Source organism: Coptis chinensis, chromosome 9, assembly GCF_015680905.1.
Source record: "Coptis chinensis isolate HL-2020 chromosome 9, ASM1568090v1, whole genome shotgun sequence".
Taxonomy (NCBI): domain Eukaryota; kingdom Viridiplantae; phylum Streptophyta; class Magnoliopsida; order Ranunculales; family Ranunculaceae; genus Coptis; species Coptis chinensis.
In genome coordinates this window covers 37,248,205-37,320,293 of record NC_141464.1, presented here as the reverse complement: position 1 = coordinate 37,320,293, position 72,089 = coordinate 37,248,205, and the positions used below count along the sequence as shown (strand labels likewise).

At 36.3% G+C, this 72,089-nt stretch overlaps 1 protein-coding gene and 3 long non-coding RNA genes across 4 annotated transcripts; 2 read left to right on the top strand and 2 right to left on the bottom strand.

Annotated features, from left to right (window-relative positions):
- The first annotated feature begins 19,188 nt into the window (after nt 1-19,188).
- Nucleotides 19,189-19,731, top strand: LOC147475841 (uncharacterized). The gene is made up of 2 exons (XR_015209512.1): nt 19,189-19,306; nt 19,427-19,731. It is a non-coding gene; the product is annotated as an uncharacterized LOC147475841 (long non-coding RNA).
- Nucleotides 19,732-24,888: 5,157 nt separating this feature from the next.
- LOC147475840 (uncharacterized) lies at nt 24,889-34,416 on the bottom strand. The gene is made up of 3 exons (XR_015209582.1): nt 34,336-34,416; nt 26,958-27,027; nt 24,889-26,082 (listed from the first exon to the last, which is right to left on the bottom strand). It is a non-coding gene; the product is annotated as an uncharacterized LOC147475840 (long non-coding RNA).
- A 7,160-nt stretch (nt 34,417-41,576) lies between these two features.
- Nucleotides 41,577-44,222, bottom strand: LOC147475839 (polyphenol oxidase, chloroplastic-like). Its single transcript, XM_086582343.1, has 2 exons — nt 42,916-44,222; nt 41,577-42,424 (listed from the first exon to the last, which is right to left on the bottom strand). The coding sequence occupies exons 1-2, from the start codon at nt 44,125-44,127 to the stop codon at nt 41,873-41,875; spliced, it is 1,764 nt and encodes a 587-aa protein (XP_086438469.1). The 5' UTR covers nt 44,128-44,222; the 3' UTR covers nt 41,577-41,872.
- LOC147475838 (uncharacterized) lies at nt 44,032-45,445 on the top strand. Its single transcript, XR_015207583.1, has 2 exons — nt 44,032-44,172; nt 45,063-45,445. It is a non-coding gene; the product is annotated as an uncharacterized LOC147475838 (long non-coding RNA).
- Nucleotides 45,446-72,089: the final 26,644 nt, after the last annotated feature.

Genomic DNA, 72,089 nt, shown 5'->3' with positions numbered 1-72,089 from the left:
CGCTTTAGATGACCTGCAAGGTGGTACTTAGTGTAGGAAACTTATTCCAAAAAATATACTTATTGTTAAGTAAACAAGAAAATCAAATTGATATAACAAATATATCATGAACAAACCTTTTAGTTCAACTAATAAACTTAATTTACCAATGATGAAATCCGAGCCTAGTGAAGATTCACTATGTCCTTAAGACATATTTTCCCCCTCACGGTGCTTGAAGGTTGATGAGAAACTGTCTCCCAAGATGGAATGGATTTCCTTTTATAGAAAGCTAGCACTTCAATTCTATAGAATCAGCGAACACAACATAGTATTTGACTAATAACAGAGGGAGAAGAGAAAGATCAGAACTCTGTGTGATCTGGTATGTCTTTCTCTCCAAATTCATCCACTATTTATAAGTGAGTGGTGCCTCTTCGAAACAACACAGTGACTCTTGGGAAAAAGTAAGCAACTCTTTGAAAAGTCACATGTTTCGAAAAGACACCATTTCGGCATAAAGCACTGTTTCCAACCAGTGCCTATTTTGAAAGGTCACACCTTTTCGACATGATGCACTATTTCGAACCAGTGCATATTTCGAAAGGTCACACCTTTTCAGCATAATGCACTGTTTCAAACCAGTGCGTCCTTTCGAAAAGGTTTTTATCACTTTACATATTGTTTCAAGAGAAACCCATTTAATCTCAATATGGGATAACTTGGGAGACAATTACTCATTCATATCTCAATGGATTTATGCAAATCCATTTTTCTAACAATTCCCCACATGAATGAAAATTTGGCTTCTTCTATCATAAATATCAGATTTCTGTTCTTTTACAAATAAAAAGATACCGCATCAGGTCAAGTAGCATGGGAGGCCTTAAACTTGATTTAGTGAAAGATGATCGGATTTAATTGGATGATCAGTAAACTTCAATTAATGTCCTTGAACTGTCAACCGTTTGTATAAACCTAGACAATCATCTTTACACAGTACCTTCTCGAATACTGTTGGTTCTCACATTTGTGTTCATTTTGGCCTTGAATACTTCTTGGTTTCAAATAGTACTTTTGAGACATTTTCCTTTAAAATTCTCATAGAATTGGCCCCACTTTGCACTAACATAGGTGATTTCTATAAAGAGTATCCTGCAATACTCCACTTAGATAGCATAACTTTCCAAGATATAGTAAATCATTAAAAGCTTGACTTATCTTGGTTCTCACGGAAGATATGCACTGTCTTATATAGGAATGGGTTAGAGTATAATATTACTCTCCAATGCTAACTAAGTCACAGACATAATTCAGTTGGCCCATTGAGCCTAGATCTTGGGATCTCCAGTCAACTAGGTTGGTTTTTCCATTATGAGGACTCTTGGTTAATTATCTCAAAGGATTTAAGCCCATTCCCCTTGATAATCTTTCCACTTGCTCTCTTGTTAAACCTTTTGTAAGCGGATCCGCAATGTTATCTTTTGACCTTACATAGTCGATTGAGATAACTCCATTTGAGAGAAATTGTCTAACGGTGTTATGTCTATGATGTATGTGTCGAGACTTCCCGTTATACATGCTACTCTGTGCTCTACTAATAACATATTGGCTGTCACAGTGTATACACACTTGTTGCAACAGGTTTAACCCAGTTTGAAATATCCTCTAAGAAATTTCGAAGCCACTCTGCTTCTTTTCTAGCCTTGTCCAATGCTATGAATTCTGTTTCCATAGTGGACCTCGCTATGCACGTTTGTTTTGAGGATTTCCTTGAAATTTATGCATCTCTCATAGAGTAAAACACCACATTTGATGTCTGTTGAGTAATGCTTCAACAAATTTCCAATTTTGAATTGATTAATTCAAAGAGATACATAATCCCCCACATTTTCCAATTTCTCATAACAAAGTCAATAAATTGGAAAACCATTTAGATATATGTTTTTCAAGTGAGGCGTCTTCTTAAAGAATGTCACATATCATTCATATCGTGTCGAAAACACTTCTAAGACCTCAATTTTGCTTACAAGTATGCTTACAAAATAATATCTTAAGCAATCTTCTTTATTGGCACTCTTTGGCGCAATAGTAAAACACATATATCTTACAAATAATAAAATACTTTTAGAACCCTTTTAGCACCCGCCATTCCTAACATCTGGAATGAAGCAAGGATTCTTAGAATCTTGGATCATAATCCCCCCCAAGTGTGACATTACCACCACCTTGTTTGCTTTCAAGAAGTCCATTCCAAGAATGACTTGAAAATGGTCTAAGCGAGCTACCATCAGGTCCACCTTTCCTCGCCAGTTGTTCATCTTAATGTCAACTTCCAAAGCGAGTCCTTTCACCGGTTCGGCTTCTTCGTTCAAGCCTCTCATAGAGCTTTTACATTCTACGAGTTTCAATCCAATAACCTCGGATACATACTCAGAGATTAACGTATGAGTTGAACCAGTATCCACCATTGCTAGTAGACACCCGTAGTTGTTGAGTTCCACCTCTACGAACATAAGGTCGTCATTAGGGACCAAAATATTCATATCATTCAACGAACTAGTAGGTCTAGCAAATGAAATAGGAACAGCATGAATAGGAGAACCTGGTGGTGTTGTCATTTCTATTCTGAAATAGAAACACACCTTGTTATTCTTTAAAACATAAACAAATTCTGGAATAAAAAATTCACTCACAAAATAATATGTGAACTTGCCACTGTTTGAGAAAGTATAGGCGTCGAAAGTACCTTTTTCGTAAGAGACAAAACCAAATTACCGTTCTCAATATGCAAAAGTTACTAAACATAAGACTTCTAGGAACAGGACAAACCCTTTGAATATTGGTTCGTACCTTTAGAAACTATTTGGTTTGAAAGTTAAGAGAAAATAATTCTCTAATAGGTACAAAACCTTTTAGTATTTGAAATCGTCAATTTAGCATATGCACTTCGTACTTTCTAACTTTTGGTTATGATGCATGTCATTAATTGAGTAAGTCTAGCGGTTAGGACATTAGACTCTCTGAATTTGTACCATGAACCATCTTATTCACTACAGTTGCCCCGTAAAAGTTTAAACATTTTATTGCCAACAGGTGTGGTACCACCTCCAAGTGTTGTGGCTTTTCACTTTAATTGTACTTAATTGTACTTGCCAACAGGTGTGGTCCCATGGTCTAGTGGTTATGACATTAGCCTCTAAATCTAGTAACCCGAGTTCATGTCTCTTTTTACCAATAAACCCGCTTCACACATTTATGTCTAAACTTCCATTGTATTGACCAAACTGATACCAGAGAAGTGGCATCAAGCACCAACTTATCTTGCACTCACAAAGTTTGATATGATGACATCATCATTCCAGAGAAGTTAATATTTGAACAAGGTCCCAATTTAATAAAACCATACCTGATTTTTGGGACCAATACCTTTCCGTGTGTTACTTAATCATGCGTCAAATCCAGTATCTACGGTGAGAGAATATTCTGCCGCCATAACAATCTTTTTACTACCTCTTATCAACCTGACATGAACAAAATCCGCTTTAGAGTTGTTAGTGCATTCAAAGTTAACAATAAGTATAGCCTAAATTAATTCAACCAAATTAATTCAAGGCAATAAAAAAGAAATCTGTCTTAAGTTTGTAGGAAACTTATTCCAAAAATATACTTATTGTTAAGTAAACAAGAAAATCAAATTGATATAACAAATTAAATATATCATGAACAAACCTTTTAGTTCAACTAATGAACTTAATTTACCAATGATTAAATCCAAGCCTAGTGAAAATTCATTATGTCCTTAAGACAGATTTTCCCCCACATGGTGCTTGAAGGTTGATGGGAAACTGTCTCCCAAGATAGAACGGATTTTCTTCTATAGAAAGCTATCACTTCAATTCTATAGAATCAGCGAACACAACATAGTATTTAACTAAGAACAGGGGGAGAAGAGAAAGATCAGAACTCTGTGTGATCTAATCTGTCTTTCTCTCCAAATTCATCCACTATTTATAGGTGAGCGGTGCCTCTTCGAAACAACACAGTGACTCTTGGGAAAAAGTAAGCAACTCTTTGAAAAGTCACATGTTTCGAAAAGACACATCATTTCGACATAAAACACTGTTTCGAACTAGTGCCTATTTCGAAAGGTCACACCTTTTCGGCATGATGCACTGTTTCGAACCAGTGCACATTTTGAAAGGTCACACCTTTTCGGCATAATGCACTGTTTCGAACCAGTACATCCTTTCAAAAAGGTTTTTCTCACTTTACATATTGTTCAAGAGAAACCCATTTTATCTCAATATGGGATAACTTGGGAGACAAATTGATTATTCATATCTCAATAGATTTGTGCAAATCCATTTTTCTAACACTTAAGAGGTACTCTGTGTTGATTTTGGTATGTATGTCACTGATATGTGATAAGTGCTCAAAAAGTGTTATTTAACCCTCGATTATGCCTCTATCTTAGTGGACTAATAGTGTTTGTAAGTTATGTTTTATGATTCTATAGGTCAAAGAGAGAGTTTTGTGAAATATTAGAGAAAAAGGGGTAAAACGGAGCAATTCGGAGCATTAAGGATCACATGGGAAGCCCGTGGACAATCATGGAGAAGGCCAAGGAATTGGAGCTATTAAATATGCGGCTTAGACCTATTTTAAAGCCTATTTGGAAGCCCAAGGACAAAGGATTCGTTGCTTGGACCAAAGCCCGCAAAAGAGGATAGAAGGATAGAGCAGAAGAGACAAAATCGGCTAACGCATCTGGGACGCATGGATCGAGCGTCCAGACGCATTGCTTGCGTCTAAGATGCATGAATAGTGTGTCCAGACGCATGGATCGACACTGTAGCCAATTTCTTCTCAGTTTTGGAGACGAAGTTGGACTCTGAAAGAAGTCTATTTGTATTAGGAAACAAATGACGGTTTGGAATGCTTCTAGAGCTCATTGTAACCTCTATAAATAGAGGACCTAAGTGCCTCATGTAATTGGCCAATTCACTTATATTCTTGTCTCCAAAACTTGAGGCAGAGAGAGATTAATAATAAAAGATCGGTTTTAACTAGCTGAGTCTTAATAAATTAGTCTTTCTAGTCTTATGTTCTTCGACTCTTCTTCTTCTCGTTCTTCGTGTTCTTTCTTCTTTATGGAAGGCTAATCTTCTCCTTCAAGGGGAGGAGATGAAGCCAGTGCTTAAGGATTAATGATTCTTCTGGTTCATGGGGTTCTTCAATCAGGTTAGTTCTTTATGTTTTTAGTTATTAGTTCCATTGCCCACACTAGGGGATGGAAGTATAGAATAGGGTTTATGTTTTGCAATATTAATATCATGCTAGTGTTCTTTACTTTTCTTCTAGGAGTATAGTTCTTTAGAGTTAGGGAAGTATTATTTGTGTTGCCTCAGGGAGTGGCTGCCTAGAGGAAGTATTCTTTGTGTTTGCCTTAAATGGTGATTCATTGAATGACCGCCCTATTAGGAAGTACTCCTTGATGTTGCTCTCGGTAATACATTGAATGGCTACCCGAGCTTACATAAAAGGAAAGAAGATATTAATAGCATAAACATAGGAACAACCTTAAGTAGAGTTAATTGTTAACAATGTTTCATCCAAGAAGGCATCGGCACTCGCTCGATTGCTTAATTATAATCTACTTGTAAGAACAACCATGAAGTAGAAGGTCATAGATTAAAAGTATTGGTGGATTATAATCTCTTGAATTCCCTCTCTTATAAATTCTCAATAGTTTAGTTAATTTAGTTTAGTTTAGCATTAGAATCTAAAATCTCTACAATCATAGTTTTTAATCCTTTAAACCCCCTTTCCAGTCTTGTCCTTCACATAACATACACTTAAAAGTGGAACGATACCCTACTCATCCTTTACTTATTGAGGGATAATTAGGTTTTGATATGCTTCTGTTTTGTTCAACGATCATACACCATCTACATACACAAAAAGAGGCAAGGTCAATATGGTCGCTCTCTTTTTATGGTAGTCTCGGTTTATTGCCAATTAAACCAAATTACTTCGACATTTGTGTTGAAAGCGCTGCCAGTAGCTTAGTGGTTATTCCTTAAACTACAATCTAATGGAGTTAGGAAATTGTCAGTTCTTCATAGTATGGTATGTATCAATAAATTGTAATCTAGATAGGGTAAGAGATGACTTGTAAACCCAATCTCGAATGAAATCGAAAGTTGCCAATATGTTTAGGCCAGTGGCCAATTGGTCCGCCTTGACTCTCAGTTGTTACTTCAGTTCGCCATGGTTAGGCATGCAATTGAAAAGGTTGCAGGTTGATCCATAGCCTGATAAATCCGCAATCTTTAAATTTTAACGGTGTTAACGACGTGAGGCAATGGACGTAGCTGAAGCCTCTTGTCAGAATTTGAGCTGCAATTTTGAGCGGCAATTTTGGTTATCAATCCTCGAAAAGATCATTAGTAAAAAGGTTATATAGCACATTAACTTAGTAGTACTGGTTCAATATGAATTGAATGAATCAAGGAAGTCTATAGAAATTATTAGAAGTTTTCGAACATATGCAGCAAGTACGTTGGTAACGTATATGCACTTGTGAGTCGCATGTAAGCGGAAACCAAAAATTAAATATACAGAGAGAGTCTGAGACTTGATGGCAAAGTATAGTTTCAATCAAGCTTAAGTATGTGAGAGATCACAAATATAATATTGTAACGGCTAATGTTTATGCTAAATGGATTCATCATTGGTACTAGCTCTCAAGTCATTGAGTGGCAAAAAAAAATAAGAGTATGTATGTGCACATGCTCATATACAACCTAGATTCTTTGATACTCAGAAATGTTAAGTAAGAGAAAACCTAAAATAAAAGGTTTTTCTACCCTTCCCTGGTGCCTTAATATGTATAGCCTCTCAATCTTGAAATCCCAAATAAGTTTGGTTTTAGACTATAACAATATCCATGTACAACACGAAGAGTCTAGGACGTCCAGGATTCAGCATCTCCTTGATTAGGCTAGGTCGCTCAAAATCTTAGGACTCCTGAACATGTAAATTTGTGGGTGGAACAGCGTTCCAAGAACTAACTAATCAGTGTCTCGATAAGTGCTCAAAATAATTTGTTAAGTGAATTTTATCTTGTTTGATGAGTGTCAAGACAAGTATTGTAGTAATCTCAATTTCAGTTGTGAAACTTCCACATCATTCTGAAGTCTACTATTAGTTCGACGAAATATTTTCAGTTGCGAGACATATTTTTCTAGCTATTTTATGATAAGCGTGATTACCATATATGTTGTTGTTATATTCTAGAGTCATAGCACCTCTAACAAAAAGAAAGTATAAGAGAAAGTGGTAAAGAAGTGAGACAGGGAATCAATTTTCTTATCTGATTTAGCAAGCAGTACATAGTTATAGTTGTTAACTTCATTGAGTAGTCTATCCATGACTTTTCACCAACACTTCATGGGCTTGGAAATGAAAGTTTGTGTGGAGAATGAATCTCGAAGTAAATTGAATTTCCAAGAAATTTGATCCACAAACGGCGCCAATGTAAAGGCTCTAATTGGGTGAATCTTACATGTGTAAGAATTTTGGGGAGAATGATATTGTGACTGAGTTCGAAGGATCGAACTGCCTACATATCCAGTTCTCTGATGAACTGGAATCAAGTCGAACGTTATTCATTGTTTGGATTCTATGATCGAATGATCGATGGCAAACAGAGAAGATGGAGAGTGGAGAAGCATAGAATTCTCCTCCCCTTGTTTTGGTCACCTTCTTGTGCTTTATAGCTTTCTTTAGTACTCCATTAATATCAATTGAATGAGATCCACTTTTGGTGCTCCATTCATTGATGATATTTAGTGCTCATGTGTAACCGAAGGTGACTTGTCTCTTGGGTTGCCTGGTTAACCATGAACTGAGTGTAACGTAGCGATCTTATCAGCTATGGCTCTGGTTGCTCGTTCTAGCATGTTGGAGATGGTGACTCTAGTTCGTTTAGTACGAGCTAATTGTCTTTGGTGATGGACACATGTCTGATATTCATTGGACATGAATATTATTAGGTACTCACAGTCTTCTTGATATTTACACTAGATAAATCCTTGTTTTCTTTTTCTGCTTCTAACATAAGTTTCCATACTTTGCACTTTTAAGCTTTGGACTCATTTTTATTTGATTTTAGGGAGTTCTAACTTTGATTTTTTTTTTTCTTTTGAATTTTGGGAAACATAATTCTATTTTTCTTTTCTTTTTCATTTTCGTTCTGAAGCAAGTAACTGATTTTGATTTTAGACAAGGCTTTCTCTTTATTTTTCCACATTTCATCATATTTCTCATACTTATCATTTAGGTGGGTTTATTTTATTTGGGGTTAATAGATAGGTAAGGAATTTTTGGTGAAAGTGAAAGGTTTGATGAAAGGTTCAGTGGGGCGACTAGCGGTAAAATTTGTAATAGGTATAAATTTTTTGCTATGTCGATCCAAAGAAGGCTTAAATTCTCGCCTAGGATTCGGATAGTGATCAAGTAAGTAAACGCGTGCTTTTCTCTATTCGGAAAAACTACCCCTCTATGTCATTACTCATAATTCACACATATTGAGGGTTTTTTTTTTGTAAGATTCTCACAGGATTGGTAATTTAAGTAAACTAACCGTGGGTTCCATAAACTTACTACTATGTACAGTCGATACTCAGTGCATGAATGCTCATGAAAATGTATAAAAACTATTGTGTACGTTTAACATAAATTTCTAAGAACAATTTCTCATCCTAGTGCTAAGGTGACACTTCTAGACAATTTTCGTCACAGAAAAAGAAACAAGACTTTGTTACTAAATAAGTTGAAAAGACAAGAAAATAAAACTATAAACAACCTAAATATGCTAAATTTTTGCGAAAGGTTCTAACCAACCCCAAACGGAAGGATTCTTTGTCTTCAAAGTGTCAAGAGATAAAGAAAGAAAATACCTGAGAAGCTTGAGTAAAAATTCAGCTAACACTGCAACAAAAAGTGAGTCGAGTGCAATATACAACATGCCAAAAGAAAGTTGAAAATATCACATCAATCAAAGAAAACAAACAAATATATACAATCAAATAGCACACAATAGGAAAGAGATATATAGCACACCAAATGAGACATGTGCTTTTGTCTGAACACTCTTTTGTGGTATGTATGTGAAAAGTTAATTTTTTCAAGGTGGGTCTTTTAATGTCTAATTCCCTAGACAAAGATCGAGGTTGTGTAATGAGGGAGAACATATGGAAGAAGGCTTCACAAGGTAGTTAGACCAACACCTATATTCTGAATTAATGGCGCAAACCTCAATAGTGGAAGTTGTTTAGAGCTTACAGAGTAGCTCGCGCAATTGTATTATTTGAGCAAAATAAGTTCATTTTTCTTTGCTTTTGTGAGTTTTTGATTTGTTTTATTTTTAATGGGTTTTATGATTTTTTTTTTAATGATAAGGTAAAAATACAAGTAATACACACAGTTATAAACATATAGAATTTCTCAAATTAATACGTAACACGTACAATTTATGAGAATTTATTAAACAAACCACACTTAAAATACAAGAAAAACAACAAAAGTTATATGGATCTAGATATTTGTTATAACTACATGCCACATCAAGATGACAATGATAAAAAGTGTCAACCAGAATACCATAATTGCATCGTCAATGTCCTGCTTATACAACTTCTCTAGTTGATCCATGAAATTGAAGTAAGATGAGAATATGAGATTAGGAGGGGAGAAGATGAGGTGAGGGAATGGGGAAATGAAGATCACAAATTTATAGGGGGAGAAGAATGTCGTTGGGATATGGCCATCGAACCTGTCCGTTGGATAGAGTCGTTGGAGCAGTCTGTTGGACTCGACCATTATCAGACCGTTTGCAATTTACCGTTAACAGATTAACATTAGTTGACGACCGTTATCAGACGTCCATTAGCTGACGGACGTTGGTCATAATTTATTTTTATTATTTATTTATTTTTTTTACAAGAGAATATTAACGTGTTACCATCACTATTACATCTATTGAACTCTTTTTCAATTGAGATGATCCTAGAAAACTTTCGCGTCGACTAATCGAGAACCCAATCCAACCAGACTGTGGCTTCACCATTATGTTTTGGGGGATTTACTACTCAGGACAATACCGTCTTAGACCTTGCGAGGAGCGCTATGGACTAAGCTACCCTTATTACATATGTCCTATAGCCTCAAACTACCCCATAGAAGAATAAAAATTGCGTACTGCAAGGGGTTGGTCTGGGTGGAATCCATTGCCTGTGTCCCTAGTAGATAACATATGATGGCCTACATGAAATCTTTTTGTGCACAGCAATAACGCAAAGGTGAATTGTAAAAGACACGAGTATATACAGGTTGCAGTCTTTTAGAGTTAGACCCTCAAGACTATTCCCATCCCGTGGGACAAACGTCATGGCGGTAAAGTTGATCCCGCTCCACTGGTGTGAGGTAAGTGTACACCTTGTACTGGCAAACATCTCTTAGCGGTTGAAGACCGGGGCAAGTAGGCATTTGACAATGCATACACCACCCCATCCTTCGAGCATGATGTTGACGAGCAAAAGAACGACTATTATCTATCCGTGATGGGTGAAACTTACACCAAATGAAGAGCTGAATGTCGGAAGCAAGAGAATAGAAAATGGTAGAGAAGGAAGGAAGGGAAAGTTTGGGTACCCATCGTACACCAAAAAGAACGTTTGCTCTATTATCAGAAGTCATTTATACTCATTTCTGAAATAAAGTTGTCGTGGACTACGGTTCTGGCGCTTGCAACCATTAACTCCAAGATAATATTAAGAGAAGAAAAGAAAGGAGGGCCCGGATACCAAAATGGTGCACTCCCTTTATATAATAATGGAATGGAGTACACCGAAAGAAAAATATGAGTCGTTTAAAGTCAGATCTCAAGACTTAATTAAATCGTGTGGGGCCTTCAATTAACAACTTATCATAAATCAACAACCGAAAAAGTTGTGGATCTGTCCAACTAACACGTTGTTCACCCCCAAACAGATTTAGACACCAAGATTCGTTATCCCAAGGTTTAGTATGTCGAGAACCTAAACGAGCGTGCACTTTGGTTTTTCTCAAATGGAACGGTATTCGAGTAGATGACAATGAGGAAAACAATGCTTATAAAGCATACTTAGGATGTAGATGTTTCAGCAGGAATGAGAAAATGGGTTTAGCACTAAACTCTTTGAATGAATGGGGCGCTACTGTTTCGTATTTGAAAAAGAAATGCTCCCATGGTTCGTTCATGGGTATGACATTCTCGCCAGAAGGATTTAAAAACTCGTGAAAAATGTGAGAGGCAAGAAAGTCGAGTGCAAACTCAAGGTTCTGTTGAAAGGGTGGAGAATGGGAAATCGTGGTGATAGAAGGTGGTTGGATTTCTACTGGTGGTAACTCATCATAGGCTCTCAAGAATTCGAAGTAGTCGTCATCCAGCTTGTCTGGACTTACATGATAATCGTTATCTACAAAAGTATGTGCATCCTTAAGGAAATCTTCAATATCCTTGGTAGTGAAGTTGGTAAAGAAATTGTGATATTTGTCATCCTCTGTAAGAAGAATGGGTACCAATGTTAAAGTTAAGACATCAACTGAATTGGTGATCATGTTGATCTCACCATCCATAGTTTGTGGCATTAGTTTGAAAACATTCATTTTCACAGTGAGATTTCCAAATGACATGATCATGGAACCATCACGACAGATGATGAGGATGTTTGCAGTTGCAAGAAATGGATGCTCTAAGATGATAGGAATGGAGTCATATGCAATGTACGTGTCCATAATGACAAAATCAACGGGATAGTAAAATTCCTAGACTTGGACAAGGACATTTTCAATAATGCCTTTGGGATGTTTGATAGAGCGATCAGCTAACTGCAAGGTCATAGTTGTAGGCTTTAGCTCATGAAGACCTAATTGTTTGAACAGATAGTAGGGGAGTAAATTAACACTTGCTCCTAGGTCTAAAAGTGCAGTAGTTGTGTACTTGTCTCCCAAAGTGCAAAGAACGGTGGGTCATCCTGGGTCCTTGTACTTATTGTACCATTGAACTCCATCATGGAAGGGAATTGTTCGGTGATGAATGCTTGTTGAGGAACCTATGTTCGTCTTTTGGTAGTGCATATATCCTTAAGAAACTTACCATGTCTGGGCAATTGTTTGAAAGCATTAAGAAACGGAAGGTTTATCATCAAATTTTTGAATGTTTCTCAAATTTTGTCAAAATTTTCATCAGGTTTGTTATTTGCCAAATGTGCTGGAAATGGGGCCCTTGGTCTGTATTTTGCAATTGGATCGACCTACTTTTTGGTCTATTTCTTGGAATGGGACTTAGAAAGGTTTGTCTCTTTGGGTATTGGCTCCTCGACACATGCAGGTATAGTTACTTTGGCTGCGATCGGTGGGTGGTTATCTGGCATACGGATTTGGTTGTCGATAGTGTTGCCAGATCGAAGAGTAGCGATGGCATTCACCTCACCCTGGGTTGGATTACTTGTACCTGGTGCATCGCTGATTTCAAATGCAGTGTTTGCGGGCTTGGGGTTTGAAACTGCTTGTTCCAGAAAACACGCCTTTTTTATTCTTATCATGAGCTAAAAGTTGAAGAGATTATAGGATAGACGTTAGGATTTGAGATTGTTGGTTCATGTAAGCCTGGAAAGTCTCATTTTTCATATCAGTATAAAATTGCACAGGTGGAGCAACAGGAACTAGGTCACGGTTATTGTTCCTGGGCTGAGGATGATATCCGTAACTTTGATTCACGGGAACAAGGCTGTGGTTGTTTTGGTAGGTAAGATTTGAATTGCTCGGAACCTGATTTTGACCTTGTTGGTATTGCAGATTATTCCCTTGATGGTATGGAATATAGTTGGTGGATGGTCGAACAGGCGGATTGGTGTCACCTGGAGGAGCTATCTGCTGTGGATTTGGTCGCCAAGCGAGATTCAGATCTTGTCTCCATGGTGCATTAGGGATGTTGAATGCACAAGCTTCTTCAGATGTTTGGGCAGTGGAGTCATATAGCAAGCAAGGGAGGATGATATCCGTAACTTTGATTCACGGGAACAAGGCTGTGGTTGTTTTGGTAGGTAAGATTTGAATTGCTCGGAACTTGATTTTGACCTTGTTGGTATTGCAGATTATTCCCTTGATGGTATGGAATATAGTTGGTGGATGTTGAATTGGTCTCACCTGGAGGAGCTATCTGCTGTGGATTTGGTCGCCAAGCGAGATTCAGATCTTGTCTCCATGGTGCATTAGGGATGTTGAATGCACAAGCTTCTTCAGATGTTTGGGCAGTGGAGTCATATAGCAAGCAAGGGACAATATGCATCAGGATGGTCAGGACTTAGGCAAAGAAAACATGGGGTAGTGTTAACGTTCATGACCTATTTTGGTTTTTGATCGTTCACTTGAACTGTGATAGCATCTACCTTCTTGGTTAAGGACTCAATCAGAGTTTTTAAATCTGGATCAGGTTTGACCTTAATCGTAGATGTAACTTTAGAAGTAGTATCTTGAGATGATTGAAGTATCAGTGTTACCCCAGTGGGTACCTCTCGAAGCATGTTTTTCAAGAAAATTGTATGCCTCAGTAGCCCCTTTGTCTATGAAACAACCGTCGTTCATAATATCAAGCGTTTCTTTTTGATGATCGGAAAGACCATTAAAGAATGAATGGAAGAGGACAACGGTGTCAAGTTGATGATGGGGACATTCCAAAAGAAGATCAGTAAAGCGACTCCATGCTTCGGTAAATGATTTATGAGGATGTTGACGAAAGAATTGGATTTTTTGAAGCATTTTAGTAGTTTTCTTCTGAGTGTAGAATTTGACCATGAAAGATTGCATAAGTTTGTTCCATGTTCAATGGATTGTGGTAGTTGACCTGCTAACCAAACTGAAGCTTTATCAGCTAAGGTGAAAGGAAACAACCTTAGTAAGACTTGTTCGTTGGAGATGGATGGATGTTGGAAAGTGGTGGCAACTGCTGAATCCTACGAAAGTAATTGTACGGTTTCTCATGGTCTAAACCATGATAAACAGGTAACAATCTGAATACGTTGGGCGGGATTCGAAAATCATCCACAATCTCTTCAAGTTTGATGCAGGAAGAAGGTCCTTCCTGTAAAGTAGTATAGAAGTCCGGAAGTGGCTTCTCAGCTGGTGGAGGTTCTTCTGCCATAACGAATTGAGTTAATGGCAACAAAGGATTGTGATGATTACTATTAATAGATGAAGAACTTTGTTGAGCTGAGAACGTATGCAAATGTTTATCGTATTTTCGCCTACGATAAGTATATTCAAATTTTTTATTATTACCAAACATTAATCTCATGCAAGTATAAAATTAAATCTGAGGCACAAAAAGAACTTATTTTTACATGAATTTTATCATTTAAATTACGTAATTATTAGAAGTGAACAACGTAGTATGTTGCTGCTAATATAGCAGTAAAGCGAGGAATACGTGTGCATAAACCAACAGCCAGGTCACATGAGAGATATGAGGAAGGTTTTCCGTGCAAGCACGTTCCTCAATTAGAGAACCTCAATCTTTCAAGTTTCCTAGACACCGTTGGAATATGATTATGATTATGATATTTTTTTTAGGATAAAGGCACAAAATATTTATAATAATAATAATAATAATAATAATAATAATAATAATAATAATCATCATCATTTTTATTTTTTTTATATTTTATATTTTATATTTTTTTTATTATTTATTTTTTATTGTTTTTAATTTTTATTTATTTTTATTGTTTTTTTGTTTAAGTTATTTACGAATTATGCAGAATATGTCAATTTTTGTTTTATTTTTTTTATTTTTTTATTTTTTTTTAAGTTATTAATTTTGCATACAAAATCTAAGCATGGGATATAAACATCTTACTACACGTGTAAGGCATTACATACTGAATAATATATTATACTAATGGTATATATATATCCTAAACATGCAACCTGTTCCACTCATACGTAGCTATATATGTTAGCAGGCGGAGATATTCTACGTAGACGTATATATATACTAATAGGCAAAGACATATTACATACGTAAAAGCTAAACATGTAACGTAGTATATACAAAAAAATATACTTCTCTAAACGACACGTGTTTTGCATAATAATTTTATTTCGTCAAAACTCAGGGAGATTGCGAATGTCATATAGAGAGCAGCTTCACCCCGAACGGTTTAGAAACAACTTACCCAACTCAGATTTTAACCCTTGTTGAAATGTTATCTTTTTTCATGACAAAATAAAATTATTGAACAAAATAGCACACTCATATATAGCTAGATGCTAAACATGCAACAACGTCCACTGATATATATATATAAACATGCAAACAATAATATACAACATGGTAATATACAGAGACGGGAGTGTTAGGAGGTGAAACCTGGAAATGCCTTTGCTACGCTTATAAATAGCGTCTCCAACAGCCTTGAAGCACGTTCCTATGCTATTGGAACACGATACGAGTAATGTTCTAGGTCCGAGAACTGAATTGTAAAGTCCTAAAAGAACCGCAACTTGTTCAGAATTTCTTTGAGCGCGGGCGCGCTATGAAATAGGCCATATGAGGCGTGGGTCACGATTATTTTTTTCCAGGTAGACTTTTTACTGTACTTGATCACTAGGTGCACTTTAGATAGGGCAATTTAGAGCGCGTGCACGCTTTCAACTATTTACAGTGAGCTAGAATTTTTCTAGTGATTTTCCAATGATTCAAGTAGTTGGCTGTTCAACTCGTATGGAGCCTACAAGTAAGAAAAAAAAAACGACACTACACCATAACAACCATTTTCTAACGGGCCTTAATTTAGGTTAGTAACGGTTATATCGATCTGTTACACACAATATGACAGATATATTCGTTAGTAATGGAAGCAATCATTAGAAAATATCAATAATAATATTTTTAATATTTTTTAGTAGCTTGGTCACGGTTATTCTAACGTTTACATCTGTGAGATAAATACGAAAAAATAAAATAAATTAACAAAAAAGAAAAAATAATAAAAAGAAAAAGAAAAAGAAAGAATGACAAATAAATGAAGCGGGCAACATTGGCTTAAGCTCAAGTTCTATTTTCATTCTCTCTCTCTTTGTAAAACCCTAACTAGTTGAATCAATGAATTTTCGTCTCTCCTCGCAAACCCTTTCAATTCCCTCTCTCTATCTAAATGAATTCAGAGTTAAATCTAACCCTTTCAATTCCAACTCTCCATCTAATCGGTTGGAGGAAGACAAACATCTCGGTATGCTCACTTACTCTAAAAACCCTAACTTGATTGAAGGAGAAAGACGACAAATCAGTAGCAGACAAACCGGGTCAACGAGAGCTTGAAGGAGGAAAACGATAATTAATTGCTTTTCTTTTTGGGTTTTTAATTTGGGGATTAGTGTATCTGACCCCTTGCTAAAAGGAGGTATCTTTGGAATTTGAGGTACATACGTTATCTGTCATTTTTCTTTTGTTGCAACAACTCTGGAATAATTAAACCAAGACTTGAAGAAGAACTGAAGAACAATATGTATGTATATTGAAAATAAAATGATGTGTTTGTGTTGAAGGGTGGGTTTTTTCATGTTGTGACATGATAGGGGTCTCAAAACACGACTAAAAAGTGTCTGAATTACTTAACTTTTATACAAGCTAAGGTTTTATTTTGATGTAGTAGTGTGAAGAATAGGTGTGAAATTATGTGAAGTTTCCTGGAATATTGTGAACGTAATTGTTTGTCAGTAATTTTTTGTTTGGGTGTTAAACCTGGTTACTCAACTAGTATTCTATATTAAACCAATGAGCTTTGTGTCAACCTAGTGGATGAATTATATATATGAGGAAGGTTTGATCAATACAGGATGACGCACACATCTGTAGACATATGTACATTTATGTGAGATACATATTTGTATCACTAAGTTAGCTTCCTCGTATTTATGGTTGTAGAGCAGATGACAACTTGGGTATAAATGAAGGTGACTTGGAGCAACTAGTAGTCAGCCGGGGGATACACCCCTAGTTAGTTTTTCTCTTTTATCGATTTTAAATTAAACTTTTCATTTTCATTTATGTCACTAACAATGTGTATTTGTTTGATGATTGCAAGGTTCACAAAATTATATTGGAACTTTATTGTTGCTATCTATCGCTATTTGTGATTACGAGAACTCTGGTACATACTATCTATCATTTTTGCATTTTTTCTTATTTAACCAATATGGAGTCATCCATGGTATCCTTTTGTTTCCTTCTGATTGAGCTGCTGCTTGTTGTATTGTGTTTGTATGCTGATCATGTGTAGAACCTCCCCTTTTTTTTTCTTCTTCAACTTGAGTTACTTTCTGCTCTGTGCCCATGAACTGTTCTGTCAAAATCTGTGTAACAATCTCAACATTAATTTTATTTGCATGTTACGGGTCCTTTGTTCAGTGCTTGTTCCCACGACACCATAACAGGATATTTGGCAGATTCATATTTGATTGTGGTTACATAATCATATGTTTTGACATATTTTGCTTAATGAAATTTTGATTGGGGATACTTCTTTAAATTTATTTGTGTATTTTTCTCCCTTTGGATCTACAATGTGTTAATTATTCAACACAAACGTGCTTTCTAAGTGCTTGACTTGTGCCAGATAGTATGTTTCACACTTGTTTATGGTGTAATTACTTTTGTGACCTGTCTAGTTAATTCCTTATGAAAGTTAACACTCCTAAGGAGTTGGTTAATTTATGGAGTGATGGAGAAGATGGTGGGTAACCAATAGGGTGTTATGTAGTCTTTGTAGTTGGAAGGGATCCATTTGAATGAAACCGTAGCATTGTACAGTGGCTGAATTTAGGTATTAAGTCATGCCAAAGTAAGTGCTTTCATATTTTTTTTCCCTTCACTTAGTCAAGTATTAATTCATGGCTTGCGTAGTTAGATCTAACTCTTTTTTCTGTTTTCCTAGAGGTGGATGGAGTTTGACCCGAAAACAATTCCCACCCCAAAACCGTTTCCATTGAAATTCCATGTTGAAGAATTATGTTAGTTTCTTAAGGAAAGGTGCAATCATATACAACAGGGTACTGAAAGTATGTTATAATTGGTGCTAGAGATATTCTAACCATTCCCAAGGAGACTTAGTTGCAGTATGGTTTGCCATCATTTTTTGATAAGTAATGAGTTTGCATATAATCATTCCCTTGGAGGACGAGGTTAAGGTGGCGGGGGCTTGAGCACATCATTTGTTAAAGGTACCGAAGTTTTCTTTTTTTTTTTATTGTAGTTCTTCACTTTCCATGCTTACATTGATTTTAGACTTGCTTATTTTGACATATACTTTTCTTATGGTTATTCCAAAGCCAATTTTTTCTTTATTGAGAGTACAGTTTAATCAAATATCATACTTTTTCAAATAAGAAGAGGCCTAAAATTTTAACAAGCCACCTAAGTTCTCCCAAATTATTCATTACATGAAAGGATAGGTGTATATACATCTTTAATTTACTTCATTCATTTCTCTTATGGGGTTGTTTTAAGGGTTTGTAAAAGTTCTTGGTTGGTATAAATTTTCATAGAGATATTTTAGAAGTTCTCTACTTAATATATTATCATTTGTAGGCGTAATTATATTAACTATATGTGGGGTTGTTGAATTGGAAGTGGGTAGTTTGTTGTTGAAAGGGATTCTCTTTTTGGGGTTGAAGTGGATATTAAATTATTGAATTGATCTTTGGTGCAGATATAATGATAGTACTGATTTTCTTTGATCTTTTTTGTCTTTCTCTATTCTTGCTGATACATTTATTGTTGTGCACATTGTTTGATACACTTGCCAAGATTATCTAATATGCCCCATATGTTGTTTAATCATCTTTGTTTTCCTGCATTGGTATTTTGGTTGTGTTGTGCTTGTTGGGTTGGGGGTTTGTTTCAGGCTTGCTTCTTCATCAGGAACTACAGTGCAAGTATAGATGGGCTAGGGTACAATAATCACAGTATGCTGAGGCTTTAGATATGATGCAAAAAATTTCTCACTTACGTAATGATTGTTTAAGTGGCTACTTTCATCAAATTTTTACCAGCTATAAAACAAATGACAAGCTTGGGATTCCTTTAGGTTTCTTAAATAAGTTGGCAATTTCGAGATTCAGTTTCGTTTTACTGAAGACAAATGCAAGGTTCTTGGGTTTGTGAGAAATTCTTGTTATATTGTTTCTTTGCTTCGATGTCAAGGATGGAAAACATTTGGTAAGTCTTAAATATCGTTTCACTTTTTCTTTGACCCAAGTTGCATTGCTTATTAAAGGTTGTTGCTTTGCTGCAATTTTTTTCTTAAATTTTTTATGCCAAAAACTATCCGTTCTGCAGGTTGTTGCAATTGTGGAGCAACCCCTCCTTTTACACCTGAACAAATCAATCTCTAGTTGAGGATAATATGGAGGAATGTTGAAAGGCTAGACTATGCAACTTGATTTTAGTTGTTAATGTTTGTTGATATGTCTATTTTGTATATGGTTGAAATGAATTAAGGAAAGAAGTTGAAATCATTGAGATGTAGGATTTGTTTATATGTATGTAAATTGGGATTTGGATTGGAGGCTTTGTTTCTAAGTAAATTGAGATTTGGATTGGAGGTTTTGTTTTTATAATAATGTTTAATTGATTGGTGGTTTTGTTTATTGTTATTCATTTGTTGATCAAGTTTGTGCACAATGCGATCTTTATAAGTGAATAATCATATGTGCTTGTGCTAGTGTTAGTGCTAGTGCTAGTGCTAGATGTGCAGGGAGGGAAACAAATTTACCCAGGAAAATAAAATTATTATTTTTTAGTGGCTATACTTTATTAACGGATATTTCCGTTACTAAAACAGTTACTAATAAAGTGACACATTACTAACGGATATACCTGTGACATAGCAAGTAACTAAAGCGCGTCAAACTTACTAACACTTATATCCGTTAGAAATTACAAATTTAAACACGCAATGAACAGTTGGCTACCCATTACAAAGAATTATAGTAACGGATATAATTGTTACTAAAATTAATTTAAGTAACGGTTATATCCGTTACTAAATTTAGCCTAAGTGGTAGTGACGCCCCAAAGCTAATGGATATAACCGTTAGTAAAAATATAAGTAACAGATATAGCTGTTGGTATGTTTGATCAAATACCTAACTCACGTATACATTATAATACACTTCGAGTAAGAAAATCGTTCCACCTAAAGTCTCGAATTTGTTTGTAGATACTTCACTAGAGTTTCTACCTAGGGAATTTGTGAGAAGGATTTCTGGCTGATTAATTACAACAACTTAACTTGAAAAAAAATTAGAATTGAATTTAAGTTGACTTGATTTTAGCTTAGCTTGATTAGAAAGAAAAGACAATACAAAGAAAATTCTACTTATTACTTCGAATTGAAAATATTTTAAATTAATTACATAGATTTGAAAACATTACAAGCTTACATAAAACTTAAAATGGAAACTTTTAAACTCCAATTAAAACTAAACTACGGAGCCAAAAGTTGTGTTTTACTACTGAAGACATCTTTTTATAGCCAATGGAAGTGCTATTTTTCTTTGCATTTACGTAAATTACTCAACTACATCATTTAATGGTCCATTTGATTTTCTTAATTAAGACTACCATTTCTTTGTGTGCCACCTAATCGAAGTTTTACGAAAAAGCTTTGTTCCCAACAAGACTTAGTGCCAAAGTTTCCATTTCATTTGAATTTTTGTGCCATCATAATGGACTTTGTTGCACCTCATTACTTTTGTTGCAAAAATGCATCGAAACTTTTGCCACCTGTGCTAACCAAATGAGACTTTTTTGCCAAGTTAATTTAATCTTGATTTGTTTGCCAACTAATCAAGACTTTTGTGCCTTTAATAAATTTTATTTGCCACCTAATCATTTGTGCCCACCAAATAAGACTTTGTGCCAAAGTTATGCATAAAAGTCTTTCATACAAATTGACGTGTGATGAAGCTTGACGTGTGAGTTTGGTACCAATTTTTGTGGGTCCCTCATGCTTCGACCAGTGGCGGGTCCAAAAAGTTGACTTTTTACAAAGTCCCACCTATGTGTAGAGCTTGCCGCACTGATATTTCTGATGGTTTATTTTCCTTTATTGGGGTCCAGGTTCAGAAAATATTGGTTTCATTCAGCTTCACGTGGGCTAAATTGAAATACTTCATGTAGACACACTATTTCGTGCTTAAATACTGGTTTTTATCCTCATTTTCACGTTGATTGCTTAATCCTGTAAAAGCACAAAAATATTATTAATTTGTTATTATTAAACACATAATTAACTAAAATGATATATCTCTACGGGATTTTATATTACAGTTTTGGGTGCTTATCAGTATGGTCAAGCAATCGAAATTCATTTTTGCAAGTAGGATGACTCTGCTACACTTCTCAGAAGAGTAGGCAGTCACTTTACCAAGTGGTGTGCTACCAAGAATCTCACTCACGATGAATCTCGGAAAGGGGAGTGAGGACGGTAGTTGGTCCACCGGAATCTGGTAACTGATTACTCTAAATCCTCGTGGCTCTATTTTTATCCTTTTCTGGAGGAGCATGACTACTTTGGACTCTAGTTGATTGATTTTAATTCATTATTTTTTTGGTATAGGGCTTCAAAAATCAAGCAATGTCCAATTTACCTACATTGGGGAATGACTTCCCAATGGTTGTTATGTGACTCGGGTTCAGCCTTATGCGTGAATGTAAATTGCAATGCGGAAATTAAATTTCAAACAATCATGTAAGCATGCTTGAACACACAAGGTATCTTTTTACATGGGCTCTGAGGAAGTTTAGAATTTACCTCTTAAGCTGTGCTTACACACTGCTTGAGGAGAAGGCGACGTCTGTTGACGCGTGATCTGAGAATCAGGTCCAACCTTTCGAGTTTTACGCTGTTTTAAGTTACAATAAAGGTCCACTTAAAAAGTCCACAAGTTGGGTTTTTGATAATTAAACAATTTTGCCATCAAGGGCCCAAAACTTTAAACTAAACTACTATTATACTAATCTATTAGATTAACTAGTTTAGATTGATTATCTAGATTAACTAGAGTTAAATAGACTTAGAGTTGATTACCAAGTTTATTCAAAGTGTGCGAGCGATGATTCACAACATGCCTCACACACTTGAACTTCCCAAGGCAATAAAAACTCTAATCTCTTGGTAAGTTTACAGCTTCAACCAAGTTCAACTCATGTTCATCCACAAAAATCAATCACAACCCAATTTTCCTAATTTTTTTTGTTTTTGTTTTTAACTTATTACAAACAAGTTCCATTTATTTATACTACTTTATTACAAAATCTAGGTTCGGAATTCAACTACACATCAAAAACCAACAAGAACTAGAAAAAACCAGGTGATGGTGTGTTGACGTGGGCCTGTGGTCGCCCGTCCCGTTCTAATGAACTTTAGTCAGTTTTCTTCCACAGCTTCAGCTCCTCTCCAGTATATTGATCCCGAACCTTGATTTGCAAAAAAGTAAGTCAATAATGAAAAACAACAAAATTTTTTTAAAAAAAAATGGAAATGTGAGAATGGTTCTTCCTCTTTAGATGCTCAACCAAACACTCTTGCTCCTTCAATCCCCGGCAGTGGCGCCATTTGAAATAGACTAGTTTAGAGTATCTCAAAGTCTGTTTTTGATGTGGTTCATCCTATAATGTTTAGAGTTTGAAGGAAGAAGGTAAACTCTTAGTTTAGAACTTGGTTAGTTTTTACTTTATGAATGAAGAACATTGAAAGCTTAAGTTGATGAAGATTAAAATAACTCAAAACATTGAAAGAAAATGATTGAAATGATAGATTGAAACAAAGAAAAATAAAAGAAAGACTGATTGATTAAATAACAAATAAATAACAAGATTGAAATGAAAAGAAATGAAGAACAATAAAGTGAAAGACTTGAAAATATAAAAGACTAGAAATTAAATCATACATGACACTAGATTAAGTCTAGGTGCATTTTCACATGATTTTATGATTATTTGGAAGCTGAAAATTCCTGCAAGAGTGAAACTTTTTCTATGGAAAATTGCAAATAATCTATTATCTACTGGGGCTACTCTTGAGCAACATCTTGTTCCTGTGGATAACTGCTGTGTTTTCTGCAATAATCATGTCGAGGACTTCCAACATCTCTTCTTTACTTGTCCTTGGACTTCCAGGCTCTGGTTCTCCTCTTGGCTGGGTTTAATGGTGGATTGTGATGCTTTTGAAACACAAAATTGGTTTAATTACTTTTGGAGTAGAGACAGCAGTTATGAAAATTTATCTCTATATGCTTTCTCTCTTATGTACAATATATGGTGGCATCGAAATGAGTGTAGGTTTAGCTTTATGAAACCTAACTTTATCTCTGTCTTAGAGAAAGCTTTCTCTGCTTGGCAAGAGTGGACGATTGTAGAGAGTGACATATCTGATATATCTCTTGAGGTTGTTTTACCTTGCATAGAGGAGAATTGGGTTGCTCCTCCTTTCGGTAAGGTTAAAGTAAACTACACTGGTTTGTTTATGTGTGCTAAGAAAACAAGTGTGTCTCTGCTTGTGATTATTAGAGACTGGAATGGAGGATGTATTCTTTGCAGCTCTACGATCGAGTAGAGCTTTATCAAAAACTGAAGCACATTTGTTAGCGGTGAGTTTGCGATGAACTTTGGAAGCGAAGTGGTGGTGGAAGCTACTTTTGAAGGCACCAGTAAAGAAGTTACTAGGATTCTGATGGAGCCTGAAAAGAATTCAAATTGGACCTGGAATGCTATGATAGAAAGCATTCATGCCTCTTTAAGTTCTTTTTTGTTTTTCGTTTTAGAACCACTTACGAATGTGGTAACTCTTGGTCTACATGAGTTTGGTGATTGGGGCTAGATCATATGGACCAACGAACTTTTATATGTATTCTCCGGATGCTATTATGCAGGTTTTAATATAAATATATCTATGAAGATTTTATCAAAAAAAAATAAAAAGTCTAGGTTCATTCTCTCTCCCTAACTTTTAGGTTATATACCCCTACTTTTTGCCTTTTACTAATTTGTCATTCTCCATTACAATTGAGACACTTCACACTTCACTTTTTGGTTTTGGTTTTCCTTTTACTTTTTGATTTCTTCCTGATCAAGATAGGTTTGGGAGAATTCCATATTTTGAGATAAGGATCTGCATCTCCGGTCTTCTGAGTTGAGGGCTTTGACCTTTGACTTTGACTTTTTAGTACTTTTTCATAACAGCTTCTGGTCTTCATAATAACCGTGATTAAGGCTCCTTTTGGTACTAAAACACAGCTTTTATGATAAGTGGTCTGAAATTCTCTTTAACCTGAAAAATGCAATAAAAGCTATGAGTTGTCTTTTCATTAAACGTAAGAAGGGTTGTAATGCAATAATATAAGGGTAATAAAATGCACATTTGGGAGCTGATCAGTGCTTAATGCATAAGCCCATTTGTATAATGAACACGTGTTAACATTTTCACTAGTTGTTTGAGTTATTCGACATAATAGCAAATCTGCCCGCCGATGGCTGGGCTTACTATACATTTCTTGTTAAATTAGTAATAATTAGTAACAAATAATAATAACACACCATCATTAATGCCAAGTGTATAAATTTATCTATTTAATTATTTGTATAACGTTGTTATCATCCGTGTTTGGTTTTGTACCCATCCATATGCAAGCATAATTTTCAATGAAAATAACAGTAATAATATAATTCTACAATGTATGGTAGCAATAATAACACTTCACCACTAATGATATGGTAAGTATAGTACTATTGGACTCTAGATCATTACATATTAATTAGTAAGCCAAACATGTCATTCGGACACTAAATAAATTACAAACAATGAGTCAAAATTATTCCATCCTTCAGCTGAGATGATTCAGTTGTGGATGTGTATGAAAAGTAACTCTAGGAAACAACCAAGCTATACCCTTCCAGTCCCCTCCCACATTGCAATTGACAAATGAATAGGTTGAGTTCTCATTGTTGGATGCTCTATGTTCATTCTGGTACTGGACTTGCCATATAATTGCACATTGAACTCAACTCCACAATGATAATAATTCCGTGCAGACAAATTTGACAAATAAAAAAGTTATAAATATAGTGAACAAAGTTGGAACCCTTGTATACATGATCATAAGAACCAACAATGTATAAAAACAAACAAATGAGAGTGCCAAACCAAATCACTAACTTTGAGGAAGTGCATAAATAAACCAAATACTTGCAATGGAAAGTGATGCTCGGTATCTATTTGTTTGCAATGAAGGGGGTGCTAGAAAGCAACAATCTATTGTTATGATCATAATCAACTTAAAAAGAGCCATTTATTATAACACAATACATTTTCTTATTAGTAACTATTTTTTACTACTTTCATTGAAGACTCTCGTTTGGTTCTCATTACATATGCATTCACATTCATTCCTTCAAAAAATTGAGCATCATAAGACAACTATTGACTAATTGAAAGAAAATATAAAAGATTAATTTTGAAGTAAGATATGTACCATTGGAGAAATGGACTGAGTATAAGGTCTTCCTAAATTGTCACATGGTAAGTCATATAAATTTCTTAGATAGTTTTCCTAAGTCAAGATAAATGTCACTATATTGTCCAATAGGAAACCTTATATATATGTAGATGAACATTATTTCTTTTCACGTCAAACACTACTTCTTTCGTCGATTATGTGAAATATTTTAGCTATCATTTACGCAAAAGTACATAAAACAATGAAATGAGGTGCATGTTAAGTTTATTTGGTAGCATATATATATAAATGATTGCAGTGTGAGTTGTTTCCACCTACATACTATTTTTTTTTTCTAATTAATAGTTTGAAAGCAGTTTAAAAAGTAAAAACTGAAGCACATTAGTATATAAATTAGTACCTTGGTGTAAAGAGAATCATACCTTCTAACGGATCAGCAGGCCCAAGCAAATCAAGATAGTCGTATGATTTTACCTGTAATGAACCATAGAGGAGCTTGCTCAATAGAATTCCTGGATGATTGTGAAGTGGAATGATAGATGAAGGCAGCACACAAAATATTCCTATTTGCAAAATAGTTTTCATGTATTTCACTAAGCCTACCATATGCCCTTTTTTTCACAACTGGGTTCCAAAAAGGAAGATAACTACTCAACTACACCTGTATGTTGAACTAATAATATTGGATGATATAATTAAAAGTTTTAGTCTCAACAAAAACGAACGTACAATGAGTTGTCACTTGAGAAATGCATTGAACCCATATAAAATGCTTTAAAATCCATCGAAAATGTCAACTCTATTAATTAGTAACAGGAACATACTATTGTTAAACTGATGATTTAAAAAAGAAAAGCACAAAACTACTTGTTCTTTGTATCAACAAGCCTTGATTTACTGAAGGGGGTTATACAAAGAGGAAGAGCTTCCCTTGAACCCATGATGGAGCAGAATTTTGTTCTTGAGATATAAATACACGTAAGGCTGTTGTTTGAACCAATGAATACGTCACATCTGTTCGTAATGAAGGTGTCATGAAGATTCTGTAAAAGTACCTCAATTACTATTATTCTCTTCAAAAGCAATGAGTAGGCTTTAAATTTGACGTGTATTAATCTGGATAAATAAGCATGTACCTTGAAATATATGACATCAATTTCGATTAATATATTAGAGAACAATAATAGAGCATAATATGACGTACATTAGAAAATGTGAAGAATGGGAAGGCTTTTTGATTGACCTTGCTCCATTACTCACCTAAACAAGATATCCTAAAAAACCATTTATTCAATAATAAACTTTATATCATCTAGATCCATTATTTGTATGATTGGGAGTCAAATTACCTGTGGCTCACAATCCGAAGGGTTAAGATGCATTGTATTCATGAAATATTCACCAATTTATTGTCATAACCTACAAAATTGACACAAAAAATGAAAGTACTAATAAATTACAATGCAATTCATGGATTATAAGAGATTGGTAGCTTTTAAGACATACTATTTAAAAAATGATATTAAAAGGCAATAATGAGATGCATGATGACTTGAATACATAATTACCAACACGAACTAATGAATTGCAAAAATAACAAATCAATGAAACGAAATCTCTTCAAATAATCAACATGTGCATATTCAATTAATTACTTCCATGAGTTTGTCAGATCACTGTGTCTTAGTAGACTGCAAGGAAAAAATATTGAACAATCACTATTTTTTTTATAACGGATGATCACTGAATGTATCTTCCAAGAAAGGTACAGACACTCTTACATGTTCTCATTGACACAGTGACAATATATGCTAACAAAAATTTAATATCAACTGCCTTTAATCAAACTAAGGCACCATAGTGCACTACTAAAAAAAGGGCTTTTTATGACGATTGTTTTTTTTTTTCTATCTTGACGGCTTTGTTGAAAACCGTCATGATACATGTCCCAATGATATTTTTATGATGGTTATTGCAATATTGTGACGTGTATGACAAAGATGTCAAGAAAATATGATGATTTTATGACGGGTATTCTAAAATAGTCAAATTAGAAATATAATAAACCATTGTACTTAAAAATTTGTTGACGGTTTTGTCCAATTTTTAACAAAATTAAGACAGATGTCATAAATTTTTATGACGTGCTTATAATATACTTCTAAGTTGGTCATTTGTGTGCGTTCATTTCATTGTTTTGGACCTCTCGAGTTAAGCGTCTAGAGTCGAGAGAAGGTCTCACCAAAAAAGAAAGTTAAAGAAAAAACTGAAGTTCCCACATTAAAACAATTTTGAAACAAATTGAATAAATTGAGAAAAATGAAGATTTTCGTTCGAACTTGACATGGAACTTGAACGAAAGAGATGTTCACAAAGAGCTACCTTTAGACTCTTTTCCTCTATGATCTTTTGTTTGGTGAAAAATTATATTCGATTCTCCAGTACAGGTACCGAATCTAAGTACTTTCGAAGATTATCACTACATGTCTTGAGAAGAAGCCAGGGCTCTATTTTTTCCCGACTTATTGCAAAGTAGTGAGTTTTCTTTTCCATTTTTTTTTCCAGCCTTTTTATTAATGTTTTTATATAAAAAGAAAGTTAGTACTCTACATCTTGTTATCACTAACTTGAATGTATTGATCTAAAAGTTGGTATTTTTTATCAAAACTTTCAAAACAGGGAGTTGTTGCATTAATTAAAATGATTATATCGCTATTAAATTGTTGATTCTAGTATTCTATATATAGTAGTCTAAAAGTTTTTCAACACTTGGGGTTTCTTTTTTTTTTTGGGTGGCAGATGTTTGATAAAATTCTCAGATGGGGTTTTCAGTGTGCAATATGGTTATACAAAGCTTACCAGGTATTTTGAGTCTGTTGTACAGCTACCATTGATTTACAACCCGGTCTTTTATATTGGGGTTAACTATTCGTCGAAAGGCACCCATTCAAGTTAAGGATGGCTGATCAGCGAGGCATAGCCTCTTAGGGGATTCATAAATACATAAGAATTTGAATCCAAGGATGCTCCTATGTAGTCTATTTTGTTATATCGCTTACTACTGGCCGAAAGCGGGGATCATATGATTTTATTAGGCAAGCCTTGGCTGCAACAGGCCAAGGTAGGTGATTCAACATTAGGCTGAAGGGACCGTACCGTGGCTTTGAAATGCCAAGCCGGGTGTTGATCCACTTAGGTGGAGGATACTATTATACCATGCCACGGATAATTTTAGCACCTTAGGTGAAGAACGCTCCGCCCGGGAAAACTTCTTGAACAAGCCAAGATAAGAGTACTAAGATGTGCTCGCGTGGACATACCACGATCTTAAAGGCATCCATTTTTTATATTTTCAAGCACAAATCAGATGCGGGAGGTAAGGCACCAAGCATGTGAAACAAAGGCCTAGACAAATTAACCCAATTATGCTGAGACGGTGGAAAAGGAGATTAAACGAATGCTTGACGCCGGTATCATATTCAGAGTTAGCACGAGCTATTGGCCCAATAGTTCTTAATAAAAAAAAAATGAGAAAAGTTTGCTATCTATGAATCAAGGTAGACTTTAGAGAACTTCACAAGGTGACAAAGAAGGATCCCATCCCTTCCCGTTGTCGTTCCAAGATGTGATCTTAGAAAAGGGAATGACATGAACAACACATATGAAAGGTTATTCCAGAATCGACATTCATATCGCCGAATAGGATAAGTTACCACCTTTGTCACATCATCTTGGATTTATGCCTATAAATGGATGCCATTTTTATTGTGTAATGGAGTCATCATTCTCTTTGAGAAGATTACTTACACTTACTCTAAAGCCTATGGCCTGTAAGGATTGACTTAGATGATTAGAGTGTCTTCGGAAAAGGGGCAGATCACTTGGAACAACTCAACAAAGGAGTGCTTAGGCGTCTATCACGTGGCTTGTCCCTGAATCCACAGAAGTGTAAGTTCTTAATGAACCAGGGACGAGGACACAAAGCCGTTAAGGATTACGAGCGGACCCGTGAAGGTGATCTTGAAAATGATGACGCCTGTGAATATAAAAGGATTCAGATCCTTCCTGGGACACGTTATTATCGGCGTTTTCGAAATGATTTAGCTATGGCCCCTAGACTTGTTATTGAATACTGGGCATGTTGTAAAACCTATGTAACTAATGTGCAGAACGCCTTTAGTAAAGGCTTACATGGATGGTCCATTTGGAATTAAAAAGGGCAAGAACGAAATTGTATATTATACAAATAGTGAAAGTTTTCCTGATCCTGAAGTTGAGGTGGGAGGTGCATCGAATTGAAGATGGGAGTCATGGTTATGGAAAGATCTTATTTTTTCCATGGCACATCTTATTTTCAACCTATCAATGTTGATATTTTTTTCCCGTTATGTATCACAACAAAAAGAAAGTAAGTTTACATGGTAAATCTTGTGACAGGAAAGATCTCATAGTGTCTAGGAATGAAAGGCAATGTAAGCACAACATTCGGTTTACTTGAGATATTAATACAGAGCTAGTCAACGAGGTGTAGTTTAAATTCTTATGTGTTACTTTATGATGCCAGTTTCTCTAGGTACATTCACATGTGCAAGCCATGCCTGAAAAGGATATGTTCTAGTCTCATCACCAACAGTATGCATTATTCCTCCAAATACTTCTATTATTTTAAATCATTCTGAGCTAGCATCTTATACCCTCGGCTACCCCTTTCTTATTGTTAGGTTGGGTCCATTCGAACAGGAAGAACGTTAAAAGGAAAGAAGCAACCTCCCATATGTAAAGTGGTGAGATATGAGCTTCCTTTAATACTTTATCCTTAACTCTGTCTTGTAGGTATTACTTACTAAATTCTTAATTGGTATATACTTAACACAATAAAGTAGTGAAGTCATCTTTCTTTCTTTCTTTCTTTCTTTTTTATATATTTATATTATTATTACCTTAAACTTATATGTTTTGAGTTGTTTACTTGCATATTGTAATGACTCGGTATTTTATCTAAGGGTAATCCGGTCATTTTATATGTTAGTTCGGGGTTACTATAGAATATGTTGTAGACTGATCTGGGTGACTAGTGTGTTGGCACTGTCCTTGTTCTTGAAGTTGATAATCGCTAGTGTCTAGTGGTGTATGTCTCACGGTGTGGCTATGATAATTTGGGCGTGGTTGTTTATTTTTGTCTCAGTGCTGTACAATCACTGCCAAGAAGCGAAGACCTTACATTTGGCCTTTAACTTGGTGGCGGCAAAGAGTATATATTTAAGAGCTTACAAGTGGAGAGTCTCTATCTCTATGTAACATTTCTAAATTAAACTTGGCAACCCAAAACTCTATGCGATCCAGCTGCAATTTTGGAAGAAAGCTAATTAAGGATATTAACAAGCATTCCTCAACACCAGGTAAGTGTTTTGTGTTTCCATTTAACTGGTCTGCCTTGTGAATGGTATTATTAGCTATGTCTGCTAGATATAAATTTTATTGTTGCGGCATATTATTCTTAGTACGTTAAATTGATTAAATTGTATTCTTTTTATTTATGGATGATCAACTGTTATAGCTCTGTTGAAATAATACAAGTGGTAATTAATTGGTGGTGATCTAGTTTTATTTTTATTAACATTGAGAATATTGGCATTATTATTATTAACACATATATCGAATTGAATGAGATTTACTTTCTATATTTCTGACCAATACATTTTCAAGAATTTTGCCGGGTACAGTATGAAAAGGTTTAATCAAAAGAGGAGGGACAAATAGGTCCCTCCTGATAGAGATCGATTAGCAAAGGTTAATTCACTCTAGATAATGAAGGTGAAACCTTGGAAGCTTAAGGACTTGCCTGGTGGATCTTTGGGGATACAAAGTGCATAACGCGGTATGATGTGATAGCATGAATACCGATTCAAGGTTGGGAATTGGTTAATTAGGGGACGTTACATAATTAGAACATAAGTGAGGAACCCATACCGCCTTTCTCATCATAAATGGCTTTAATTCCTTCCCATAGTACCTTACATTGCAATAGGAGAACTACAATTGGCTTGATCCCTAAATGGGTACGTAGGCAGCCACCCAGCTCAGCCGCTTCCATAGGAAAACCCCTACCCCTTTGTGAAAGGAAACCGAATGTTTAATATTCCTTTATCGCTATTGAAGTTGGGCATGAGAAATATATAATTGTACGTGTTATGCATGGATATATTGAATTATATTTAATGCTAACGTTTTTCTTGAGATTATGTTAATCGATGCACTTACGAGGATTTAATAAGGAAACGGTAAGTGGAATTAAGCAGCTAAAGGTATGTGTTAATCTCGTCTTTTGTTTAATTGTACGTGTTATGCATGGATATATTGAATTATATTGAATGCTAACATTTTTCTTGAGATTATGTTAATCGATGCACTTACGAGGATTTAATAAGGAAACGGTAAGTGGTATTAAGCAGCTAAAGGTATGTGTTAACCTCGTCTTTTGTTTTCAATTTCATTTCAAGTTGATTATTATATATTGACTATGTATCCAACGTTAAGCGTTAGAGTATCTTCACAAGGATAAACAAGTGCTCCCATAAGACAAGAAAAGGCGTACGGGCAAAGTTAAAAACAATTTAACGTGAATGAAGCGCACTCTGAGTGATACAGCAGTTCATTTACCTATTTATTTTAATTTCAACTTTATTCCTTCTAAGAGCATGTTGTAATAATTTATAATTTATTTATTGTCTTTAAGAATGAATCCATGTTAGAATGCATCCATTAGGTAGGAATTATGACGTTGATGAGCGATCCAAGTGTGAAAGATCGAGTTAGAGTAAGAGATTGGTTTTGGGGCACTGCAACAACTTGATTTAATTAGCATTTGTCGAGATGGTTAAGTAGTCGGTGCCACGAATCAATATCTTTTAGTAGTTGGGTTTACGGCTGAGGTTTTAATATATTAAATAGAAGTATATTATTTGATTTTCAGGTTATGACAGGTTGTAAATTTATGAAATTTTGGAAATACAGAGGAAATTCTGTAAAAATTTCTTTGAACGCGATGCTCAAAGGGGTGTTTTATATTTTAGTTGTAGTTGGACTCATGTGAGTCAAAACCGCTCAAGTCTTGGTTTATTAGATAGTTGAATATTTGGATCGAGCTCTTTTATCTGAATATTCAATTGTCCGAAAAATTGGGGCGCTACACATATGGATGCATGACTTAAGGATTTCCTAATTGTTATTTCATTTTTCGTTTTGTCGAGATGAGTAGTCTTTATTAGTAGAATGCATGCCTAGTGCCTACCAACTTTCATCTAAGTTCTGAATATTAAGTTTCAATTTAAGATTGAAGTCTATCTAAACTCTGTTGTTAAATGAAACAGGCAACGTATGTGGCATTTGTTTGTTGCCTTAAAGAATGGAGGTGGTCTATACTGCATCAACTTGGGAATTTTCTAACAAGATTTTCTTTCTAGCTAGTTGTAAGTTCAATGTAATGTATATTTTTCGTATTGTATTTTTCTTTTGGAGGAAAATGTAAGGACAGTGATAGAATGAATACTATATTCTTGAATAGGAGTGATGGTGTACGTGTGCATTTTATGGAGCAATTTGTTTTTTTAAATGTGTTGTTTTGGCAAGTTCTACAGGGGTGTTGTTATTATGCAGTATTTTTGGTAGGAAAAATATAATAATAATATATTTTTTAAAAAAAAAAAAAAAAAAAATGACGGTTTTAGAAGAACTATCATAGTGTAAACTATTTGTTGACGTTTTTTGTTCTATAAAATGACTGTTCCACAGTAGTCAATGGTCATTTCTTGACAGTTGCAACTATAATTTATGACGGTTACATATGTGGTGGCATAGTAAAATTTACCTACTATGACACTTTAAAGGCTAATATATGTCATAATGGGAGGAACTTTTAAGATGCCTTTCTATGAACTGTCATAACTTTAATGACGGTTTTGGTTGACTTTTTATGACACCCCCAGTAATGACGGCTAGTTTTTCAATCAGAAAGTGTCATGATATGTATTTCATGACAACTAAAAGTTGTCATAAAAATCCCTTTTTTTAGTAGTGGTGGTAAACTATTTTATTAATTAAGCAGAACAGATCAAATTCATCGTCTCCCAAAAATTTAATATCAACCCTAAATCTGATAGGTTTACACCTTAGTATGGCTTAGATTATATATCTAAGCAAGCTATTATTCTTATATAGGTCTGCTACGTAACAATAATAGGAAAGACACCAATGGCATCAAAACTTGACCATTTAAATATTGTATTTACGATCATTCAATTCATTCAAAGATTGGCATAGTGCTCTTTTGGGGGTTTCTACATCTATTCGCTATTTACTATTCACTTATCTATATGATTATCCACCGAGCAATAGTTCCTTCGCTTATTGTAGGTTTTCTTATAAAACCACTTATCAAATACTTACTTCGAGAGAACCCAAAAGAAAAATGAGATATCAATTTCTTTGAGTCTTTTGTAGCTAGGTGGGATCGTCTTATGTTCTTAGACATGGGGTGACAATGAAGTTCTTGTTTTTTTTTTTTATGTAGTTTCTTTTATCATATATGTTTTTAGGTCTTGTTTCTTTCTTGTAATGTAGGCCTTCTCAGCTGACTTCTCTCTTTTTTTTAATGATATTTCACTTTACCGAGCAAAAAAAAATGATATATCAATTTGGAATAAAAAAAGGTTTCTTTGAAGATCTCACCTATCAATGACTCTTCATGAGCTATCGTTAAATCTTTCACATTCAATATTAGCTCCAAAACTGATTATCATGATGCTCCTATCACAAACTAATGGGTTTTTTAGACTTTGGTCCTAACAATAGTTGGTTTATTAGGGTTTGATCTAGAAAAGCTTGAATATTAGGGTTTAGTCCTAGTTTTGGTTGAATACCAATTGAGTTGACCGTGGTCAATGCTTATATTTTGAAATGACAATAATACCCCTAGCATGCAACATCACGTGCTTCCAGTTTTATCAAATTTATTTCTACATCCGACTTCTCATTTCGATGTGGCCATCGATTTTAAAAATCTCGAGAATACAAGTTTTGATGTCTCAAAGACAAAGTTTGCATCATCCATTCCATCACCGCAAACAAGGGAGAATCGAAGAAGCGCCAAGAGAAAATTTTAAGGTCCTAAAATTCGGTAGATCGACTTAAATTGAAAATTGGTGAGGCCATTGAAAAGATTCTCACCAACATCAAGGGAATCAATTATCAAATTCTCTCGAACCCGAAGTTCCTTGCTAAAGGGACTGCCATTGATGATCTCTTCGCCCCGATAGAGTTCTCATTGGAGGCTAGGAGACCCCGGTGGTCAAAAGGCTATTCAAGCCCTGAAAAGTGTTTATGCCCATTGGGTGCTTGAAGAAATCATAACCACCAACCTCCTCGGTTCTGAACTTTCAAAGCTTGCCGCCAATGCCTTCTTGGCTCGAGAGGATCTCATCTGTGGAATGCCATGTCACTCTTTGTGAGGCTACCGGAGCAAATGTTGCAGAGGTGTCCCATGTCTTTGTTGGAGGACACAAGGATCGGACCCAAGTTTCTAAATGCTAGTGTTGGGTTTGGAGGTTTATGCTTTTAAAAGGATATCCTAATGGTCTCCTTGAGGTAGATAACTACTGGAAACAAGTTGTTAAGATCAATGACTATCGGAAATTGGATCGGTGAGATCGGTGATGAACCCAACCAATCAATCATGAAATTGAATCGGTGATGAACAAGTTATTGAGATCGGTGATGAACCCAACTGATAAATGTAAAATGAGTAGTTTACCTACGAAATGAACGATGAATTCTCAACGTAAGTAAACTAAACTTACTATCGTTTTACGTGTCTATTATCAAAGCTTCTACTCTCAATGCGAATTGCACTAAATGGAGTATGAAGTTCGTTCCACTCCTAGTTCCCTAGCATGGATTGTTTTCTAAGTCTAACTAGTCGCTCTTAAGTCAATGAGAGCTTTACTACGGTGTTATACTACTGATGAAACTAAAATGAGTCTACGTTGAATTTAACTACCTTAATACTATGGAAATATGCTTGTTTTGAATCTAGATAAAGGATTAGAGGGAATTGAATCCACCTCGAATCCAACTTAATAACCTAGTATAGATTCTTGTATCTCGATTCTCACGTTCTTACGGCAAGAAATTCGAAGTTCTAATCCCTAGTGTTCATGGCATTTCTACCGAAAGTACTAACTAGCATGTGAAGTCGTCCACCCATTCTCATCATAAAACACGACTTTCTAGAGTGGAATAGATTCTACAACCAATTCTATACTAACCACTAAGTTTTCAACAAGGCTTCATCAAACCCTCTAATGGAGGATTTAGCCTTGATTCATCAAACTAACAATTCCCATTAAATCTAAACTAAACATAATGAAAAGATTCTAACTTTATGCGATTTCACTAAACAATAATCGAAATCTAATTAATAACTATGAAATGATAACAAACAATAATGGAATTTAGATCTATAAATCGAAATTGACAAAATAACTATTTTATTATCTAATCAATCAAGAACAATAATTTGAGAGTTTAATCTAAAACAAGAATTGAAATGAAATTAAACTTAATTAATCTAATGAAAACTAGATCTAGAATTAAGGTTTAATGGAGGCTAACTAATCTAATTTATTTTCTAACCTAACTATCTACCATTAACAAAGAATTAAGCTTTTGTTTTTTTATACATTCAGATCCAAAAATCGTGCATGGGCTTGGAGCCATGTTTTTGGGCGAGAATGAAGCCCAAAACCCAATTCTTTCAAATTCAAAAAGGCCTCTTCAGCTGCAGTTGACTTCCACAGACTTTTCGTCCACTTCTACTCCTCTGATTGGGTCAAGGCTTGGATCATTGCAAAGCTCTTTCCGAGCCGGTCGTTTTGACATAAGGTAGGCCTCAATCCAGGTCTGAGTCCAAAGATATGGCATTCGAAGTTCTCGACTTTTGCTCCTTTATCTCGCTTAAAGTGGCACATTTCGCATTACATAATGGACTTTGAAGCCCGAAATGCATAAAACAGCGTAATCGTGTTAACTCTTACTTATTATTATTCACATAATTGGTCTAACAGTATGATTATTAAGGGTTAAAACTACAGTTTTGGGCTCTTATCACCAACCAATCATGAAATTGGAAAGAGAACCCGACGGGTCGGGGTTTTGAGTGCTAAAGTGTGGTTTCATTCCCGAAGAAGAAGATGAGGGTTGGACTCAATAACATTATCGAGATCGAAATCAAAAATCTAACGGTCACATGATTTAGATTGAATATCCAATCATATCGACATGTGTCCAACAAATTATACAACTAGTGATGTGACATCGCGACCGGGCGGTATTTCTGGTCATATCAAAATAATTAGCAGATTGACCACAGTCAAGAACCAAAACTAGGACTAAACCCTAATATTCAAGCTTTTCTGGACCAAACCCTAATAAACCCACTATTGTTAGGACCAAAGTCTAAATACCCCCAAAATAATTATGAGAATAAACAAAGTTGTTAAACAAAGAATAAACACGGAATGAAGACATATATTGCGTTAAAATTTCTTTAATCCATTTATTTGTGTTGCTTCTTTTAAGTGTGCTTCCATCCCGATAAAAAAATAAATTAGCAATCTTTATCAAACTGATAGTGACTTTAAGTGGACTTGCTGTTTTTTATTTCTCTTTCGATCAATCATTTAATATTGAGGACACATTTGTTTAATCTTCTTAAGTGGCAAGGAGACTGCTTAAAGACATAGAGTTTCAAAAGAATATACTGAGTTTTAGCCATAAGACTACACATAAGATTAATTATGCAGCCACTAAGCATTAGGTTACAACCCTCACTGCTAGAGCTTATTCAAGAAAATGATGTAGACATATAGAGCAATTCAAGTAAGGACTAACCAAGAGTATGTGTTAGTAGGTTCTTTGGCATCTCATGTATCAGGTGTTGGTACCCTACCTTTTGTACTTTGGTTCTAATGCGAGAAATGATCTCGCCAATTACTTTGATTCTACTGCAACAACTTAATAAAAAATTATGGGCTGTGAATAACCATTGCCAAAAAAATATGAATGGAGATATAATATTAAGCTGCTCAGATTTTGAGACATTGAGTAGAGATGAGTAGACATTATGGTTACTCTTCGACAAACGGGAAGATTCGATGAGTATTTATTATTTCAGTTATCGCACATTCAACCACTCTAAAAATGAAAGAAAGAGTTTACATGGTTGAAGATGAAATATAGAAATAGTGTCATTCGTGTTTTAATCTTGTATTTTCAAGCTGAAAATAAGTAGCAGTAATGAAAAAAAGAAATTAAAAAAACAGCGAACATTTGATTGAATTATGATGGTAAGACTTTATACATGCCATTAATAACGCAACCGAAATACATTACTTGAAATAATGTGTAAAAAATGAAGAAATAGATGAACTGGAAGGAATGGAAAGAAACATACCTGACCTCTATTGATCTTTTTCTTGTGAAAACGACTTCTGTGTGTCTTCTCTTGAAAACCGTACGTATAGAGAATGCATGTTAGAGTAATATAGATCACTATTACGTCATTGACATGACATACCTCTAGATTGTACAAATATTATACCAACCAAGACGGTGCTCTGTTATTTGAAAGAATCATTGAAAGCATCAAAACATCCTCCATAAATAAAGCAATACCTGAGATCTCTTAATTTGGATGACTTGATGTCCTCTTTCATGTGCCTATGAGACTATGACAGCCCCTCCAGAACTAAATCAAGGCAAATAAATTACACTAAGAATAAGACTAATCTAACAATAAAAAAAAAACACAATAATCTTGGCAATACATAATCAAGGGGAGTTATTCTCATTGCAAAAGTTGTTTATGCACTCTAAGCTTAAGGTGGGTTGCTGACAACCACTTAACAACTTCAAATTCTCATTCTCAACTGAAGATTCACATTCATACATAGCTTCATTTGCTCACCAGTTCTTAGGCCACTCTAGTACCTTCCATCTTGGCCTTAAGCTAAAGAAGCATTATTTTTTCTCATCAAGCTAGAGTGAGTAAACTAAACAGGATCACCATGGACAAATTAAGAACACAAACAAAACAATTTTATGTGAAATCCACATAGCATCAATTTGATAGTTCATGTCCAATGCTAAATGTGGTCAATTCCCAAGTTGATCAGATTGATAACTAACCAAGAAGCATATTAATATAACCACATATTAGTTTGACATTGATAACTAACTAAGAAGCATTATTAAGTTCACCATCTAAGTTTGTTCATTCCCTAAATTACTTGAGACTTAGGAGATATCCATACTTATAAAATGAACCAATAGATAAAAAGGGACATACAAAAATCAAATCGTAGAAGTGAGTTTTTACTGATCTTCCTTAAGTACCATCCAATGTCAACGAATTAAACCTTAGACTCTATATTGATGAATTTATCAAACCTGTGTTTTCCCCTTTTTAGATGGTTATTCCTACTAATCGTGCTAATCAAAGAAGTAACATCATTCGATAAGAATTACAAATAAATAAATAAATAAAATAATAATAATCATGAAGGTGATGTTCTAATAACTTGGCTTTGCAAAATATCATAAGTAAAATATAGGCATGTCAAAGAACCTTTATGTTCCTTCTGGAACTCCATTACAAACTCTGGTGTGTTCATATGATTCAATCTCCCGACATAGTTATGGAATTTATAAGATCAATAACTTTATAAGTAGGATTAAACATATGCAAAACACAACCTAAAGGAAATATTAAGTAGAAACCCAAGTTAACCAAGCAATTGTCAATTTGGTTTTTGTTAAAACTCTCCACTCAAACAGAGAGTTTTCATATTCACATCCTTTTGGTGTTGAAATAAAATCAGGAGATCAAACAAATATTTGGTCTTCATGACTAATGTATGTGGTTATTTGGAATTAAAGCTGAAACTAACCATAACAGTGAAATGAGTTTCATATTCAAAAAGTGTACTCTTGTCCAAAGAACTGCAAGAAAATAGTAGCAATAGTAAAAACATTAGTATGTTAACAAATAAATGTTGTTGTTACTTTGAGAGGCAACAATACAAATTCATTCATAATGTTAGGAACGTACCCAAAAAACATCATAAATGAATATTTCCAAAGGACTCATGCTCCGAACCAAGACTATATATCGCAGATCAAATTTATTTCCTTCCAATAAAGCAGGATGCTGCATATACTTCTCGGTGGGAAACATTTGCTCATGCGAGGTCTTTAACCAATCATTTGACCAAACACATTATTCCCTCTTTTGGGCAAATTTCTGCTTCAGGACTCTTAAGTGCAATTTAAAAACTTCAAAATTGGTCAAATCACCAGGCAGACAAATATACATAATTCTAGAATGCATGGACCAGAAAACAAAAAGGCCAATTTTACATAAATAATAACATGTTTTTTATAGAAATTATATATATATCTGCAGCGAATTTATTACCTGCTAAAATTTGGTTGTCAACACTTGAGAGAATATCAGAACCACCAAAGAAAAAAGTTGGTGCAGAGATAAGTACTGTTAGCTGAGAGATTTTTTTTTTTTTTTTTTGAAGTGGGGTGTTTCACGAAGAGTGGGGTTTTGTTTCTGTCAAGAAGAAGAATGCAATTAGGTTACCCTTAACAAAGGGTTGGGTTCTTTTTTTATTTGATAATTACTAAAATAGTTCATGCGTAGAATTGAAATAATGTGCATAAAATTGAAATAATGGACGTAGTTTTATTTTATTATTTTCCAACACATATGAAAAGACAATTTTGACTTATATTAAATTAGAGAGGACACCAAATTCAGGGTTATTTTGGTAAGAAGACAAGTAATTAGTAGAAACTATTTTAAAAATTTTGCGTAGTTCACTATGAGCATCTTGGAAGAACCGATATTAATGTAGATAGGCTAGGATACTTTCTTACATTGACACCTGTCTATTAGTTTGACAGTCATAACTACCCTAACAACCTTGACTTACAATGACTGAGTCAATATTTAAACTAAGGCATTAAGCATTACAGAGTTAATACTCTATTATAAGATACCTTGTGGATCATATTATGGATATTATTATTGATAAACCTATATCGCTTGGGGATTCTCCCAGCATGACACGGGATGAAACTTTAAAGTTAAAAGAATTGTTAACATAGAATGGTGTTGATGGGATGACACTAAGACATCCACCATGTTCCCTACTCCAGTGGAGCGATATATTATCTACTAAAGGAATATATTAGTTAGGCTAACAGGTTCTGATAACTGCAAGCTGTGGTGGAAATTGTGCCAGAAGGGGTATTTCACTATTAAAATTGTTTAAGAAACCTTGCTAGCAAGGAAACATTAATATTATTGGAGAGTTATTTATGCTGCAAATCTCCGTCCCGAGGTGCACATATATGTATATAGTCATACAGGAAAATGGATGGACACTTCTCATGCCCTTTTTCTTCCCATTTTGAAGAAATCTACTCTCCAACTATTTTTACAACGTGACTTAGCTTGGTGAGAGGCCTTTGCTTCACCACTCCACTTCTTTTTAAGGGTAAATGCTGATCCTGCTAACTGTCAGGTCAGGGTCTGGCTAGACGAAAATTGAAATTCTAGATTTTGTGGAAGCCATAACTCTGGTTGTGAAGCGTCAAGCATTTGATTAGTACCTAATGATTATTTAGTAGTGTCTATTGAATGAAAAAAATTAAGGGTTAGTTAGTGTTACCCCCAACTAGATGAGCCGGATTTCCCCCCCACTCTAGATGGGAAATTAGGGTCTCCCATTCCAATGCACACAAAAAAAAAACACGGTCAACCCAGCCACTAGATTGGAAATTAGGGTCTCCTCCTAAATACACACAAAAAAAACACGGTCAACCTGGAGGGGAGACCCTAATTTCCCATCTAGTGGGGATAAAAAAAACTTTATTATCCATGAATTCAAAGTTTCGGACATCCATAAGAACTTGTGAGAAACAAAAAAAAATCAAACACCTCAACCTCAACCTCCACCTCAACCGGCCTCAACCATTGTTATAGGTAATCTTGGAGGCTTGGGCTTCGGTATTAATTACAGTTACCACAAATAAGAAACAAATGCAGGAACAAACACACAATGCAGAAGTAGCTCCAGACCTAGAATTACTTCATTATTGAACTACTCTTGAGGACGTTACTTAGAGCTCCACCACACTAAACAACTTGTCTTGAGACACGTTCAATGCTAATTCCAGCTATCGTTACTACTCCACTTCGAGGAACCAAACTTACAACCAGTTGTTCTGATGCCTCTGCCTGAATATCTTCTAACAGATATGTTATACCAATGTGCAATATGTTTTTCTGATCTGATTGACCATGAGAGTGTGGAATATGCACAAAAGATCCAGCAAACTCCCCAAGATCAGCAGAAACTAAGCCTTCTTCTGGTCTGGCAATGTACACTTCGAACCCTGCAGTATCACTGCTGTCAAACGTGAAGTCATCAATGAAAATAACCTCTGATTCTTCTTCTTTCTCGTCTTTGGTACGTGAGACCTTGGGTCTAGGAACTAAGGCACGTATGGTGGTGTCTAGCACTCGAGGCGTAGTTCCAAACTCAGAGACTGCAACCATTTCGTCTTGGGCAGCACTTCTTGGCGCAGCTCTCTTTTTGTTGAAATAGGTTCGTCGAATGTTCAACCATGCTCTATCTTCTGTTTGGTAGGTGTACTTAAGTGCCGAAGTACTAAGACAGTCCTTAACCTGTAGAATTATCTTAATTAGAAGTCACATAGTTGACGAAAAAATAAATAAACAGCAGAGGTCAAGTGGAATGCTGGCTAAGGAGTAAGGCCCCATGTTTTTTTAAATATTTACTTTCACCCAAACCATGTTTGAAAAAAATAATCTACAGGCTCTTTATCAGGAAATATTGGACACCAAAGTCTCCCCTGATCAATAATGCAGTCAATTGATTTTTTTTTTTTCAGTGTAAGGATCGATCTACATAGGCCTTATACGCTGGGAAGGCTTTTTAAGAAAATGCTGGAAATTGGCCTGAGAAAGAGATGTGAGATGGAGCCGTTGGTTTTGAACAAATCTGACAACAGAGTGATGACCAGCTAGCTAAAAGAAGGATGAAATGGAATCCGGCCAAGGGCTCCCACAGCACGAGCATCATCCGATCTGTTTCCTACTAGGTATAGTATTTTGGTTCAAGACAAGAAAGTAGAGCTTATATGAGTTTCACTCACCTTACACCTGACGACATTTCTGTTCTCATCGTAGAATATATAGGAGGACTCAAGCCAGTCTGGCTGGTCGAACTCAGGTGTGGTAGTACCACGTTGATCTTTGTAGAGGCTCCACAGGCGATCAATTTGAGCGTGGTGGGCATAGAAGATGGGGTCTCGAGCGGCAGTGTGGAAGTTACCCATGTCCCAATAAGGCCTATAAACTTGACTAGCCCACCTATGAGGAATAGCGTGAAGGTTCTCCAGTGCGCCTGGACCATTACGGACTTGTCCCTCACTAAGGGGCTGCCCTAAGAAATTTTCAGGATTGAATAAATTCTCTGCAAATATGTCATGAAGTTGCTTTTGGTTCGCCAGTATGACAGCTTCTTCCTCCTCAGGAAGGGGGTTTGGATCACCGAAAGCATACCTGTAGCTCATCAAAGACGCCATATGGTCAGGATTTCGGTTACAATTGAATAATGAATTTTGGGACGAGAACGGGTCCCTGTAGATCGAAGGAAATCTCATTCCACTGGGTTGATCATAATTCCAGTACGGAATAGCGAACGATGGATCCCCAATAAGCTTTCCGAGGATCCTCTCCCAGAAGTATAGGTAGTACCTATGCCAGGGTCCAAAATGCCAGCTCCCATGTAGCTGCAAGTTTACAGCTGGGAACCCGACCTGGCTGTAAGCGTCATTGCAATAAGCACAGTGAATTTGCGCTTGTTGCATGAAATTCCAGGGATCATCTGCTGGAAGTGCTCTCATTTTAGTTATTGCCTCTCGAAACTTTGCTAGGTACTTGGGGTCAGTCTCAAGTGCCTCAACTGATCTCCGAATACGCATGGGCTCGGATGCATCTGGAAGCTTAAAGTCCGTGATAGTAACTGGTGTCGAACCATAAGGTGGACAGCAATCAACACGATTTGTGAGTTGAAGGTCATTAGCTAAACGACATGTCGATAGATCAGGTGGTTGAATTGGAGCACCCACAGCCATGTTACCGAATGTGGCTGTGGCACCACACACACCACCTAAGCCAATGAGAACATTTCTTCTATCAATAAGATCGTTTGCAACATTTTCATTTTGATCTTTTGGTTTACTTGATGTACAAGAAATTTGTCTACGGATTGAAACTTGTGCTTTTGATGATGATGGCCTTAGATCAAAGCTTGAACTGTTGGTCAGGGTGGGACTGGTTGTGGCTAAGAACGACAGAGACATGGTTTACTTGGACCTTATTAGATCTAATTGGCTTGGAAGGGAATGGTTAGTAGCTCCACCTTTTATAGAGTTTTTCTCTTCTTTTCATTTTTTGTCCCTCGTTTTTTTAACAATGTGAATGTGTTGGTATTAAAAGTACAAGACTCTTTTAGCATGGTCCTCTAATAGCTAGGCTTTTAAATTCTTAATTTTCTCAGGTGAGTGGTAGAATATACTTGGGATATTAATCCCCTTAATTAATTAGGATAATAAACCCCTTAAATAGAATGGTACGGTCCTCTTAATGGTATGGACCCCTTGGGTTTCCTTTTTCAGTAAACGTGCTACTTATTAGTTACTGTATATATTCACTATTACACCTAAGATTCGTTGAAGATAGCAATCCAAATTTAAATTCAACATTTAGAAAACACCATGTGAAGATAATTGAATACAAACATAATCATATTCGACCGCATGCAAAAACTGCGCACATGTGCAATTGGTTTTGAAATATATATGTTCAAACATACCGCTCAAACCCAAGACTTATAATAATCTTATGCAAGTGGTGCAGTATTGTAAAATTGACAGCTTTGTATTAAAGTGCAGTCCCCTAAATCGTACCGCAGCCCTCGTGGAGTCGTGGGCAATTATACTTTCTGGATCGAGTCATTTATAAAATAATTAATCAGTTTAGCAATTTCACCTCTGCATTCTAACAATGTGCGTTCAAAAAGGGGTCCAATTAGGTAGTTAGGAAAGGTTTCAGATTAGAGAAAGCAGAGTGGCAGCATGGGACTTAAAGTTTAATAATTTGATGTCAATTACTGAATAACCCGAATACACAGTCTTATTTGCATTGGAAGTTCTGTGCAAATGCAAGCCTAATTTGTATTTGTACCTTTATAATGCACGTGCAATCTTCTTTACACAGTTTCTTTTGTATATCTTAGGCGGAACCTCATTATTCACAGTCCAGGAAGTGTAATAGATAATGATTCTTCAATCTTTCGGGCGGTGGTGACAGAAGGGACAACGTGTAGTCAACCCGGCCAATTCCCAGCGAATTGAAGTTCATATATAATGCGCAATGCAGGATTAAGGACGCTGCTATGTGGCTTTGCTCAATCCAGGTTGTTGCTGTTAGTACTTTTTTCTTCAAAATTACCTTGTCTAGAAATAAAAGTTTAAAAATAAAAACAAAGAGTGAGAGAAGCAGAATTTAACGGAAAAGAAAAACTGCACCTGCTTATACTCAAATAGGTCAAGTAGATTGAAATATTTTAGGCTTCAATTCCTACTAACATAATGCAATTCCTGATTTGGTTTCGGTACATAGCCAATGGAATTTTAAACTTCATCTTAATTTGTTGTTCACTTATTAATCTTAATCAGTCTCCTAGCTAGTGCTGGTCATCGAGTGAGTCGAGTCGAGCTTTAGCGAGTTCGAGTCGAACACGTGTGTGTCTCGAGTCGAGCTCAAATTCTTTCGAGCCGAGTTCGAGTTGGCTCATCAAGTATCCGAGTAGCTCTCGAGTCTGGATTTTGATGGTTCATAGCTATATGTTCGAACTCCATCACAAGTTTTCAATATTGATTTGATTTGTTTTGTGCATAACTTTGAATTCAAACATATTCTAGATACAAGTGAGCAAAAATAGATATATAATACTTACTAAATATCAAAATAATATGCAGAGACAATCTCACGATATACGAGAGTGTGATTACAATTCACTGAAATAACAATGAACCTCTATCTAACAAGTATTATAAGGTGAATACATATTATTGCAATCAATATGTGATAAGCTATTATAATTCAACACGCTATTATAACAATTATTCTGTGTTTTAACAAAATTATCTAAAATACAAATAGTTTTGAGTAGCTCACGAAGCTATTTGATTTCGAGCTCGAACTGTAAAACCTGCTCATATTTGACTCATATTTTTAAATGAGTGAGTTCGAGCCAAGCCCAAAACGAGTCGAGCACCGAGCTGCTCACGAGCATTGAGCCTGATGACCAGCGCTACTCCTAGCTCTATGCCGCCACTATTTACAGACAAGATGTTTGTCACTAAACAAATCCTCTAAACAATATTAAAACAAACGTCCAAACTTTGAAAGAAAAAGACAATGACAAACGAAAGAGACAGCGAGGCATCTGGAAGGTGCTCATGTTCCTGTTTGATTCTCTATTTTCCTATGTAAATTATATTTTCTCCGGTTTGATTTCCAAAAATGTCGGTATGTGTCCCACTCATAGGTAGGGCTGGCAATGGGTCGGGTAAGAACCGATACCCGATCCGGTCCGAACCAATAAAAACGGGTCTAGAACAGGTAGTTAACATATTGGATCGGTTCTGGGTCTTAAAAATCAAAACCGGACTCTTATTGGATTGGTTCTGGATTAAGTATGTACCGAACCGTTATGGGCCTAATCTAATTAAAAATTTTAGTCTTATTCTTTCTAATTTTCATCCACCATATATTTCTATTACCTTATACAACATTGCAATATTTAAAGTTCCAAAATAAGATATGCAAAATACATATGTAATATTACGATATTTTTTTACATAATAAAAAGATGGTTTCTATTACAAATTTGGATTTCAAATAATTCATTATGCCTTTTTTATTTGTATATCTTGTTTTTGTGTTTAGCAAAAAAAAATTATTTTATATTTATATAACGAAAATTAGGATCCAATTATTAAAAACTCAATTCACCGGGTTGAAATTGAGCTTATTGGTTCGGAACGGATCGGATTCGGAATCAAAAAAAAGTTTTCGGTTTGGTTCTGGTTCTCTAACTCAAATATATGTTCGGGTCGGGTCCGGTTCTGGGTCTGTATTGTTGAAAAGCGGATCGGTTTTGGATTTGCCTATATCCGGACCGATCCAACCCATTGCCAACCCTACTCATAGGACAAAATATCAAGATATGAGTATTTATTGATATTCAATTTTTGGATATGTATTGTAGATATATTCTTCTCTTTGGGAATATTTGATATTGTTTCACATGCAAATATCGTAGATATATCCAAAATATCGATAAATATTGTGAATATTGTAGATATTTCTTAATATATCATAATATATTATTTATATTTATTTGAAATATAATGGTAAATATTAAATAAAATTGTTATATACACAAAATATCGCCAAATATCGTAAAATATCGTAAAATATCTCTAAATATCGTCGAAATATCACTGATATTTGTAGTCGCATATATCTCTAAATATATCATGATATTTATATACCTTTTTCTAAAATCTGAATAAATATCCTCAAATATCGAAATATATCGGAATATTTTGTACTATGGTCCCACTCTTCTCTCATGGGCATGTGCTTATGGCTCAAACATGGGTGCCACCTGTGGCGGAGCTATGTAGCTAGCCCCCCCCCCCTTAAGGCAAAAAAATGAAGTAGTAGTACTAAGAGCATCTTTAGGAAAGCAACAAAAAAAACACCAAAATTTTGAACCAAAAAAACACCAAACAACTTTAGGAACAACATAAAAAAAACACCAAACAACTACGCGGTTTTGCCAAAACCGCATTATATAGCCCACGCGATTTTGCCGAAACCGCGCTACTAAAGCCCAACTGACAGGCCCAAGCCTACGGTTTTCAGAAAACCGCGGTGTTAAGAACCGCAGCGTGCTACTTATATATAAACGACTCCAAAGTCGCGGGTTGGTCACTTTCACCTCTTCTCACAATTATAAAACCCTCTCCTTAGTAAAAAAAAAAACAAAACCTACCTAAACTCTTAAAATTTGATATGGATCCTTTTGAACCTTTCGACGATGATGATTGGCGATTACCACGATGACATTGGCGATGAGGGAGAAGAACACGAGGAAGTAGAATCTGGGGGGGAAGAAGGCGGGGAGAAGAACCCAGAGGATGTCGATACCGACCGATAGACATCCCTATGTAATCGGAGTATCGGATGAACGACTTCGATTGGCAATTTGCACTGGAGAAGCACTTGATATGGAAGTTGTGTCTTCTACACGTGATACAAAACATGTGTCGAGTGCAGTGGCTAATACTCAGGTAATTAATTAGTTTTGATTAAATATTTTAAATATTAATTAGTTGAGTTGGACCAATTAATTATTTATCTTATACACATTATTTTTTTTCATAATATCAGCATATTATTGACTACCAAGTTAGATCGACTTTACATGGTGTTAGAGAGTGGTGGAAGGTTATTAAGAGTTTGGATGAGTTTGTACATATTATAGATAATATTTTGTATACACTTTTGGGTCTTTTGGTTGATGTGGATTATGAGAAGGCTAATTGGGCAGTGGTCATAGCTTTAGTAGAAAGATGGTGGAGTAGAACTCATACATTTCATTTCCCTTGTGCGGAGTTAGGGTTCACACCACTAGACTTCACTATGATTTCTGGGTTGAGTATCGGTATAGGCCAACCGATATCTTTTCATACAAATTATGAGAATATGGATAGTATGCTTATGAGTTTTCCTCGTTTGGGTGTGGATGCTTATGATTCTTCTGGGACTAAGCTATCTCATATTAAGACTGCATATATGGAACCCCTCTTGCATCCTGATACACGGCGGAGTTAGCTTTGACTATTCTACCGGGTAGTGAGGGTCTTGTCGATATGTTAGGGCTTTTTGATGTTTTTATTGGGCATGTTTTGTTTTCCAATGGTCATTCTAATGACGACCGGGATATTATGCTTATGTATCGATTTGCATACTATGAGAGATTATGACTGGTAGCATTTCAAGATATGCCACATTGATATTGGCGTTAGATAAATCTTCACGAGACATCGGAAGTAGAAGTCCTCGATTGCGGGATTCACGGGACTTTTAGAGATTTGGTTTTATGAGTACTTTCGATGTCTTTGTCCTAACATAGACATGATTGCCGATACTCGCCCTAGATTTTCTAGTTGGTCGGGGCCTCACTTGACTCGTAGAGGCAGATTAGGAATAATATCGTATGGCTCGTGCTCAAATTGATATTATATCATTGTCATCTATTGAGTGGAGACCTTGGCGTTTTGTCTCGCCTTTGACGATCCAGTTGTACAACATGCTTGTGTGTTGTCACGTCGCGAAGTTGTTTTGCCACACGTGGATTTCGTCAGGTTTGGGACTGTGGTGATAAATGTTGGAGGCAGATGACTGGACGTTATGGAGTTCCATGTGCTCCCATGCCAGATGTTAGTGATGCGAAGTCGTGGGGTAGAACTCATATTCATGAAGTTCATGCTAGTTGTGGTCCTTGGCTAGATGCATCTTCTTTTGTTGTTGAGTAGACTGTTGATCAGTATTATAGATAGTAGAACCGTGTCTCCATGGGTCTGTTGTTGCCTCCTGTTGGTCGGGCTAGCAACTTCGAGTTTGTGGGCCTGGAAGGGATGAGACGTGAGCTACGTATTTCTCATCCACCATAGCCTATTTACAACCCACAACCTCTGAATGCATATCATCCAGCTCCTGTGTTTGCCAGTAATCCTCAGATGTTTGCCATGTGTGGACCTGATGGGGAGCCTACTTATATTTCCATTCCTGAGGTGCCTCATGTTCGTTTCTCTGAGTTAGAGCCGCATATTGATCAGTATACCATGGTGAGTTTAATTGTTTTATTTATCTTCTTCATTATATATATAATATGTACTCACACTGTATTTTCTTGGATTTTTAGGTTGAGGTTCTAGAAAGATATGAGAACCAGGTTCTTATGTTTGATGGGATGAGGACTGCCCTGTATTATTATAGCCAAGAAAGAGAGGAGGCATATTCTCAGACATATCAGCTATCCGGCGTATGCGTATGTATGTGAGACTTCGAAAGCGTGATGAGGATATCGCGACAAGTGTACACGCAACAACATCAGGGATATGAGGAACTTCAGGCTGAAGTAGTTAACCTCCGTGCAGACAGAGAAGATCATAATTTTCAGATTAAGAACTTAGATGAGCAGCTTCGGAACGTCCAAATAGAGAGAGGAGAGGGATCGAGTGGTAAGGGGCGTAAGAAGAGAGCTAAATAAATTTGATGTAATATGATAGGTTTTGGATTATTTTTGATATTATATGATTATATCATAATCATAGATTTTTTCGATTTTAAATTACAATTCTTAATTTCTTCAATTGCACAATTGTTAATTTTTTAACTTCTATGTACAACTCATAATTTTTCAAGTTCTATGCACCACAGTTCTAATTTTCAGAAAAAACGCACGCGGTTTTGGCAAAACCACGCCCATGCACAATTGTTAATTTCTTAACTTCTATGCACAACTCATAATTTTTCAAGTTCTATGCACTACAGTTCTAATTTTCAGAAAAAACGCATACGATTTTGGCAAAACCGTGCCCATTGAAGCCCAAGCCCACGCGGTTTTGCCAAAACCGCGCCATAGAAGCCAATTTAGCAGCCCAAGCCCACGCGGTTTTGCTAAAACCGCGCGATATTTCTCAAACGCGTAAGTGATTTGATATAGCATTAAACCTGGAACCAAATATCGGTCGATTTGGTGTTTGGTTTGGTGTTTTTTTGGTGTTTTCATCAACATGTAGTTCTCCTGAAGTTGAAAAAACACCAAATTCCTGAAGTTGAGAATTTAGTGTTTAATGCTAGGTTGATATCACTGCTAAAGATCTCTAAGAGCGCAACAGTGCAAATTAAGACAATATGCCAATCAAATACAGAGGGTGACTCTCAAGGGCATGCTAACCAAGTTTTTTTTAATAATCACTTTCATGGACAGGGATGGGCGGAAAGTTTAAGTTAACCCCTGTACAAGAAAACCAGCGTTTTTTTTTCTTTACAACAAAGAATCCATCTCGCTGCTCTTGGAGAAAATTCGCGAGGTTCAGTGTTTCAGATAGCTTTTAAAGCAGCATCTGAACGAAGACGAGGTTGAACAACAAATAGTTTTGGAGGTTTTTCTGGGTCTTTGTTGTATATAAAATTTGGGTTGTATGCTTCTTATGTGTTTCTGTTTTAATGAATAGTGGGTTGGAAGTTGTGGGAGAGGAGTGAGGTGTTCGATGAAATGATGCTTTTCTTATGTCGATAGAGTTGGCGTATGAGTATGGTACCTCCTCTTCCTGGGATGATATGGAAGGAAGCAGCTGTTGTTGGTGTTGAGAGAGATTCTATGATTTTTTCTGAATGTGTTGTTTCGTCAGTTGAATGCTTCTTTTTCATTGACACTCTACTGCAAGATTTTTTGAGTTATTGATTTGGTTTGCACGTGTTATTATTTGTCTATAATTAAAATATATATGAATGACTGATGTTGGATATGGATTAAAATGGAATGATGTGGTTATTATGATTGTATGATGTAAATGTCAATTGTTCAAGATTTCAGTTTAGGCTTTATTCTCTATGGAGTTTCAAATCACAAGAAGAAAATTGATTGTTGGTTAAGTTCAATTTTTTTTTTATACCCCATGGGGGTATGAAAACGTAGGTCAAGATAACCTACAATTATATAGTAGAAAGAAACAAAACATAATAGTGGGCAAATGTGGATAATATGAATGTCTATATTTGCACACAGAATAATCACTGTTCATATCTCAACAACATAAATAATGATCGATCAGTGAAAATACCTATTGGACTATAAACGATTGTTGTTTATATCTCGATAACATGAGGAATGATCAGTGAGAACACCTATTGGATTAGAAACAATTATTGTTCATAGTCTTTCAACAATATGGCGAATGATCAGTGAGAACACCTATTGGCTGGACTATGAATAATGATTGTTCATACCTTAACAACATGATGAATGATGAACAATTATTATTCGTCATACCTCAACAACTAGGAATGAATTGTTCATACTCTTTGTTCATAGTCTCTCAACACTATAAGGAATGATCAGTGAGAACACCTATTGGACTATGAACAATCATTGTTCATATCCATATTGGACAATAAATAATGATTGTTCATACTTTGATAATATGATCGAGAAATAATCAGTGAGAACACCTATTGGACTATATATGAACAATGATTGTTCATATCAATGATTATTCATATATATATCGACTATAAACATTCATTGTTTATACTGAACAATCATTTTTCATACTTTTATTTGAATTGATTATGAACAATCATTGTTCATTATTGGACTATGAACAATCATTATTTACACCTCAATAACATGAGAAATAATTAGTGAAAACGCTGAACAATCATTATTCATATTGAATAATTACTGTTCATACCCTATTAGACTATTAACAAACTTTATTCATACCTCAATATAACTATAAACTATGTGTTTCTCCACTTAACACTTTTGTACTTTTATTAGAACATAAAGAAATTACGATGTACTACTTCAAGTCTGTGTTATCAAAGGATCTTGGCAGATTTGAATCGCCATTTTCTGAAAATCATCATCCACGTGCTTTACCTTTTAAGCTAAAGACTGGTGTGTGTGTGTTTTATTTATTTATTATGAACTAACAATGAAATAACAAGTTCACATATTCAAAATGCAGTTATCAAAAGGTTTTTTTTACTAATATCAATATATATCATCATAGAGACTAGGCATTATCTTTACAAAAGTTGGTATTCACATCAAATTCTAACATTTGATATGAATACCAAATCAAGATCGAGATCTAATAAATAAAGAAAGAAATATATAAATGATCGAGGCTTAAGATAGATCTACTTGATCAGACAGCAATAGCGGCGCGGGTAAAGAATCCCAAAGAGTAGAAAATCCACGTAATAGTCGCTACTTCAGCAGACGCTCGGACAGATGAAGATTGTAGCCCAATTTGATGAGGATGCAGCAGGACTACATTTATATCTCGACTTTTCTTTCTGACTCTTAAGAAAGACGTAAAAGAGAAGGCAGAACTAGCATTAGGATTCTCGGGACCTTGACACTAGTGATCAGGTCGTCCAAACCGGTGCTTCAAGCAATGATCTACATTACAATCCTTGCACCTAATGGTGTTCGAAAATGTAAAAAGCTTTTTGCATCCAGTTACAGGGCATTTTTTCCCTTTTTGTTGCTTTGGCATAGTTTGATGGGTCACAGTTGGTGTTCACATGCGACTCCCAAGTGATGTTTGGATCTTCATTTGAGACTAGGCGGCCTCCTTTAGCACACAGTGGGTAGATAACAACGGTGATGTCTAGCAAAACTTCTATGTTCCAAGCTGAAAACCTGTCCAAGATATAGAAATACTGGCAACTTTAAACAATAACCATAGACTCTGATAATTAACTTCTATTTATATTTAAAAATGGTGATAAGTTATAGGTCTAAGTGAAGGAAAATTTGTAGCCTACTGGACAAGACGCAGGTTTAAGTGAGGAACTAGATATTCTTTAAATACTACTCTAGCTAGAACACAAACAGTAACATCCACAACTTAAATATATACTGCCACTCTTAAAAGTTAAAACTTGTATCATTCATATAACACCCCATCTTTCATTTGCTTTTTCTATAATAATAATAATAATAATAATAATAATAATAATAGATAAAACGGATAGATGATAACTATCAGCTTAGGGATAAAAGTCCCGTGAGTAAGTAGATAAGTTTCAACCCTTGTTTTCGGGGAGGTTTTAAAAGTTAGAAAAAAAATAGAGTATTCTCACGTAGAGTTTTGAGGGAAAAACACAGCGAGAGTTTTAGAAAAAAAAAAAAAGGGGTGAGTTTTCTGAAAGAAGAAAAGGTTTTGAACGAGGAAGATCGTCCTTTCGCGCAACAGTCGACTTAGGTCTTTCGGGATTTTTCTCGCTGTTCGGTTTATAAACAGTGAGTAGTCTGACGATGTTTATTTTGTTTAATTATTTGTTTATGCTAATCATATCAGTAATACTGTTTTACATATTTGTGATTTTGTAAACTCTGTAATGGTGCCGATGCTTAGATACAAAACTTTTAAATACAACAATATGTAAAACTCTGATCAAGCTGAGAAGTTAAACTGGCGATGCCTTGACACCGGTTGTTACTGGCGTCAACCTCAGAACCCAAGACGTCTTATTCTTTGTTGTGGTTGACTGGTGGTTTTGTTAGAAGTTTTGGTTGTGATGTTATACTGGTAGTTGGTATTTGATTGTTGGTGTTTGATGGTGCGTTGGAGAGTGAAGTTGAAGCTTGGGAATAGGGTGTTAATGGAGGTCGAAAATAGAGACCCAGTTTGAGGGAGGAAGTTGGGGAATCAATGAATTGGGTTTATGGTATGAATTAAAGTAGTAGGGGTTTTGTTGTAGGTTAATTTCGGTTAGTGGAGAGTTGATTTTTTGTGGTTGGGGCTGTTGAAGCTCCAGAGGAGCCATTAATGGCGTCGACCTCGATTTACCTAGTATAAGGGAATCGTGATTTGTTAGTATAGATAGGTAGGGGTTTGAAAAAGGAACCAAACCGCTGGGTTCACTAGTGGTGGTGAGTGGCTGATTCGGTGGCTGGAGGTGGAGGCGTTGGTGAGGAAGATGAACAGTGAAGTTTTTTTTTTTTTGTTGGGCTTGGGCCCGAATTTCGTGGGTGGGCTTGAATGTTGATTTTTAAAATTTTAAAATTTTATTTTTTAGACTTAAGTTTAGACTATGGGCCTTAGGCTTTGGGCTTTTGGGGTTAGAGGAGTTTAGGTCGGGTTGACTGCTGTTAACCTGGCTGGTTGACTGCGGTGGACCATTGGCAGGTTGACTTTGACCAGTTGACCCAAATTTGACTTTTACCTCGGATTATGATTCAGTCTATTAGGATAGGTCTAGGACTATTAGCATACTTGACTTTAGGCTAAGACCTTTCTAAATATACTTGTGTACATGTATTTATTACTCTGTGATAGTTCAGTCTTTTATGATACACAACGTTATGACACTTATACATCCATGAAATTAATAACGCGTAAACCAAAAAAATACATGAATCAAGATACTCATTCGGTCTCTAAAATAATATATGTAATAAATTTCAATAATGCGTAAACAAATTTACCGCACCCTTTTAGAACTCTCCACGCCTCAAGTTTTGAAATTGAGTTTTATGACTGCTGATGTCATATATTAGGTGGGCATTTATTGAATATGCCATAAATGACCCGTTAGCGTTATATAGGGGTATTCATTGAATGTGCCATGAATGACCCGGGTATTCATTGAATGTGCCATGAATGACCAGATTGTTTGGACTGCCCTAAAGAGGAACTAAGGTATTCGCCTTGCGGGTTAGTTGTATTCCTTGAGTGTACGGGAATGTAGGGTTGGGTATTCCTTGAATGTGGCGGGAATGACCCAGGGCATTCATTGAATGTGCCAGAATGGCCCGTTAGTAATATGATAGGTATTCCTTGAATGTGGCGGGAATGACCTAAGGTATTCATTGAATGTGCCATGAATGATTTGAGTTTTGTGCCAAAGAGGCTTGATATTAGCTTTTTTTTACTACGTTAGAGATTTGACTCTCTAATTTGATGCGAAAGCGAACTCAGAGTTCCTTACTCACGATCTTCGTTTCGTAAAGTTGGAATAAGGATTCGAACCAACCTAAAGTCTAGGACAACTACAAATTGGTTGTTACTCTTAGGAAACTAGTGAGTAAGTTTACTACTAATGCTAGGTTTCTTTCCTATACAAACATTAAAGAAAAAAACATTAAGATTTGAAATCATGCAATTAATACAAAATACAATTTACTAAAGAAAAGGTGGAGAGCTAATCATCCTCATGTGAAAATAACATTTAGTTGTTGATTTGAAAAGGTTCATTTGATTCTTCCTAGACTCATAGACAAGCCCTAATGGAAGAAAACTTGATCCATAACATGTATGGCTCATTAAAGAGTTCATACATGCTAGCAAGTGGAACCAAGCAATGACTTATCTCTAAGCTCATTACTTTGATTCCTAACTAGACACTACACCAACTATCATTTTGGGATAGGATGTAGGTCTAGTTGTTCTTCCTAACAACCTACCAAGCCAACCACAAATATTCTCCCTCACATGAGATGGATTAACTCCCCAAAAGAGAAGTTAGCTCATGATCCTTGGGATGATAAATTACAAGCTAGAAGAACAAAAGAGAGAGAAAGAAGAAGAAGAAAAACTAACTAAACTCACTTGCTTTTTATTTATTTCCTAGAAGAAAACCAAGGTTTCCTCCATTAAAACTATTACAAGCTTTCTTACAAAACAAAAAACTAAATAATAAGAATGACTAAGGAACTAAAATAATACAAGATAAGGAAAAAAAGTCAAGGGAGTAAATGGAGTGTCCCCCCCCTTGTTTTATTTTCTTCTTCATTTGATAGACATCTCATTTCCTCCCATGTGAAACATCAAACCACATTTACTTCATTTTTATCCACCACATTAAAACAAAGTGACACCTTGCCTTTTTTTTTCACTATTAACACCTAATCTAATTAATTACATGCAAGGTGTCAACTTTGCACCAATAATTTGTCATTTTGTCTTGACATGCTCCATGATTGATGACTCATCCAATCTTACGGCCCTGTATAGTGGGTCCTATGTGCGATCCGATGGCGGTCGGTCTTTGGGCAATTTTACAACTTCCCGCCTATTCGTAGAGTTCATCATACGATTATGCGAGCAGCTCACGGTCGATTCGAGTCCCGGTTCAAGAGGTAGGAGCTTGGAAGTTTGATGCTTCATGCGATTTGGAAGAATTCATATACATGTCGTTCCTCGTGCTTTATTGCAGGTTTAAACCACATTTCCATGTTTATTGCGAAATACCACCGCAAAAGTATGAAAACATATTTATTTCATGATTATTAAACACATAGTTAACCAAATTTATATGTCTCAACGGGGTTTCATAATACACTTTTGGGTGCTTATCACACTACCCCCAAATAGCACTTTGCTTGTCCTCAAGCAAAGAAGAGACATTAAAACAGATAAGTGGCCAAAAAAATGTGTAGTCCTAACTAATTCTCGTTTCGCAGAGTGTGGTTGCATTGACCATATGCAACAAGGCCGTAAACCCCTAGGAATTCCCTAGTGGACGAGTTATAGCCTCGTGAGAGTTTTCCAGAGAAGATACTCACAAACTTCATTTATACTACAACGACTTCGATGTAAACTTCGTTTCCTAAATTAATCTAAGATATCCATACATCTCCTTAGCAGGGAACAAGGATTAATTTCTTTGAAACTCAAGTTAATATGTATTCAATAATTAAAACATCTACATATGATCATGCATGCAGTGAACTTTTCATTGAAATGTACTAGCAGGGTTGTTTCTAAATCCTTTGGAGAGTGTACCTAAATGGGTTCTCACATGTATGTGTCAAAACACAATTTCACTCAAAATTTTTCCACTCAGGTTTTGTTAACTCCAGTGTGCAGTGGGCACACGTTTCCTCACATCTCAATGACAGTCAGAGGAGCCGATGTCGATCAATCACGTCTACTACTTATTATCACACCACCCTACTCCTAATTGAGCTAGAGGTCTTTATTAGGTATTGTGGGGGATTAGGTGATAGTGTACAAAAAATGGATATGGATAATTAAAATTTACAAGTATGAGAGAATAGGGTCTTCATATATTTACACTAGAGAAATCTTTGTTTTCTTTCCTTCTTCTAACTGAGTTTTCCAACCTTGTTCTTAAGCCTCTAATGGATTTTTTTTTATAGATGGTTTAAAAACATGATTCTATTTTTCTTTCCTGAAGCAAGTAACTGACTTTTATTTGGGACAAGTCTTTCTCTTTATTCTTTCCACATTTCATCCTATTTCTCATACTCATCACTTAGGTACGTTCTTTTATTTGGTTTAATAGATGGGCAAGGATTTTTTTTTTTTTTTGGGTGAAAGTGAAAGGTTTGATGAATGGTTTAGTTGAGTGACTAGCGGTAAAATTTATAACAGGTAAGAACTTTTAGCTATGTCAATCCAAAGATGGCCTAAATTCTCGCCTAGGGTTCGGGTGGTGATCAAGTAAGTAGATACGTGATTTTCTCTAATCGGAAAAACTACTCCTCTGTGTCATCACACACAAATCACTTATGTCAAGGTTTTTGGTTAGGTTCTCACAGGATTTATAGTTTAAGTAACTAACCGTTGGTTCCAAAACTTCTTGCTATGTACAATCGATAATACTTTCGGTACATGATGAATGTTCATGAAAAAGATGTTTAAACTATTGCATACATATTATCTTAAGTTTCTTAAAAAACAAATCCTAATTCGGATACTAATATGAGATTTCTAGACAATTTTCATCATTGAAAAGGAAACAAGACTTTGTCACTAAGTACAATTATTAACATGAAAATAAAAACTATATACAGGTTACAATTTGCCTAATATTTGCTACAGGGTTAAAACACCCCCAACAGAACGATGCTTAGTCCTTGAAGTATTAATAATTAAAGAGAGAAAGTACCTGAGGACCGTGAGCAAAATTAGGGCTAGATTGCTGGAACAGAAAGGTTGGAGAACATAATATATTATTCAGAAAAAAATAAGAAAATGTTCAATAGCACACTAAACATAGCACACGAAATAAAAATAATAGCATACGAAACATGAAAATTAATAGCACACCAAACATAAGGTTTAGCTAGATATATGTACAATGGCAAGCTCAAGTTTACCATCCAGCAGGATGTGAAGCTCTGGCGTCCTCTTGAAGGAAATGCATTTCCTTAGCATCGCACCAAAAGATAATAGTCTGCCAAATTTTTGCCCATTCTTCGTTTCCAGATTTCCTCAAATGTGTCTTCATATTTTCATCCTTCGGGTAACAACGAACATGCCTCGGGTACCGAGCGGGGCGCTTCCATTGCCGAAACCTCAATGAGCGAATGATTCGTTTCTTTGGGCACATAGAATCTACCTTGACCGATCATGAAAATTAGCTGCAAATTGTGGGAAATGTGTCTTCATGATTCGACAAAGCGGTGACCGTAAAAATATATCGATCCCGAAAAGTGCGAACTTCGTTTGGGTTGGAGATAACACAACCTATGATGTTAAATAATGTATGACCTTGAGCTAGCAATCGAATAGGGCCTTAAGCGACCTCATTGGCAGTTGAAAAATGCCAATTTCCCATAATGTTCAGGAGTACAAATAACATCGTAGTCCCCATATTCATGGTCATGCTTGCTAAGGGAATGGTGACGTCACACCATACCACATGGCCATTTCCTTCTCGTTTAATCTTAAGACCATCACCGTAAGTTTCGCGAAACGCTTGCCACTGAAAGGAACGGTAAGAATTATGATAGATGTAATGCCATGATGCAACAGGGTCGTGATATGGAAGATCCAAAGTTAGTGCAAGTTGTTGTTCAGAAAAGATATGAGGTGTGTTACCAACATGGATTGTGAACCCGTCTAAGTAGAAACCATGCGCATGGTTGAATGCTGGTGTGTCTTCCATATTAGCATAAAAGTATGCAGCCAAACTCGGAGAATAAGTTTGGTCAGGTTGAAGAATTAGGGAAGACCATCCGATGTTTGTAATGTAGTCACGGAAGAGATGGCCATAAGTATTGGAATCCATCATAGACTGAAAGGATTGCTCAGGAATGAGTTTGGGAGGTACCATGTTTGATGAAGATGCAATTGATGAAGATGCCATTGTGGATGAAGGAAAGAAATAGGTAACGACAAAGGCAAACTGGATGGATAAATGAGTATGTAAGAGAATAGACCCTCCTGTAAGCACATGTTAAATTATATTAGTCACAATGCAAATGATGACAATCCTATTAAGCATTTCATACAAAAGAAGACACAAAAGTAAGACAAAATTCATAATACGACGAAAAATGTAATAACATATATGAGTATTTATTTATTGACTTAGTAATATTAGAAAATTATGGATTGTTATGTTGATCTTGGAGATGCATATCGTGCACCAGACTGTTTAGTTCTTCCATTTGTTGGCCTAGTTGCATCTGAATGTCCCCTTGGTTGGCAGAGAGTACAGTTTGATTTTCCATTAGGAGCGTGATTTTGCAAGGATCGAGAATGATTTTCCAAGATCTCCTCCTGCTCAACATCATGCATTGCTTGACGATCTTGGAAATCTGAAAAGTTGTGATGATGATATTCGACGAAGCGTGTAGTTCCTCAAACCATGATGAAGAAGTTTAATGCCTTCCATGGGATTAATAATGTTCATCATGGCATTTTCATCAAATAAATGGTCAGAATTTGAGCTTGGGTGGATTCGTTCCTCTATCGAGTATCGAGTCCAAAACCAACGGAGTAATCTGTTTGGAGTACTTTTATTTGTGCTCTTTGAAGGGGGTCTCTGGAGAAATTCTTGGATAACCCCAACGATCATAATCTAGCGTTACTAAAGTGGGTAGGGAAGTCGACCTTCTTGTTTTCTTGGTGATTACGTTCGAGGTGTTGGATTAGACAAAAGTCATCTCTTTGAGTCTGCGCAAAATCCAAAGTAGGTGAAGTTGAGGCTTTGTGACTTCTGATTGGTGTGATGTACCTACCACATTGTGTCCCAACCAGTGGAGCACAACACGTTGATTCTGTTTCAAAGAGCGTTGAAGAACAATGTGATGTGTATTTCCGACTTCGTCATGAGATACGGTAGCTCATAGTAAAGTTTTGGTGGAATCAAATGATGACTCTTGAAAAAGGGATTCCTGGGTATTCATTGGGATTTGAAGTATGTCGGAGATCATTTCCTTAGTCAATTCCGAACGTTGTCCATAGGCATTGAAGTAGAATTTTCCATTTTCAGATCCGCTAAATTGGTAGAACATCAAAACCAATTCTCGGGAATAACCAGCTGCTGAATGATATAGAAGAGGCGTCCATCTGCGACATATAATTTCGGTGTCAAAATAAGGAGAAAACCGGCCATCTTCGAAAGCTTTTCAGGTAGTCTTTCTCTGCCGTTATTTTTCTTGGTTGATCCATTGGTAGTATTACTGAGGGAAGGATAGTGAAAATTGTTTGAATAAGAATGGCTGAAAAAGAAGAGATTTATAGCAAATCTATGAGTCTGTACCAATCTGGATTCCAAGTGTAGTTAATGACCCATGTGATTATGAACAGCATCAATGGGGATCCATAGTAAGTCTTGTCATGTCAGATATCCAAATACAATTAATGAGATGGTTCAATGTTAGAAAATATGGAGGAAAGTTTCACAGGGTAGTTAGACTTACACGTAATTTCAGAAATGATGATCATAACTCAGTAATAGAATATGGATAGAATAATCGAGCTGCATGTGTGACAAGTGTTATGTGTACCTTGTAGCGTGCACGATCTTCTCTGAACACCATGTGTATCAATTAATTATTTTGGTGAGTTTTGGATGGCCTTTCTTTGTTATGGTTTGTTTATTTATTTATTTATTATTATTATTATTATTTATTTATTTTAGAGAGGAGAAGACAACTAATATACACAAATAGTTAATACGAAACTTCTCCATTTAATACGTAACCCGTACAAATGTGTGAGAATTATTTAACACACCATACTAATATACAAAATGAAAGTCAGAAAAAGAGATGGTTACATAGATCTAGATGTTCTGGATCATGTTATGCATGAGTGACATGAGAATAATGATAAACACTGTTATCACTAATACTGTGATAGCCCATTCGCGTTGCTCCTTTTCCCATCGCTCTATTTGATTCATTATGTTCAAGAAATTGAGAATTTGTGAAGAGGGAGAGAAGGGAATGAGTGAAAGTGGAATAGGAGAGTTATATTTATAATTTGATTTCTGACCTTTGGGCATCTGACCGTTGGAGTTAGTCTGACCGTTGGGCTTTGAGAGTAGGCCCAATGCATCAAATGACAACTAATATAGTAGGAATTACAATAATTTCATAACATAAATAATTTCTCATTCAAACCGTCTGGAGATACAAAATTATGAGAAATCAACCGATATATAATATTTTTATCACAAGAAAACTAAAAATGCAATGCATAAGGGAAATAAACACTCTCGGGAATCTTAGGGTTAGCGTAAGATGAACCCGGTTTCTCGTCAATGGCCGGCCATTTAATTTAACCACGGGCTGAATCGACCGGTCCGGAATGTGGCCTATAGATCAGAAAGAACCGATCCCGGAATTGCGGCTGATTTGCCAACATCATTCTCTGGAAACGGCCTTGGCGATTTTGCATTTCTTCTTTGGCCGGAAGTCATTTTGGGAAGTAATCATCTCTTCCCCGACGAAGAAACATCCGCCGCGATACTAGTGTTCATGTGTCTCAAGGCTTCTATGGGAGTGTTGATTCGGTGCATGGTAGCCTTATTAAAACAGTCGGGTGGTGAAGGGGAGGAGGAGGTACGCGTTATCACGCTTCAATGTCATCTCTAGCTATTGGGTCCCGCTGGTGGTCGTAACACAAGTCTCAAAAATTCCAAAATTCTCGAAAAGACCTTGTTGGAATGAAAAGAGTAGCGGATTTGGAACCCTAAATTAAGCATAAGCCGAGTAACAAGTACAAAGAAGAGGAGTGACTGTTTGTTTGACGCTGTCGAAGAACATGGCCCAAAAATGGACCATACTGAGAAAGTGTGCTTCTTCTCGGAGGATCCCACGGCAGGTGCAAGAATGTCTTGTTCACGTCGACGCGTCTTTGAAGTTCAATGGCGTTGCAAAGCCAGCCATTGAGTGATGGCTAGTTGGTTTCGGTCGAAGCGAGTCTTTGGTACACGCGCAGATTCGAGCCATCATTGTACTCTCCCTCGAGAAGCGTGTCAAACATCAAATCCCTCATAGTCGGATACTCGACAATACGTGGTCGGACTATCGAGTTTATCGGAATGTGTCAGATTCGATATTAACTCCAGCGTGAGTTCACGTTCCAACCCATCCGCCGTAATCCAAAATTCATCACCCCGGAAACCTCCATTGTTGTAAAATTTCAACACCAAATCTTCGGAATAATGAGCTGGAATTCTATGCAAGAGATTTTCCTACTCTCTACTAGCAGTTTCTCTACTATCAGAGTTTCCTCGCATCTCCTGTTAGAGGTTTATACTAGTATATCATAATTATTTGGAGTGTTGATGTGTTTAGCTAAGTTTGGTCTTAGCCTTGTATGAGAATAAGGTCTGGTCGAACAAAAACACCAAACGTAATTACACAACAACGTCAACAAACAATTCTATCTAGTATACCACCCACTACACCTCTAGCTACTATTTCACACACACCACCTGATATAATGCCTAAAGAAGGAGAGACTCCTCTCTCGGACTTCTACAAAGCCTTGAGCGATAGCAACAAATCTTGCATCGTTCTAGCAGACCCAGTGGGGGATTTCCAAATCCCCCAAAATATTTTTAATTTGTTACCCGTTTTTCATGGTTTAGACCATGAAAAACCTTATCAGCACATGCGTAGGATTGAACAAGTCATAACAACATTCCACTATCCTACGGTTGGTGCGGAACAAATTAAACTGAGGGTATTCCCTTTCACCTTAGCCGATAAAGGCGTCTTTTGTTTAACCGCGCCAAAGCCTAATTCTGTGGACTCGTGGGCTAAACTTGTTCAGCTGTTTATAGAACATTTTTACCCACCCCTAAAGACGGATGAGATGTTTTCCAAGATTCATTTTCAGAGGCTTGGAATCGTTTCACCGATCTCCTTATAGAGTGTCCACACCATAATCTAGCGAAAGACACATTAGTTCATGCCTTTTTCAAAGGACTTCTACACCACCATAAATAAGTCCTAGACATAATGAATGGGGGTAGTTTCTTAAGTAAAGGAGCGTCGGAGGCTTATAAATTTTTAGAGGATCAAACTAAGTTTAAATAATTGGGGGTAGTGATGATATCCACCGCTCCGCTAGTTCTTCTAATACAGTTAAGGCCGCCGATATGTTTGAAATTAAACACGATCCCGAGCTTAAAACTCTAATCGAATCACTCACTAAAAAGGTAGAAGCCATTTCTGTTCAACAAAAGCCTATCCCCGTCATGAATGTAAATTCAAATCCATGTAGTTTCTGTTGGAGCCCTGAGCATCCCGACTTCCACTATCCTATAGCCTACGAACAGGCTTGTTCCATTAATAGTGAACCTAACGCCCCTTGGAGACATAATCCCAACTTCGGTTGGAGAAATAACCAACACGTTACACCTCCAGGGTACAATAATCAATATGTTAGGCCAACGCACAGTTTTATCCAAGCTCCACCACGACAAGGACAGGGTCAGGGTAATTATAATAATTATAACAACCAAGTGCAACCTCGACAAGGTCAAGCACAAGGTCAAGGTAGTTATAATAATTATAATGCTAATAGAGGTATCGTTCCGGTAAATAATAACTATCAAAATCCGCCCATAAATAATTCACGCGAGATAGTTTCAGTCACACCACCCGTGACTACTACACCCACACAACCGGATCGTCTTGACACCTTCATACAAGTGAGCCAAAAAATTTTCCAAACCATGGCTCAAAATAACCAACAGCTTCTACAATCCGTTAATAATTTAAGCCAACAGTTGGCCAAAGATAAAACCCAACCCAAAGGTGTGTTTCTAGGCCACGCAATACCTAATCCTAAAACAACAAACACAGCCTTTGAGGTAACCGATAATACTAGTAATGAATATGCAAATGTAGGTGAGCTAAATGCCATCACCACTCTCCGTTCTGGCAGAGTGGTTGATAACAAAGTAACAATGCCTATAGTTACCCCACCAGTAGCCCCTACACCTGCTATTTTGCTAGATACCGAAATAGAAACTGAAGAGCCTACCACTGTAGAGGTACCAGTTACAACACAACCTAAGAAATAGAAAGCCACGGTTAAACATCCAGGTGATACCATTGCTAAATATAGACAAAACAACCGTTTCCACAAAAATTAGCCATGTTAACTAGGGATACAAATTATGAGGAGATTAGGGATGTTTTCAAGAATCTCACACTAAACCTTCCCTTCCTCGAAGCTATGAAAAAACTACCACACCATGCTAAGTTTCTTAAGGAGTTGTGTACTACTAGGCGTAAGACAAATATACCAAAAGACGCCTTCTTAACAAAACAATTCCCAACTCTATCTGAACATAATGGAATTGTTAAGTACAAAGACCCTGGTCGTCCTACTGTACAATGCACCTTAGGAGATTCCTATACGACGACCGCGTTATTATACATGGGGGCTAGTGTTAACTTACTCCCATTTTATTTGTATAGACAAATAGGTCTAGACGAGATGCAACCCACTAAAATGACGTTGCAATTTGCTGATCGGTCTATTAAGTATCCTAAGGGTGTGGTCGAAAATGTGCGTTGGTAAAAATTCAGGATTTCTACTATCCGGCTGATTTTGTCATCCTCGATACAGAAGTCGCTAACGACTCTGTCCCGATCATCTTAGGGCGTCCTTTCCTGGCAACTGCCAATGCGCTCATTAATTCCCGCGATGGTTCAATGTCCATGTCTTTTGGCCATCTTGCAGTTGAAGTAAATGTTTTTAAAACAAAGACACATGTACCTGATTCAACTATGGATGGAGAGGTTAGCATGATCGAGAGCTTCGCTCGAGATTATTTCAACAACATGTTCCCCCGATAATCATATGCCCAAATTTCTTTCCTTTGGAAGTTTCGGACTCAACATTTTCATCCCTACACTAGTCGATACACATATTATGGATGAGGACGAGATAGATGACTTTCTCAAAGATATAGAGGACTACCATAGTAATGTGGATATGACCAATCTAGATGAGGAATTCGATGAGTTTCTTAGAGCAAGTGATGATTCACCCTATCAAGAATTACTTTGCACAACATCCACCTCGACTCCTCTTTCCACCCTTTCAAAGGAATCTCAAGTTTGCACTCGATCCTTTTGTTTTCCACGTGCTTCATAATTTTTAAATCCACCTAGTAAACAAATATTTCAGAAGGACAAACCATTTGACACCTTCATTTTCAGACTTGAGACAGTCCCTACCTACACCATGAATGAGTTTTGTGCTAAACCCACATCCTCATTGGTTACATGCTTTCCTTCTACAACTTATCCATATCCACCATATCTTCCACAACCATTCACTTTTCCACACTTATTCACTAGGACACCCTCTCGTTCAAAAATGAAAAAGACGGTGCATGCTAGGTTACGTTATAGGGTTATCTGACTTCGCTTTCAATTCACTAGGTTGCGTCATAGGAAATCTTGGTGCTTGATTGTGTTTGGATATGTTTTATGTGATATTTATTTATGGAATGATCCTCAACTATTTCGGTTGTTGATATATGATAAACTGCATGTTCATACATATGTTTAGATAAAGTCTCGAGTATCTGACTAAAAACAACTCAACTTTTGTGTTTGGTGCATTCCCTTTCATTTCCATATATTGGTGAGTGCACCATTAAGGTAACCGGGCCCTCCCTATGGAGTGTGTGGCTATAAGTACCAAATCTTAAGTCCACGTTTAACATAATTCACGTTTTCCACTCTTGCATGTTTTCTCGGATTTTTGAGTCATGTTTCTCTATGGAGTGAATTATGTCCTTATTGCTTATTATTTTTCCTTACAAAATTAAAAAAAAAATATATATATTAAATAATAAACATAGTAATCTAGGAAGTCTCGGGAATCTGACTTTAAAAGACCCACTAAAAAAAAAAAAAATTCTAAACTCTGTTGTAAAAATTTGTTTGCGGGTGGGGTGTTCGTGTTCCATTCTAGAATGTTTTATGTCACATTAGAGTTGCTTAGGCTGTTTAATTGTATTTCGATTCGGGTTGACATAATCTATGAATTTAGAGTTCATTCGTTCGCATAACGTACGTCATGCACGCACTACGAGGCATTTTCCACTGTCTTATATGTCATCCACGGTTGGAATAGAGTGTTTTATGGATCATTGGATTGGAAATTCTCTCCTGATCATTTCCATATCTCATTCGCAAAAATTGGACAGGTAACGAAGCAGCAATATTAGTTTGAAGTTGCACAAAAAATCAAAAAATTCGAAAATTTCGAATTGGGCTTGGGCCCAACTCATCAAGATCGGTAGCCAAGAATCACCCCTTTACCTTCGCATCACCAACAAATCGCGTTCTCCACTTCCAAACCGCCATTAAAGACCAAAAACCTTCAAACCCAAACCTAAAAAAATAAAATTAAAAGAAAACCAAATTAACCCACGCCCACAGTTCAAATCAACTTCCAATCTAATCTAAAATCTTTCCACCACCACCTCCACCAATTTAAATCATCAAAAACCACCGGGAAATAAAAAATTTTGAACTACCGATCCACCACCGCACCACCACCATTGTTGTTCCTGATTGCTTCCTACACCTTTTACAAACCCCAAATCAGTTCAAACTCCATAGGCTCAACAACGTCGAATTTTGCCGGAGCAAGCATTTACTGGCAACCACTTCGTCGCCGTTTTACGGTGACAAAATGATTAGTAGAGACTGGAATAGCTTGTGGTACTCGACCGAAGCCTTTTACCACGAAAACTTAGTCCGACGGTTTTACAACACGAGGGAGTTGGAGGGGAGTAAAATTTTTGTTATGGTGGCGAAGAGGAGGAAGGAAGTAATCATTGGGTTGTTATCGAGATTCTAGGCATTCCGCCTAGAATCCATCCGATGTCACGTTACAGGAGTCCCAATATAATGGGGTAGAGCCGTTGATGAACGTGACAGTTACCGAAGGGAACTACAATGCGAGCTCGCATTGTGTTCGCTAGGCATCCCTCAGAACCAACCAGCTGCCTGTAGCTCAGTGGATTAGTCGGAACGTCCTAGGGAAGGAGAAGGTCAGCGACATCGGTCTGAACTGCCTACACATTTTATGGATACTCCAGGAGCAGAAGTACGAGTTCTGTATCTTGGAGTTTTTACTTAACATGATTAGGGGAGTAGGGAAGTCTATTGCACCTCTCCCTGTTTTGATAAACAAGATCATGCTGAAGTTGAGAGCAGCTCCGGCGTCTGATAGGATTTACCTCACCTTACACCAAAATCCTCTTATCTATAAGGATTGTGTCCAACGAGTTTGGAGGTTGCCTGAGGATAGGGTAGAGGACGAGGAGGATGGTGGAAATGAGAATGACTCAGAGGATTTGACTTGTTTTGATGCTGATGCCTTGGAGAGGTGTTGGTCAAATGTGGAACGCATGGCTGTGATTCATCGTGGCATGCGTTTACTCAACACTATCTGCGAAGACCTCCGGACTCGACAGGCTACTATCCACCATAACTTTGAGATCCGTACCCAGCGGGAGGATGAGCGGTGGGAACAGATGAGGACTGAGCTAGAAGCTCAGCGCCAGTTCTGTGCCGATATGCTTGCACGCTTCCCACCTCACGGGGATTCTCCTTCTGAGGATACAACATCGAGACACGAGCGTCGTCGCCGAAAGACGAATGGTGCTGGCCCATCGGGAGCTCAGGAGCCATCTCCTGAGCATGTGCCCTCCGCTACCAGTACCGACGTGTTTAGGGATAGTATAGCTTGATGCTTTTTATTTGTAGTTTTATTATTGGTAGTTATTTTAATGTAAGTTTTAATTCTGTAATTTGGATTTTGTAGTAAAAGGGCATTTAATGCCAATATTAATATAATGTCGTTATTTTCATTGTGCGTGGTTGTTTAATATTGATCCCACCTTCCCAAATTGTTTGGGGGTGGTGTTATCTATTCCAGCATGATTTTTATATGACCCTCGTTTTAGAAGTTATTACGGAGTCAGGGTGAGAATATGGCCGATTAGGCATATCTATGAATAAATATCATGGTAGGATGAAATCTGGATAAAATAGGTAGATTCTATCCTAAATTCAACCTAAAAAAAATACTAGGGTTATTTTAGAATCAAGAATATGAGTTGTTTCCGTTTTGGGTTTGGAAATTTTAGTATTTTTCGAAACTCCCCGTAAAACTTTTGGCAACTTCCGATCCGTTTTAGCAACTTAAAACCTATATAAACTTCATTCATTCTACACTCACAACCCACACTACACCTAACTTCCATCACTCACCTTTCACTCCCACGTTTCCACGTTTCGTCTCATTTTTCAACCAATCAGCACCTCGGGCGCAATTCGCGCTTGAGGAGGAGCACTTTCAGCGCTCTACACATTTGTCGAAATTTTGTACGAGGCGCATACTTTCTTCAAGTTCAAAGCGACTCACGCTCAAACACTGGAACTCAAAATCATCGAGCGCACCCCAAGTGGAAGCGCTTTCGCCGACTTCGACTTCTCCGTGGACCAGAAAAATTCCAGTTTTTCGGGTTCATTCGGGTCATTCGAACTATTCAGGCGTAATTTTGAGATGACATCTCCTACATTGATACCGGAACAGTCTTTCGAAGATTTGTTCCAAAGCACTACTTATGGTGCTTGGTTTCGCGAGGCGATCACATATGTAGGCTGAGAACCGCTTATGGTAAGACCTGATGAACTTTATTCTCCAACACTAGCATCTTATTTTTATGATAACTGCATTTTCTTTGAGAGACCAGATGGAGAACACTTGTTCTCCATCAACATTGATGATGAACCAATTGTAATTACCAGGTTCTTGCTAGCATTTGTTCTTGGACTTGCTATGCCCGCTGAAATACAAGACCCATGGTGCTATTGGGTAGATAATATGTATGTCTACGCTTATGAATTTTTGCATGAGTCGTATGGGGCAGGCATTTTCCGTATCGAGGACCAAGGGGAATATAACGTCGCCTTTGGTAGCCTGTCCATGAACATAGGAACTGTTATGTTTTGGATCATGCTAAACATTTTATTGGAATGGCGTTTTTCTTCTGTGAATGATGCCACTTGCAGCGTCTTCCTTGCTTTAGCCATGGGACGTATGTGCCATGACCTTCCCCTAACCTTGATGTCTAGTTTAGCACGAGCCCATAGCATGAGGCATAAGTATCTTCTTATGCCTGTTCTAATTTCCCGTATTATGTTATGTTTCTTTCCTATTTTTTGTACACGTTTCACGGATTGGATTACGATCCATTAATCGCATGCGACCCACCGATAGTATTATTCGATCTTTCCGTAGGTAATGACTTGACAAAGGGTGGAGGATACAACCTCATCAGGTTGCACCCAACACCCCCGTCGGATAACCAAGTGGCTTTAATAGGTTAGCAATAATAGATGATAAATGGCGAGAAGCCTGGCAAATTATCATGGCATGGCAGGACGCGAAGGAACCTCACTTCTTTATAGAAGAAGATGATGAGGAGGATGATGAATAAAGTGGGAGATAAGGTAAGTTTTAATTCTAGTTAGTATCTGCTTATGTCCCAAGCAATTTGATTCTTGTTAACCCCATAATAGGTGGAACTCTTATAGAGTTGCGTCAGTTTTTATTTCCTATTTTAGTACGTTCTAACTTTGTTTTCTAGATGTTCCTGAATTTCACACGTTTCAATGGTATTTTTCCTACCCTCTTTATTTAAAATACTTTGAGGACAAAGCATGCTTCTTGTTTTGGGGGGGGGGGGGGCATAGAAACACGTGTAATTAAGGCATCTGTTAGGATATAGATAGGTATAATATGCATTTGTTTTCTAGTTAAACTTTCAAAAATTCAAAAATATAAATAAATAAGTTCATGCTATACACTTAGGAATATTGGTATTGTTTTCCTTCTCTATGCTCTTAATAATCTAGAAGTCTCACGTAGCTTTTGCATTAGAATAATTTTTAGAAACTTAGGTTAATATGTAGGTAATAATCTTTGCATCTATCTATAAATATATTACATGAGTATCTATGATTGTTAGCAGTAAGTTTCTGAAATCTAGGCTAGAGTACTTATTCTACAAATCCCGTGAGAATATAGCCTAAAGCCTTATATGAGCGAAACATTTGAGAAATGACACAAGGGAGAAGTAAAATCCGGATAGAGAAATCACACGTCCATTTGCTTGATCACTATGCCATATCCTAAGCGAGAATTTAGGCCCTCTTTGGATCGATATAGCCAGAAATTCAAACCTATGAATTATTTTCCGCTAGTAGCCCCTCTGAGTCTTTCTTTAGCCTTTCATAAACCAAAATCATTTACCCTGTTACAAAAACAAAACAAAAGCCAAAGAAAAATAAAAATAGAAATAAAATAAAAACTCCAAAAAATAGAATAAAAGGAGTCAAAAGCCAAAGAAAAAGAATAAAAAAATATGGCTAAGAATGGAAACAAAGTGTAGAAGCAAAAAGTAAATAACAAGGTTTTCTCTAGTTACATAATATGAAGACTCTATTATCTCAGACTTGTCCTTTTTGAATATCCATTTTCTTCCTTCTTAAACCATCTCCTAATCCCCGCAACACCTAATAAAGACCTCTAGCTCAATTAAGAATAGGTTAGTGTGATAGTAAGTGGCAGATGTGTTTGATCGACACCGGCTTCCTTGTTGTTATTGAGATTGTAAGGTAAAGTGTGCCCACTGCACACTGGAGTAGCGAAACTTGAGTGGAAAAATCAGAGGGTTGTATCTTGACTATTATTGTGAGAACCTACTTAAGGACGCTATTCCGAGTTTCAGAAACGAACCTGCTAGGCATTTCATAGCATTACTCATTGTATATATGTTTATTGTAGATGATTGATTACTATGCATATATTAGCTTAGGTTTCGACTTGATTACTCTATATGCATTGCTAGTGAGAGGTATAGTTAAGTTAGAGCATGAATAAGGAAACAATAGTTTTATTTCTTAGTCATTGTAGTATAGATGAAGTTTGTGAGTACCTTCATTGGAAAACTCTCATGAGGCTATAACTCGTCCACTAGGGAATTCCTAGTGGTTTAAGGCCTTGTTGCATATGGTTAATACAATGCACTTTCAAATAAACGAAGTGAGATAGAACTCCATTTTTGGTCACTTATTCTAATTTCTCATCTTTGCTTGAGGACAAGCAAAATGTTGTTT

Coding starts and splice junctions, on each gene's coding strand:
- LOC147475839 (XM_086582343.1), bottom strand. CDS start 44,127: ATGTCTCTGTCGTTCTTAGCCACAACCAGTCCCACCCTGACCAACAGT. Junction 42,425..42,915: donor GAAATGTCGTCAGGTGTAAG/GTGAGTGAAACT, acceptor ATAATTCTACAG/GTTAAGGACTGTCTTAGTAC.